Genomic DNA, 72089 nt, shown 5'->3' on the forward strand with positions numbered 1-72089 from the left:
TGTATATATACATATATATATATATATATACATATATACATATACATATACATATACATATATATATAGCATTAGTGAATGACCATGGCAGTGGAGGGATTGGATTATGAGTATATGCATAAATGAGGCGAATTGACGCACTTCTATATATCTATATATAATATATATATATATATATATATATATATATCTATATATATACATATATATTAGCATTAGTGAATGACCATGGCAGTGGAGGGATTGGATCATGAGTATATGCATAAATGAGGCGAATTGATGCACTTCCCTCACAGTAGGTCACAAAGTTACGTGTAGGGTGAAGTATCATACTGGTATTCCCCTGAAACTCTGTCTTCCTCCTTATTTATCTGATCCTATCTCAAATGAGTTAATACGAGAAGCCCTAAACAACTTTCCTCTTAAATGTGTGAATCAAAGAAAAGAAAGCAAAAAAACTATGTAGAGAAAGTAAATGTGTTTTTTATTCTCTTTTCCATCTCCGTGTGGTCTATCCTTGTAGATGGTTGTAGGATTCATTGACACTTATCAAATAAAATTGATTGGGCTATCTAAATCACTCCAGTATTAAGATAAATCGAGGAGAGACTTAGTTTGGAAGACCATTATCGACATTGGATCAAAACATTATTAGATTTTAAGCATGATTTAACTTTCTCAAGTTAGTTATATGATTCTAAAAATTGTACATGATCATATTCGGGAGATCTTGAGATTATGATTTTATTCTTGGATTCAAAGAAAATAGAATTTTGTTATGCAATTCGATGAAATCCTATCACTAGCTATAACTATTGGTTATCACTAAGTTGGTCCCACGTAGAGCAGGGATGAACTGATCTAATCCTAAAGATTAATGGTTCCATGACTGTTAAGCAATGGAGAAAACTAAATGTCCAAAAGGACCGGATAAACATTATTGTGTTAGATTCATTTTTGAATTGTTATATTTTGGATTGATGATAGATTTTTTACTTCGTATTTTGTTCTAATATTTATAGATTACTTAATAAAGTTGTGAGAATAACCACTGCCTATGAGTCAACTTCACATACCGCCAACTGTAAGTCGGCGGTTACCTCCATTTGATCGTGCCTGGCCTTTTGTCGAATGCATTCTTATCTCATCCATAGTCTCATGTACATGCTTTAATGTCGACGTAACCCTATGGTTACAAGCCCTTATCTCCAAATTACATGAACAACATGATTCCTTGACGATTTGATTAATTATGAGTTGTCTTCTGTATATTTGGCACATGGCATGAAGATATCATATGCGCCACGTGGCCATATTTACATCATTAATATGGAACTGTTAGATTTTATTCAAACACTTGAAGTTATTTTTCGTCAATGTTGTCACTGTTTTTTGTGGATAGACGACTCATTTTGTTAAATTTCTTAATTAATAATTGCATACCGGTCCTACTGGGCATGACAAAATGGTGTTAGTCTGAAGTTCGGCCATATGGTATACGTGTAAGATTTGTAGGCGTGTTAAAACCAATTTGCGGTCTAATTCAAACAGAACATCGCAACCCCTGGTGTTGAGATTGAGTGATGTTGATTGAATGGTCTGGAGATCACCGTCTATTTATCAAACTATTAAGTGCGTTAATCAAGTGATTTACAGAGGTTGGGGTGCTTCCTCCAAGGAGTTCTTTTTTGCCTTTAATTCTAAGAACTATCAAATTTGCAACAATTATATGATTTAATAGAAATAAATCAAAGATGTATGTAGAAAAGTGAAACTTACCATTAAAATAGGATCATCGACTTGACTGAGAGTAGTGGGGTGATTCGTTGATCAACATGCTCATGAGTGAGGAAAAGGCAATGCCGAGACTTCCAAGTTACTGTTGACCGAGCGTATGAGCGTATGTGGATGATTCCTAAGATTATGATATTCCTTTGCATTTGACACATAAGCATGTATAGAAGTGAATTACAACTACTAGTTATAGTTACTAGCTATCATTAAGTCAGTCCAACTTAAGGTAGGGATGAACTGAGCTAATCTTAAAGACTAATAGTTCCATAGTTGCTAAGTGGTGCAGAAGGCTAAATGTCCTAGAGGACTGGACAAACAATGTTACGTTAGATTGATTGTTGGGTTGTTATATTTTGAATTGATGATGTGATCTTTTGCTTCATATTTTCCTTTCCTATTTATATAATGCGTGATGAAGTCGTGAGAATAATCGTTGCTTATATGTCAACCTCATATAATGTCATCTGTAAGCTGACGGTTACCTCTATGTGATCATACTTTGCCTTTTGTTGAATGCGTTCTTATCTCGTCCATAGTCTCTCGTACGTGCTTTAATGTTGAAATAGCCCTAAAAATTATAAGCCATCATTTCCAAATCACGTGAGCAACACGATTCCTTAATGAGTTTCTCATCTATGAGTTGTCTTATATATACTTGGCATATATCATGAAGATATCATACATGCCACATGGCCATATCTACACCATTAATATAAAATTACTAGTTCTTATCCAAACACACTCATGTCACGTGGATGCCCGATGAGTTACTACTGTTGCAAATATTCAAAAAGTAAAGGTGCGTCGAAATAATAGAGAGTCCCATGACTACATGGGGGCGTGATGTGGGTCGAACGTCAATGAAAGACTTTGTTAGCCACCAAGGGTGTGCATATTGGCCAAAGGTCAATGGATGGTTTTTACTATAAATAGTAAGTTTTAATTCAATCATAACTCTTGATCCTTTGAGTTTTAGGAGTTGTGCCCAAGATGAAAAGGGCTTTGAAAAATTTTGAGAATAGCATGATTAGGCCAAATTGGAAACTTACTATTTTTGGCCGAAAACCATAAAGTCTGTTAGGAATCATGATCGTCTATAAATAGTAAGTTTACTATTTATAGTAAGCCACATTTTAGAGAGTTCGAGTCTGAAACTCCGTCCTAGGTTTGAGTTCACTATTTAAAGGATTATAAATTTTTATTTTTATTTTTATCATCAATCAATTTATTTTGAATTATTAAAAATTATTTATGTTTTCATCCCTCGTGAATTTGAGGAATCTCTGTGATCAGTCCAAAGAAGCTCCATGGATTCAGAGTAATTATCCCTGAGGAAGACAGTGATTGACCTCATCATGTCCTTTCCTGTGTCACATTAACGTACCTAATTAATCTCTCATTATAGATGGGGGTATACACGAACCGAGCTAGCTCGGTCAACTAACTTGCCTCGACTCAAAAAAGCTTGATTCGACTATGTTCGAAGCTGAGTTTGAGCCGAGTCGAGCTGATTTTTTGAGCTCGAAAATGAGTTCGAGCCGAGTTCGAGTAGGCCCCAGCTCGAATCGAACTCGGATCGAACCATTTCGGTGACTCGGTTACTTTGCCATTGATGTTCCTCGCCAAGTGTTTGATAAAATGACTCAACGAAGTGTGGCTAGTGGCAAGGAAGGTATGTACATGAAACAAATACCATTTTTTTCTTGGTTTTTATGTTGCTTAGAAGGTATTTGATAAAATACCTGTAAAACCATTGCTTCTGTTTCACATACAGAGGGATTTTGAAGGTACAATCCAAGTGTTTGTGGAGATACCTCAATAGCGAACTCAGCTCAATCTTGGCTCAAACATGGCCCAAGCTGCTGACCAAACTGAGCCGAGCTGGCCAGTCAGGCTCGAGGACCGAGTCGAGTCGAGTTCGAGCTGAGGTCAGCTAGTGGCCGAGCTGAGGCCAGCTCGACTCGGTTCGACTCGATGTACACTCCTAATTATAGAGTTGTCAATGGGCTAAGCTCAATTTTAGATAAAATTGAACTTTTGAATAGGCTTGGCTTGAATAATTCAAAATATAGACCAATGCTAACCTTTAGCTTGGCCAATTGTCATGTCTACATCACTTGGAGAGAGGACAAAGAGAGAGAATGTGTGAGAGGGAGAGAGAGATTAGTCTCTCTCATCTCAACCCTCCTTCACATGTATATAGGGTCCACTTGGTGTGGTCGTGTGTTTCCTTGGCCCTTACTTTGAGGTTGACATAGAGCTCTCACTCTCCTCAATACAGGATGATTCAAAGAGCTTCCTATGTATGCTCTTTGTTCAAATAAACTTCTAAGTGTTTGTTTGGATTTTGAAACCAGAGATTATTAAAGATGAGGAGTCTATGGCTTAAATATAGACTTTTTGATAAACTTATAAAATTCTCTATATTTTATAAAAATTCAATAAGTTTAATGTAGATGATATCAACCTTGCACAGCAGCACTACTCTATGTTGTTGACTGATACCGAACATCAAATTGATCCAAAACTCGGGTCAATCTCAATATAGGAAACAATATAAAGTCTACCTATATCCTCTGGATTTACTTAGGTTCTATTTGTTCATTAATTTTCCCAATAATGTAAAGAAAAAGTATTATCATTATAATTTTACTATTGCTAAATCAGACAATAGAATTGTCATTCAAAAGCAAAAGTATTTAAAAACCATGTTAAAGAATTTGTTATCATTGTAATTTTCTATAACCTTACTGTAAAAATCTTGAATCCATACATTAACGATACTTGGCATTAAAGTATTATAAAAATGCCATACGCAGGTAAAGAAAACAAACACTAGAAGCAACCAAAGCATATGTTATCTTTGACAGGTTGAGTAATTTGCCATGGTAATTTGTAATTATTGCATATTTCATGCCTTTGGTATGGAAGCAGATGGGGCCGAACCTACCAATGTCCTGCCAGATTTACATGGGTCCACCGTGATGGATCTCATCCACGCCATCCATCCCCTTTTTCAATCATGTTAAGGTATAGGTCGTAAATGAGGTAGATCCAACCCTCTGGTGGACCATACCAGAGATGACTCTTGCATTTAATGATTTGTACATTTAATGCAACCAAGTTTGCTATCCGGTATAGTCTACGACACGGTTGGATGTCCCTATTTTTTAGCCTGTTCCTTAACATGTCATGAGAAAAGGGATGGACGGTATGGATAAACAGATACATTATAGTGGGCCTCACACAAATCTGGTCAGACATTGCAAGGTCTGAAAGGGCTCGGACGCAATCCAATTCCCCTTGGTATGGTCCACTTGGTTTTTGAAGCATTGGAGTAGAGTAATTTATTTGGAGTAACTTCCCATTGGTGAGAAGAATCGGATCAACGGTCTATATTACATTTATAAAGGACGGTGGACTCTATGCATAGCTAAATGTCTGCGTCCCATCCTGACTCTTCCTTTGCTCCCACTTCAACTTCCAATCTATACTAAAGGCAGCGTCCCTGATGGATGGCATGTATACGAGTGACGTTCTCGCCCAACCTTAGTTAGGCATTCGCCAAAAATAGCTGTGAACCAGTCAGGCTTAGTTGTGACTTTGCTCAGAGCAGTTTGGGTGAGGAAGGGTAACAGCTAAGTTGGTGAAGCCTTGACCGTGGGCCCACCCAGATTTTTTTTTACGTTGTATATCCATGTTGTTCATCTGTTTTTCTAACTCATTTTGGAGCATGATCCAAAAAATATCCAAACCTCAAGTGGACCACATTACAAGTAAATAATAGTGATTGAAGGAAGTGGATTATGGAGTACACTTCATGGGGTCTATTGTGATTTATGTATTTTATCCAGTTTGTCTCTACATTTTACAAGATAATTTTAAGACTTTAGATCGAAACCGAAAGATATAAAAGGCTAAAATGGACCACACCACAAGAACCAGTGTGAATTGAAGTTATACTGTTGAAAAATTCTTAGAGGTTACAAAAGTTTTGGATCAAGAATATATATATTTATTTTACCTTATTCCATGTTTGTTTAATCTTATTAACAGTTCGAATGATAAATAAACATCATTGTGAGGCATAGAAAGATTTCAATGGTGGAAATCATTATTTCCACTATTTCTATGGTATGGTCCACTTGAGATTTGTATAAGCTTCAATTTTGAGCACAACGCCTAAAATGAGATGGAAAAACAGACGGCAAGTGTGGATAAACCACATAAATTTACAGTAGACCTAACTAAGTTTCCAATTTCATGATTCAACGCCCACCGTTAAAAACTTTCTAAGTCAACTTTAATGTTTATTTACCATCCATACGGTTGATATGGTCACACAGACCCAAGGGGAAAAACCAAATATCAGCATATGATCCAAAGCTTTTGTGTTCGCGGGAATTTTTTAATGGTGGGAATTCAATCCCCGCTGTGTGGTCCACCTAAGATTTGTATCTGCCTCATTTTTGGGACCATGCAAACGGATGGATGGCATGAATATACAATTTTAAAAAAAAATAAAAATACATCAACGTCGGCCCCACGGTCAGGGCCCCACCAAATATCCGGACTCACCTAATTCGCGTACGGTGTCGTTGGTTCCAACGGTCAAAGAGCTAATGACAGGGACGTTTCCGTAATTGCACATTTATACACCTTTTCCGTTTTCTTTATTTTTAACTTTTATTTCACATTCTCTCCTCGGAATTCCTCTCGCATTCACCTTTCCATCCTTCAGCATGTCGCAGAAAAGGTACCCAAAACCCCCATAAATCTTCTCTTTTTTACATTTCACCCCATTCTCCTTCTATCAATGCAAACGCCCCTTCGTTTTTTTTCTTCTCTTTTCTTTTCTTTTCTTTTTTTTTTTTGCTTCCTGTAATTAGAAACACAGCCTGTTTGCTTTTCACGCCTTTCGGTTTTCGTCGGCTTCTGCAAATGACTTCTTGTTTGTCGCCGTCTCTTTGGTGAAATTAAGAGCAGATCTGGCAGAAAAATTCAATCTTTCTGTTGGATTTTGTCTCTCTCTCTCTCGCTTGAATTCCACCTAAAACCGGTTTCCGTTGAATCAGGAACCACGGAAAGGTAGTCTTTTTGACTTTCTGTTGTTCTTTTTCTGTTCTTTGTGTTGAATTCTTGTGGAATTGACGGTTTGGTTGGGTTTATCAGATGAACAGGTTAGAATGGGGTTTTGGTTTTGATTGCAACTTGGTTGATCTTGTCTGTCTTGCTGGTTACTGTTTTCATTTATTCATATATATATATTTTGATCTGATTCCGATCATTTCAGCATTTTCGATCAATTTGGCAAAATGGGTCTTCTTGTTTTTTTCTGATTTTTTTTTTTTGTAATTATTAGAAGATGATGGTGGTCTTTTTGTTCCTTTTCCCCCTTTTTTGTCTGGATATTTTAATCTGATTTTGGTCTACTGGGGTCTTTTTCAGTGTTTTCAGTTGATTTGGCGAGATGTGTTGCTTTGCTTCCTTTTGATTTCATTGAATTTTGGGTTTTATTAAAAAAATTAGTTCTGTTTGTTCTTTTTGTTTTTTTTTTTCTTTTGCTGAAAATTTCAGTAAGATTTTGTTCAATTTGGGTCTGCTTCAGTGTTGTCGATCTGAGTTGGCAAAATGGTTTATTTGTTTCCTCAAGTTTTGTTGAATTTTGGATTCATTAGAAAATTATGATAGTTTTTGTTCTGTTTTTTCCCCCTTTTCTGCAGAGTATTTTAATCAGATTTTGTTCCATTGGGGATCTGTTTCAGTGTTTCTGATTCATTCAGCAAAATTTATTTCTTTATTTCCTCTGATTTTGTTGAATGTTGGGTTTATTAGAAGATTATGAGAGTTTTAGTCCTGTTTTCCCCCTTCTTTTGCTGCATATTTTCAACAGAATTCATACAATTTGGGTCTGATTCAGTACTTTCTATCAATTTGGCTAAATGAGTTTTTTTGTTTCTTCTGCTTGTTGAATTTTGGTTTATTAGAAGATTATGATAGTTCTAGTTCTGTTTTCCACTTTTTTGCTAAATATTTTGATCTGATTGTTCAATTCGGATCTGTTTTTGGGCTTTTGATCCGTTTGCCTTAATGGGTACTTTTGTTCTTCTGTATTTTGTTTACGATTCTGTATTCAAAGAAAAGGATTGCTTGGTTCATATTTTGCCAGTGTTTTGTGAATAGTCTGATTATGATGATTTTTGGGTATGCTTTTAGAATTTCTGGTCTTTTAGCTGGATGTTTTTTTTGTTTTTTTTTTTCTGGAAATTTTCCGAAGATTGGGTTATCGAATGAGGAGATAGTTTTAGTCATGTATCTTTTTTCTTCCATTTGCTGAATATTTTATCTGATTTTGCTTAATTGGCGGTTTTTGATCTTTTCTGCAAAATGGGTATCTTTGTGTCTTCAGAAATTTGTTGAAGAAGGTTGGGCTTTATCTGGAGAAGATGATAGTTTTAATTTAGCATTTGGGAATTGATATCTACGACCACCTTACCTTTTTAATTGCAGCAGCATTTCCTTTCCACTTTGGCAATACAATTGCACAAACTTTGTATTTTGTCACCATTAGTGGCAAGTGTTAGTGAGGATGGGTCGTACTGGTCCCCTTTTGATCTTAGTCTTCCTACTTCTGAATAATTTAATCTCATTTTGCTCAGTCGTCGTCTACTTAGATTTTTTATCCTTTCAGTGAAACGAGTTTTCGTTGCCTCTTCATAACATTTTTTTTCTTTTTCGTTGAAGGATAGTTTGTTGTTTCTTCATAATATTGTTGATAATTGAGTTTCTCTGAAGAAGGTAGTTTTTCATTTTTTTTTTCCTTTTTAGTTTTTTTTCCCTTTATGTTTCTAAAATGCATTTCTTTTCAATTGCAGTCTGTTAATTTTATCCATTCTACTTCTTTTTTTTCCCTCTAATTTCTTCCGTGTTTTAAAATTTCTTTGAAGGTTGAGTTTTAGTTTTACAAATTATTTTAATTTAGTTCTGTTCAACTGAAGTCTAAATAGGGTTATCCTCTCTTCAAATGGTTGCTGTTTTCTTCTTCTTCTTCTTCTTCTTCTTCTTCTTTTTTCCTGATGAATTTTGTCAAAAACTGGATTTATTAGAAGAAGAGGATAGTTTTTTTTTGGGCTCTGATATTTTGATGAAGTAGGATATCCACAGAGTACAATTTTGATCAGTGGCTATTTTTGCAATAGTTTTTCCTGTTATTGGTTTTGGGTCTATACGTTTGCACCAAATTTCATGAAATATGATGAATTTTTGCTCCAAATTAGACTGATTAATCCAGATATTTGGTGCAACCCAATGCACCCTTAGCCTTTTTATTCCTTAGTTGTAGTTGGGTTGTTGACTGTCTTCTTTGATGCTCACAGTCTTGAATTTCAGCTCAAATTTTTGAGTTCGTTAGTTTGGGAGAATTGGCATTTGCTGTGACTTTTGCCTGGATTGCTGAAGTAGTTCTTCTGGACATGGCTACAAGAAAGACATCAGTTACAGCACAGAAGGATTCCTGTGGGTTTACATCTGTTTTGGCTTCTGCCCTTTTCGAATGGGTATTGATATTCCTGTTGTTCCTTGAAGCTTTCTTCTCATACCTGGTGACGAGATTTGCTCGTTTCTGTGAATTGCAAACCCCATGCCTGTTATGCTCAAGGCTTGATCATATCCTCGGCGGTGAAAAACGAGGCTTCTATTGGGATCTAATCTGCCAATCCCATAAGTTGGAGATCTCGTCATTGGTTTATTGTTGTAGTCATGGAAAACTCACTGATGGTCACGGGATGTGTGGAGATTGCTTCTCTTCATTTCCCACCAATAAGATAACGAACTATGAAAAAGACAGGTTGTCAGTGGCCAAATTGGGGTCGTTTCTTGAATACTGTGTTGATGACAAACACAACATTCGTCTGAAATTACCCGCAACAGTTGACGGAGAAGAGTTGGTAAGTAACCCGTCACTCAAGGATCTGACCTCCAGATCATCGGATCCAAGGCACTGTTCATGCTGTGATGAGACGTTGAGTAACAGGGATGCTCCTAGATCTTCACAGACCAAATCAACTGGTGTTGGGACTGCTGAACTTGATGTTGCAGGATCATGTTTGATGGGGCGTAGTCATTTACACCATCGAGATGGCTTGAAGAAGAGAAGGGAAAAATCATATGTATCAGCAACGACATCTTACCTTGGGAACCCTGGATTCGATCCATTGTCACATGTTGGATACACCGAGCTCAAGATTACATCTGACACTGAGTCAGAAGTAATGATCTCGGATGACGATGATGGAATTTCTCTGGTTCGTGAAGCCAGCACTATCAATTTAGAATTTGTAGCTCAATGTGTAGAACCAGAGTCTAGCACCATTCTTCCGGAAACATTGCCTGAAACTATATCTTCCAATTTGGGTGTAGAGAAGCTGGTCCATCAAACTCCTAAGTTGGAGCCTTCACTTTCAGTTCCACTCGAGCAATTTCATGCAGGCGAGCCTCATGGCGTTTCATCTGTAACATCTGCTGTTGTTGTTGGGCATGGATTGGAGGAGCTTAACTGGCATCAAGCTGAAGAAAGGGGCAACCAACCCACGACAGCATCTGAACTTGTGGACTTCTCATCTGCAGTATCCGAACTGGGCAACCACCAGACTACAGCATCTGAACTTGTGGACTTCTCGTCTGCAATATCTGAATTCATCTCTCCTCGTGGACTTCCCCAGTCAGCCAATGCCGAGAAAGCTCTAGTTGTAATATCTGAAGAGAAATGTGAGTGCATTCTTCTTTCTGACCTCATGAAATATATTCAGCATATGCTTGCCACGAAAAACTATAAATGCAGGGCTTGCCATCTGATGATTTGAATCATTCATATGGTGGGAGATACACTAAAATATCCCCCATCAGATGATACTAACTGCCTAATTGGGCCCCACCAAATGTGGAACATCGGTTGTATTCCATTTTAATTGGACGGGTAGGATCATCTGATAGGTGCGATATAAAGGCAAGCTCCATCCACAGGGTGGGGTACCATATCTTTGACCAAGCAAAAAACGAAGGCCGTTTCTTTCAATCGAGCATCATATGGTATCTCATTATCCTTTCCATTGTGTGAACTGGTTTCTTGCAGTAAATGCTACAGTAATTGGTGACACGGCACAGGTGTCTGTCATGGGGAGTGGGGAGGTTGTCAAGTACGAAAGGTCTACTTCAACAAAATCAGATTTTAAAACGGACATGGCATCAAATGAGCCTGGTCCATCAATACCCAGTTGTATGGATTTAAACGATGCGTACAAGCTGGCCATTGGTAACAAAGGAAGCCATCCACTATTCATGGGAAAAGATTCTCCCAGAGGGCATGAAGATTTGAAGCTATTGCTTTCACAAATATCAGCTGCCCGTGGGTTCGAGCTTTCATGGAATGATATGATTCCTAGTCCAAGATTGCTGGGACATGGCGAAGATGTAAAGACATCTGAAGCTTCTAGCTCTATCGGAATGCAGTCACTTCAAAAAAGGCCTTCAATGGAGAGAAATGAATCCGGGTTTGATTCCTTGGATGGTAGCCTTGTCAGTGAAGCTGAAGGAGAGAGTGCAATTGATCAGCTGAAACGGCGAATTGAGTTGGACCGGAAATCCATGCGTGCTTTATATAAGGAGTTGGAGGAAGAAAGAAGTGCTGCTGCAATTGCTGCAAATCAAGCAATGGCCATGATTAACAGGTTGCAGGAGGAGAAAGCGGCGATGCAGATGGAGGCGTTGCACTACCAAAGAATGATGGAGGAGCAAGCAGAATATGACCAAGAAGCACTGCAGAAATCAAACGACCTCCTTTCTGAAAAGGAAAAGGAAATTCAGGATCTGGAAGCAGAACTTGAAAATTACAGGAAAGGATTGCTAGATGAATTGATGGGGGAGAAAATATGGGGGCCAAGGAACAGTTTGAACGGAGAGGCAGGAGCTGATTCTCATAGTTCATGTTCCGATGTCAATTGCCATGAGAATAACACCGACCTTCATTCTAACCCTGGAAAAACCGACATGGTGCATGGGCGCTACAATGGGAATAAGGTGGCCGTTTTGAAGGATTCTTTCTTCGATTTTGAAGACGAGAAGTTGTATATTTTGAAATGTTTGAAGAGACTGCAGAAGAAGCTTCATGCAATTTCTGATAACTGGGTCCATGTTGATGTATCTGGAGTTGATGGAAGTAGAGAAGGCTTCCCTGATAAAAAATTTGAGGATATCACGCAACATGGGTTTAATGAAGAACATTTATTTGTGGGTGATGCTGTTGAAAATGGTGGGTGTTGTCGAGAGGAAGGGCTTCAAGGAAATGATACAGAATCACTTGATCCGGATGAGGTGACCCAAGGAAATAATCAGATAGATCATGATGGGCTGCAGTCCAACATGTCCTATGCTAAGACTGATTTGGTTGCTATAGTAAATGAAGTTTCACATTTGAATGAGAGGTTGAGGATCCTTGAAGCAGATCGGAATTTTCTTGTGCATAGTATCAATTCACTTCGTAATGGAAATGAAGGAGTACAATTCATTCAAGAGATAGCTGGTCACCTACAGGAACTAAGGAGGATAGGGATGATGAGAAGAGAGCAAGCTGTTGCTTGACAATTCCCACTGTGTCATCTTGAAGGTAATTGCTATAATTTACAACTTAATAATGTTAGAGAGCTGTTCTTCCTACTTGTCAAGGAATTAAAGGGTCCTTAAGGCATTAGGATGTGCAGTCCCCTGATGTTTGAGTCCATAAAGTGGGGCCAATGGCCCAGTGTTCCGGATTGATGATCTGATAAGTCCGCCATGGATGGAGGATGACCCTGAAAGTCTTTCAAATTGGAGGATCCTAGCAATGCAATCGCTGTCCTCTTCTCACGCCTGTTTCTATATTTTCTCTTAACCGCCTGTCTGTAAGCCTCAGATTGAAGGTTTTCTTTCAGAAGGTTTACAGGACATTATCCATAGGGAGGCACATCAGAACAAACAATATGGATCACATAAGAATAGGCCCACCTGTATGGTCGTCGGATGGATTAGGACACCACACATGTCGTGATGCATCAAGACCCTTTAATTCCTCTTAGCTGTTTGATCTGCAAATTATCATACCTTTTTTTCATGGTTCCTCAAAAAGGTCTTTGTGGACCAGTAGTCTTTATATTCCCCCTGTGGGTGAAAAGTGGAGCCACATCTCCCATGGAAGGCATGGGCCCCATTGGTACAACCAATGTGAATCTAGAGAGGTCTTACGGTTTTTATTGTTAACAGGAGTATGTTCTTTGTAAATCATGAAGTTTTCTGTAACGTGGAAATGCTTATACTTTGTCGTGATGGTTCTACTTTCCAAAACATTGCTTTTGCTAAGCGGGTCATTGACTTTTGGAGAGACATATGGCCTCCCTTGCATATTAGATGCATAAGGAACATTTCGAGGAGTAATATGTTAACCTTAGCCATGCAAGAAGAATGAAAGAAACATTTGGACTCCCTAATTAAGACAATTTCAGCATATAAATTGGCATTGATGGTTCTCTGACCGCAGCATCCTAGTCCATGTAGGACATTTCATATTCTGGTTCATTTAGATCAATTTCACACCCTTTATTTTGTAGGGGCTTTTGAAGCACCACGTGGTATCTAGTTATCATAATTTTCACATCCCACTCCACATTTTGATTGAACTGTTTAGGCATTATTGGATGCTGTTTGTTGGGCATTTGACTGGCCATTCCCCTTGGAGTAAACATAATGTGAAATGAAGTTGATGAAGTTTTCAAGGATTGTTATGACCACATGAGTGTTTAAGATAACCATCCATATGCAACAACATGTGCCAGCTTGGCATTCCTGAGAACAAGATCTAAGAACTCCATCTGGTGGATGGATCACTCTACGTAGATGTGCTATGCTTAAAAACATGCTGATCTACTCATCAGATGGCTTCAACATTCAAAGCAGTGGAGGGCTAAAGTTCTTTTAAGCCATTCCTCTGCTTGCAATACTGTGGCCCACTTAATGACCTGATTCCCTTGGTTACCGGGTTGGTTGGTGAACTTGGTATGCGGTTGGGGTACAAAACATGCAGTATGCTCCTTGCAGAATAACCCCAGTTTGCTATGCATATAAAAATAATACATACATACTTACACACACACACACACACACACACGTTTGTATGTATGCATGCATTATGGATGTATTGTAGGAATCCTATTTGGGTTGGCAAAACAGGATACTTAAAAGCTGACTGCAGATTTTCAGGTGAAAGTGATGCTGATATAAATAGAGAATCTAACATACTTTTCAAAAAATAAAAATAAATAGAGAATCTACATGGTGGGTCCTACATAATACCATATGTATATTAAATGTAAGGAATCAACATGGTGGTCCCACCTCCTCCCTCTCTCTCTCTCTCTCTCTCTCTCTCTCTCTCTCTCTCTCTCTCATGCAGGTTCTGAGATGTTTAATGACAAGCTTTGAGGAAAAGGGAGTTGCTATGTCAGGTTTTGATCACTAATTATTCGTAAAAATGGCCAACGAGTTGGAGGTGAAGTGTAAAAAATGTGGGGAGCCTAGATTTACTGTATCAAGGATCGAAAAGCTTTTATAGTGGTTCTAGACAACTACGTGAAGTCATGAACCATTCCATTATGGGTTCTTGAAGGTTCTGAATGATTCGATGCAATTAATGCAGCATTTCGTCTCTTTTTCTGGTTCCTCCAAATTCCGTTCAGCATGAACAAAATAGATAAGTATTAGCGTATCATTCCCTTTTAGTCTTTGATAATCAGGAATGTGTTAAAATCATTACATGTGGTGCAATAGAACTCCACAACCACGTAGCGGACTCTACTACCTAACATGTTACTCTAAAGTCAGAAACTCACATTCAGGTAGGTCATTTGTTTGAAATTGAATTTTCAATTTGCTACACCAAATGTGATGCTTTCTAAAGAAAATCCCACCAGTGCACCTCATCAGGGTTCAATAGAACTCCACAACCATGTAGTGGACTCTACTTCCTAACACATTGCTCTAAACTCAGAAACTCATGTTGGGGTAGGTCATTCCTTTGAAATTGGATTTTCAATTTGCAACTCGTAATGTGATGCTTTCCAGAGATAAAATCCCACTAGTGTAGCCCTCATTGGTTTTCTAGTACCCTGGGCCATCCTCTGCCAGGCTTGAACTCTATACCATGCCATCACAACCGTCTTCATTTTGTTCAACTCAACACTCTAATCAGGGTTGGGATTTGATTTACATGCTGAATCATGACCCAAAATAATGAAACTTTTAGTGATAATTCACCAAGTACAAGTTGATTGACCAAGGAATCGAAGATATTGAGAAGACAATACAGGAGAGCCAAGACTAAAGGCATGGATTGCAGAGAAAAGGATGGAATTTGATATCCTAGATTTTATAAATTTTCTTGTGGACCATCTTCTGGGGCCCTAATGACATTGGAACTCTGAATAGCTTATTGAGTTACCTATGCAACAACCCCAAGATCATAGCATTCCAACTTATATTTGCAACAACCCTGAGATCACACCATTCCAACTTGTCTTGAGTGGCCAATTTACTAAATCCAAATGGTTCTGATGGGATTTAGGGTATTTGTGTGATTATATGCAATTTATTGACACAGATGGGTATGATTAGAATTAATGGTGGATTAGGACTACAAGACACACACGTATGCACACACTCGCACAACAAACATGCACCCATGCACGCATATTGGAAGAGTATGGATGCAAGTAGAAGAGTCTTTCACAGATAGTTGAAGAAGGTTGTTGTTTTTCATATTAGAGTATTCGGTCCTCCCATGTTTTTTTTTTCAAAAGTAGGTGTGGCTTCTACACATGCAGCCTTATTGCTTTCTCTGCACTAGAGCATCAGTTTAAGGTCTTTCATTCTCATATTTGCCTTGATTTTGTTTTACCTACATCAGTTAGTAATTGCTAGAAAACAAGCCATGGATTGTGTGAGCAATGAATCTTCTATCAGTTGCTGTATTTTGTTATCCACTAGTTGTAATTGGACAACTAGAAAGCCAAGGGATTGGTTAATAGAGGAACACTGGCGGTTGCTAGCGCTAAGAGTACACATCGATTTAAGGTACAGGTTTCCATGTGCCGAAGTGGGAAATACTAACTGCCTTAGATTGTTGAAAAAAAAAAAACCTGCATTAGGGTTTCCACCTCTTTAGCTTTGAAGGGTCTCTTGGCTTATGTAATTCCTTTGATTTTGTGATTGTTCTGTTTTATGGGGGCATTTGGATGCATAAGTGGAAGTGGATTGGGTTACAAATGTTCAAATTAATCAAGAGGAAATGACAAATGTCCAGTGATGTTTCCTAGAATTCAAAATGAGGAAGCAGTCCCTGAATCTCAGTTAATTTACTTTCAAGTCCAACTTGAAAGTAATGTGGTAAATTTTATTTTATTTTTCTAAAATGGAAGTAATGTAATTGCAATTTGATGTGGTCCCTCAAAACATAAAACCTTGTCGATATGTGGGATTAAGGTGAGATAACACTGTTAAGTCTGGATTATTTTCTTCCATGCTCTTTGCATTTCATTGATATAAAGATGGGATGTTTGGCACAAGTGAGAGCGGATTGTGGAATGGTGGCATTTGTTCAACTGAATGATGACTTGTTTAGGATAATCTCCCATGCCCCCATTGTCCATCATGATTGCATGTAGGTAGTGTACATGAAGTTAAGCCCTTGTGATGTGTGTCTGTTTCATGAGATGCATAGACTGTTGTAGCATGGCTTCATCAAGGAGAAAATGAGATGGAAGTTCTGACAGATATGAAAGAAAGTGCAAGTTATTCCTTACATGTCATCCAAATGATTTCAATCATCTTGAAGTTGCTCGAGGGCCAAAACAACCTAACCTTCTTTGTGATTGGATGCTTATCATCATCATCTTCATCATTGTCATTTAAGTGCTATCCAATCTAATTGGGGTCAGCTACATGAATCGTCTATCTCATTTCTCTCGCCAAGAACCATATCTGTACCATTTAGGTCTCCTATAAATATCTTCTCTCCATTTTGAAATTCCTTGTATTAGTCCATCCATGTCCTCTGATAAATCTCTCTTAATTCTCTCCTCTAATCCTGCCTACGGCACAACTGCATTAATGAAATCGATTCTCCTCATGATTGCATGTGTATGTTATGAGTTGCGACCAAGTTATTTTCTTCATAGTTAGCAAGATATTCCATGAAGAGGTTTAATAATCCCTTCTGTCTACATATCGTTGTATTTTAAATTATTTTAAAATAATTTAGTGTTTCAAAATATCCGTTGAGACGGGCCCCTACGGATGTGTCTTTTCACTTAAGTCTAAAAGGTTGCATCCTTTCAATTTTTGTTTTGAAAAGTTGTGTCTTTTGAAACCTAAGGGTCGCACCAATTAGGTTAAACCCAATAGTCACAAACTTTTTGAAGGGGTGTCTCTACACCCTTAAGGGTGTCTTCACAAAGTCTATAAATAAACTTCTGCTTTTAAGTTTTGGAATGGATTTACAAAGTCAGGTTTTGTTTTAAAAATTGTGTTTAAGTATTTCTGGTTCGGGTTAAGACTACAAATGGTTCGAGCCCGTGTACAATGAGTGCACCGCTGGGACCGGGTCATAGTCGTTGTATCCTGGAGGTCAATTGCTCTGGAAACCTGTTGCACTTGGGACGTTGTCCAAGGGGAGCAAATTCGATTTCAAGCCGAGTGACTCACGTCACGCCTCGACTTATACAAATTGATAAGTTTTCTAACTTTCTTATTTTAATTTTATATAATTTAAATAGTTTTCCAAAATCCAATATCCAACACATATCAGCCCCTTGCACATCATGACATGTCAAATGGACATGGGTGCATGATCCAAGCCATCCATCAGGCGGATGTACTGTTTGGATTCCATGTTGCAAAAATCGAGCCAGTCCATGGATCACTTCAGAACAGTTCATGAACAATTTACAGGGAAATTTGCCAAGTTTTTCTAAGATTATAATCATCATCATCTAAATCGTATCCCAACTAGTTGGGGTTAGCTACATGAATCCTGTTCCACCATTCCACTCTTTGAACAACCATATCCTCAGTTAAACCACAGGTCCAAGTTTTCTTAATGTGCTCGTTTATTTCACAGCGAGGGGACCGGCTTGATTTTGTGGGCAAACGGCATCTACAAGGTGAACATCCACCTGATGGACGGCGTTGCTCTCATACCCATGTGCCACATTACCACATGTGGGGGCAGGTAAATTTGCTGACATAAACACGGGTTTGGCAGTCGCAGAACCCCTTCTGTTTCTTAGGGGATTAAGGCAGCAAGGATATCCAAATCCAAGAACCGGTTAATGCTTGCACTTTGCCCTGAATTTTTTGTTCTGTAACTGGAAATCCATTTTGTTTCTCTTTCAATATAGAAAAGGGTAGTTGATTCTGAATTTTAGAGTGCATATATTCAAAAATCCATTTTGAAATGTGTGTTAATATTCCCAAGACATCCTCACCAATCTCTGATTAGTGTATTTGAGTGGTCCCTACTTGTTAAAATCTACATTGGACTAACCTATGATTGGATTTACTATTTCAGGCAACAGTCACCAAAATGGAAATAAATCAACATTCCCGATGATGAACTGTCAAGTCAATTATCGTGATGTGGGTGAAACCGGAATCGTCCTGTCCCGTCTCGTCCCAAGAAATCACAAGCAAATTTCAAGGTCTGTCGGAGAGGCTCTTCTGTACATTGTCATCAGCTTATTGGGGTTTGTTTTTTTTCGGTTTGGCATCGTTTGGCATTCTGCATTTGCTTTTGCTTCTAAATATTGCTTGCAGAGTTTTGGGTGAAGGTTGGTTTTTTAAGATTGTTTTGAGCCATGAGTGAGAAATTGTGAGAGGGGTGGTTTTTGTATGTAACCATAGCATCTATTTATTATTGTAAGCATTGGCTTTAAGCAAGCCCATCTGATGTTTCCTTTGTAAATTTGCATTAAATAGACTTGATAATAGTGATTAAATAGACTTGAACTGATTGGAAACTAATGGGCCTTTTGATCATGACAATCCTGACGTTAATCGTGAAAAAATTGCTATGGTGGATGGGTGATGGCATTGATTTGATCGCATAGTCCTGACCGTCCAATAGTTGTGAGTTTGCACTGATGTTTTTGCTGTGCCGATGCCTTAATCACGTGGACGGTTGAATCATCGATTTGGATAGTCCATTAGGTCTGCCCCGCTTTTTATAGGCCACAATGACAAAATGGCATGGACCTGATCATGATGCCCGATTTATAAACATATAGGGGCCAGGACTAATTTCTCCAAATTTTCTATTAAGGCCCGACCTGATGACACAGGGAGGGACGTGATGAGGTCTATTATCATCTTTCTCAGGTAATAATTACTCTGAATACATGGAGCTCTTTGGACTCTTCACAGAGCTTCCTCGAATTCACGAGGGAAAGAAAATAGAAATAATTTCTAATAAATTAAAAGCAAATTGATTGATTAAAAAAAAAAAAAAACACGAAGTTACAATCCTTTAAATAATGAGCTCAAACTTAGGACAGAGTTTTAGACTCAAACACCCTAAAAACCTGACTTAATGGTTTTTGGCCAAAAATAGTAAGTGTCCCCAATTTTGCATAACTGTGTTATTCTCCTAACTTTTCTGGACTCCTATAACTCAAATGATCAGAAGGTATACTCTCGGCTCCCATAACTCAAATGATCAAAAGGTATACTCCAACTAAAACTTATTATTTATAGTAAAAACGAAAACAAAAGGAACTTTGACCGTCAATCTTTTGAAATCTCGCAAATCCGACATGGGCAACCCGGCATAGTACTGGGGTTGGTTGGCTGAAGTAGTTTCTCCTACCCCAAAATCATATATGACATATCCAAAAACTCATCCCGATTTGTGAGATACGCCTGTTTTAAGGTTCTGACGGTCCAGATCATTTCTGCCTCTAATCAGGCCTTCTCTGGTCCGTCTTTGCCACGAAAGTATCTGTAACCCTCTCTACATCACCTGAGCCTGAGAATGTGAGATTAAAGTTCCAAGTAGTAGTAAATGGGCCAGGCCTTATTTTTTGGGTTGGCTTGATAATTTGGTCCCCCGATTTCGATCATATAACCATCACATGCCGTTGAGGGCTTAGAAGGTCAGGCTGATTTTTGGACAGTTAGCATCCGCGATCAATATACGATTTTCATCGTGGCCGGTAAAAAGTGGGGCTATCCTATAGAAGGGCTATGTCGACCGTTCGTCTAAAACCACACAGCCACAGCAAGGGCATCAGCATATACCTTGGGTGCATGTGATCTTTTTCCTACTGGTATTTGCTTGGCTTGTGGTGGCAAGTAGGTTGTCATGTTTGGATGATGGGATTATAATTTCATGAAATTATAAAATTATATTGAATTAAAGAAAAATAAAGATAATCGATAGTTAAGATCTTCTGAAATTAAAGAAAGAATGAAAGTCATCTGATTAATGAAGGGAAAAACAAATGCATCGTGTTCATTGTATTATCAGCTACGAGGATCTATGGGTGTAGTTAATATCAAGGATGGCAGGCTCCTAAGTAGGCCTGGCCTAAGTTTAAGCCTGGCTAATTGCCATCCAATCCGTTGAGCTGATAAACACAACGTCCATGCATGCGTGTGATTTTGGGATTTCCGTTCCTGGTTTAAGGCATGTTTGGACAAGTGGATTCCGGAGCAAAAGAAAAGGAAGAAACAATAATTATGGGATGATGATTTCCTCGGGCCTGTTTGATTTCCCAAATTCGCAGTACATATACATTGTAAATAAGTAACTCTGACCCTCTTTAAACATACACCAGTATTTATTTCAAAAGCTACTTCAGAATAATTGGCTTAAATTAGTGGGCCCCACTGTTATATATATAATATATTTGTTCCATCCATTCGTTTTACCATAACATTTTGAGGCATAAGCTAAAAAATAAGGCAGATCCAACACTCAAGTGGCCTGCACTAAAGGAAACAGTGGCCCCAATAATTTTTTAACGGCAGGTATTCGATCCCTTTTTTTTTTTTTTCCTATGGTGTGGAGCTTCGGACCTGCCCTTTTTTTTTCTCTCTTTTTTGCTCATAACGGATGGACGGTGTGGATAAGCCACATATATTTTAAGAATCATATCCGGATTAATCGACCGTGCGCTTCAATTTTGGCGTCGGCACATCCCGAACATAACAGATCAACAAGTTTTGATTGCAACCCTACTTTAGTACCACAACAACCAGACACTTGTACTCTAATGACCATGTAGGAATTGCGATTCTAACGCTGCGCGGCATGCCCTGTTATGATACCCAGTGTAAGAGATATCTACGTGTGCGCAAATTGAGGTGGGCCGCGCTACGTATGTATGGCGTGGGGCCCACCTAGAGAATCTCGAAAGGAATCTATAAGAAATACAAATCTTAAAACTTTAAACTACGCTTACACCCTCACCCATGCCCTCACAACCACCCCTGCCTAATGACTAAGAAGCCCCTACCAAAGTACCCTACACCCCCTACCCATGCCCAAAATACCCCTACTCACATCCCTCTTTCTCCCCATTAGTTAACACAACTCATCCCCCTCTCCCAAAGGCATGAGAGCCCATGCCCTTGCCCATGCTAGCCCATCCTAAGCCACTTTCCTTTTTCTTTCCCTTTGCCCATCCTACATTTCCTTCTTTTCCCTCTTCCCTCTCTATCCTAAGTCCCAAACCTTCCCACATTTCCATAATTCTCTAGCAAGTGAAAGAAGAAGAAAAGAGAGAGGAGAGATTAGAGACAAGAAAGAAAGGATTAAAGAAGATTGGAGGGAGGGGTAGGGAAAGAAAGATTATAGAGAAATTTGAGTAAGAGGAAGAGATTAGAGAGATGGTTTGAGAGAAAAGAGAGATTGAGAGGGAGTTAAATAGAGGAAGCTTAGGGAGAAGTAGGGGAGTTTGGTGGACCATCCGATCGTCAATTTGGCCCAATTCGACCGTCCATCGTCACCGTGAGTATAAGGGGGGATGAAATCCTCTTTCTCTTTTTGTTATTTTATTTTTGGTAGGCCACGAGCCATAAGGGTGGGACCCACCTTGATGTATGTATAGATGGGTATGGAGGGCCCCATAGTGGCGAGGCCCACCTGTTCTCCCAGAGCTTCTTTTCTTCCTCCCATTCTCTCTCTCACTCTCTCTCTCTCTCTCTCTCTCTCTTCCATTTGTTTTCCTAAATTTGTGGGTTTTGTGGGGCCCATTGCTAAACAACATGGGTACACGCTGTCACAGCGTAGGCTACTTTGTGTGTCCCACCATGATATTTATTTCCATCTAACTTGTTTATTAGGTTCACATAGATCTGAATGGTGGATAGATATAAAGATTAGATTGATCCAAAGCTCATTGGGCCTGCCTTTAGTTGGCCAACTTGATGGACGGATCAGATCTCCCATGTGGACCCCACATATGAGAGAAAATAAAACAAAAAAATTAAAAAAAAATTATAATGTCCAAATGTGACGTTTCCTTTCCCACACTTTCTCCAACTTAGATTAATTTATAGCGATATTTCCGCTGAAAGCGGATTGAGTGCAAATCCGGCCTCGTAGAAAATGGTGCGACCCTTACTGTTGGGCTCACTTTGATGCATTATTCTATATCCACATTGTCTATCGGTTTTGTCAGATTAGTTTAAGGCACAAGACAAAAATGAAGTGCATCTAATTCTCAGGTGGACCATACATTAGAAACAATGGTGATTGACTATTAATGTGCCATAAAATTTTTGGATCAAGCTAATATTTGTTTTAAGTCTTAATGTAAGTTTAAGTGACCATGTCAATATCTTATATTGTAAATAAACATTACTAAAACAATACAATGGGCTTGAGAAGTTTTAAATGGTACAGTGTTCAATCATCAATGTTTCCTTTAATATAATTTACGTGAGATTTAGATATTCTTCATTTTAGGTTCATGACCTAAAATGACTTTAAAAATAAAAAATAAAAACAAAACTAATGAATGATGACATGAATGTAGAATACATACATCACCTCGTGGTAATGGCCTCACCTGGTCTATTTCCCCTCCCGTACCAAGTTTGTGAGAGTCAATGCCAAAAAAATCTATGAGAGCCTCTCATAATGTATGTAATCTGTAATATATATATACACACACACACACACACACACACACACACATACATATATATATATATATATATATATATATATATATATATATATATATGTATGTATGTATGTATATATATATATGTATGTATGTATGTATGTATGTTTTGGGAAGATCTGAGCCCCTATAATTCCGAGGGCCAACATCGTACTAATCCGATCGGACACACGAATATTCGGCTTGATGCACAATGGAAGGATTATCTGTTAAGTCATAGTGACACTCCTACTCCGAGGTTAGTGATCAGCTTGGATCGATCTGAGTCCAGAACAGGAGGTGTAGCACTCCGACCAGATACTCCGGACTGTTCTTCTATTGTCCGACCAGAGACGAATAACAATGACCACTCGTCAGTTACAGGAAAACTCAACTCGACAGGACAGGTCCGCCGCTTGACTTGGAGCTCGGAAGGAAGGCATCCAGAATGCTTAACAGATAAATGAAGTTAAGTCACACTCCGTTCAGACCAAAGCTCGGCTCGGACTCATGACACAGTACGCGTCTAACAAATCAACGAAAGGGTCTCAGAAAAAGAACATCACATCAGGCGGAAATGAGTTTCTAGACGCCGGCCCTAGGTTGGGCAAGGTGAGCTTCCACCGATGAACGACGGCCTAGCCGGGGCCCTGTCCTTGTCCTCATCTTCATTTGGAGAAGGACATCTGAGCCGAGGACTCATTCTGGTCCTCATCTTCAGTTGAAGAAGGACATCCGAGCTGAGGGCTCGTCCTCATCCTCATCTTCCTTTAAAGAGAGATATCTCGATCCAAGGCCAAGACAGAATGAACGCCTCAAATGCTAAACTAGGCAACTACCTTAAGCAGACGTGACCGATAACCTCGCCCACGGATACACTACACGATCCCTGAATTGTGTGCAATATCTTCACGATCCGAAAATCCTATTGATTGAGCAAATCGTGCCGAGATTAAAGGACCCAGACCGTCCGATGGTCAGGTATAAATATAGTAAGACTCCATTGTTACAGGTATGCAACATCTTACACTCTCATTTAGCTCTTCAACTCAGACCTAGATTCCCTTGACCTAATTTACGTATCGGAGGGTTCCTTTGCTTGTTAGTGTGCAGGCTCGAGACGTTGAAGCGGGTTGGACCTCGAGAGTTGAATGGAGAGCCGTCCAGATTTTTTCCTCAACAATATATATATATTTTATCCATGTTGTACATCTAGTTCATCGGCTCATTTAATGGCATGAGGTCAAACATAAGGTAGATCTAAAGCCTAGGTGGACAAAGCTACAGAAAATAGTGATGATTGAATGCATGAGCTCAAACATAAGGTAAATCTAAAGCTTAGGTGGACAAAATCATAGAAAATAGTGATGATTGAATGCTCATTGTTCAAAACTATTTGAGTCCACAAAAGTCTTGGATTAGGCCGATATTTGGCTTGTGTGACCTAATTAACAAGTTTGATGGCAACTAAATAATACAGTGGGCCTTATAAATTTTTGAGTGGTGACATTCAAACACTATTACTCTCCGTGGTATGACCCACCAAAGATTTTGATTTACCTCACTTTTTGGCTCATGCGCAAAAACATCCTGCAGTGGAGATAAAACGCACATCATGGTGAGGCCCACATGTCATTTCAAGCATCTACCAATCTACTCCATCCAGCATGATCATTCCTCAATGTTATGCACTAGGACAAAAACTCAGCCACATCCACAACCCAAAGGGCCACACCACAAGAAACTATGTGAGCCACATGTGCATTCAAGTTAGACCATTGGACACGTTTTCTAACCATCTATCTTTATCAGATGGTGTGATCTAAAACTGTTTTAGATTTTTTTTTTTTTTTCATTCCATGATCACAACCATCCATATTTCCTTACATTAGTGTCATCTACTATCGGATCAAGAAACTGAGTATATATATTTTTTTGTTCATGATCATCACATTATGTACGGGTCCGATGGCATATAAACATCACGGTGGGCTCCAATAACGTTGGGTTGGTCAACGTTCAATCCCCACCTTTTCTTTTGGCGTGGCCCACCTGAGTTTTTGGATCCGCATCATTTTGGGATCACATCCAAAAATAACCAGAGAAACTGATGGCCGGACTGGATTTCACCAAGACATCAGGTTTGGCTCCGCACAGTGTTGTGCTACATGGACGCGGATTTTTACTCAGCAAGGATGCTGGGTGGGGCCATTGTCATGTTTGTGGGCAATCTAACCCGTTCATCCGTTTTTAAAGATTATTTTAGGACTATAGAGAAAATATTAGGTGAATAAAAAAACTCAAGTGGACCACACGAGAGGGAAAATTGGGGAAAGAAATACCTACAGATGAAACCTTCCTGGGCTCCACCTTGATGTTTATATGCCATCCAAGCCGTTTATAAGGTCATTACTACTGGGATGAAGTGAAAATACACAAAATTTAGCCTGACGTAAAGTTTTCATGGCGACAAGAATGTTTCAACGGTTTTCATTGAATATCCACTATTTCCTCTTGTGTGGCCCACTTAAGTTTTGAATCCACCTCATTTTTAATTGAATATCCTAAAATGATCTTGCAAAAAGGATGAACGGGGTAGATTTCCCACAAACATGGCGTTGGACCCCACCCAGAATCCTTGCGCAGGTACTTCCGAAATCCGCGTCTCCAAAATACCCACCCTTTTCCAGCCTCTATAAATACTCGGTTCTCCTCTTCTCGGGACTGTCTCGTTCTGCTCCGAGTCAGAGAGAGAGAGAGAGAGAGAGGAGAAGAAGAAGAAGAAGATGATAGAGGTGGTGTTGAACGACAGGCTGGGGAAGAAGGTGAGGGTGAAGTGCAACGACGACGACACGATCGGAGATCTGAAGAAATTGGTGGCGGCCCAGACGGGGACGAGGCCCGACAAGATCCGTATCCAGAAGTGGTACACCATCTACAAAGACCACATCACCCTCAAGGACTACGAGATTCATGACGGCATGGGCCTCGAGCTCTACTACAATTAGGGTTTGTCTTCCCTCTTTTTTTTTTTTCCTTCGATTTCTTTCTCTGACGCATCAATACACTTCAATTAATCATAGAGAGGAATGAACAGTTCTTTGTGTTTTTTTTTTTTTTTTTAAATTTAATTTTTTAATTTTTTAATTTTTTATTTTAGAGCTGTTTGATTTTTTTGGGATTTATTGATTTTTTCTATGGGCACTTGGTATGATATGATTATCTCCTTATGATTTTAGGGCCTGCGGTGATTTCTTGTGTATTTTTGTCGTTTAGGTTTGGCTGTGTTTGGTTGCAACAAATATCATGAAATTTCATGATTATCTTTCTAAGTTGGTGCCAAACATCACGAAATTTCATGATATTTGTTGCAACCAAACACAACCTTATTCTTTTATATATATATATATATATATATATATTTCCTGGTATAGTTATTGGGTTCTGGTTAAAGGAAAGGCCCAGATTGGGTCTCACTTGATCACATGTCGCAAGAATCCTTCTTCAATCAATTGGTGCATTTGATTGTGATGCAATCAGATTCTGTAGAGTGATCCAGACCAGCGTGGTTGATCAGAGTTGTAGTATAGTTTAGGATTTTTGTATTTTAGGAAACAGTTGTTATTAGTAGTTGGATGATTAAGTGTGTGTTTGCACCATGCAGGATGTTTGTTTTTTAAATCAATTTAGCTATCCTTTATTGCTCTGGTTTTGATAGAGGTAAGCAATAAATTCAATCAGAGGTTTTATACCATCAGTTTGTGCAATTGGGTATAGATTGCATATGGTATTCAACCATATTTTATGATTTTTGGGTCAATATTATAGATGTTAATTCATCGTTAGAAATAGCTTGGTTTACTGACTGAGTCATTAATGCATAATTTCGGCTGAAGGATATAAATAAAACATTGCTCACCTATTTATGATCTGTTCAAACCGTGATCAGTTGCATGTTCAACATCATAGAATTTAAAGAGACTCATAGTTAAACATGTTGGAACTCATAATAAAGAACTAAGGAAACTATTTGTATGCTAAGGTCATAGGTGTTGACTAACCATAAAGTTTGCCACTTGGGCACAAGGTTCCATAGCCTTATCCTTGTATGCATGCATAACTTGGGATATAGTTTTTATGCATTCCACCACATTTGTCTCCAAACAGGGGGTGTTTGACCTGAAGGAGTTTATCGTTTGGTGGAATTAAAGGGGATGGGGTGGATGGTGTTAGTCACATGAGATCAAATGGTCCATCTTGCCAAAAAAGTGTAGCGTCTCGAGTTCATGTAGCCAATTATACACACACCTAAACATATATACACCTTACGAAAAATACTGTGAAAACTTAAACATAATGAATCAGTGTAAATGATATAAGTAATGAAATTTCGAGGACAAAATTTTGTTTAAGGGGGTAGATTGTAACACCCCGAACTTCTCAATACCCGAATATTGAAAGTTCTCGAGTGTTACTGTGAAATTTAACTTAACATGTACATGTGTACGATGCCAATCTAGCTATCCTAACCTTACATCTATTCTCCAACATGAATCTGCCCATTGAGAATGATCTTCATCCATAGATCAAGCCATCCGATCGTTGATTTTAAGACAAGATCATCATATGTCTAAGTATTCCCACTTGGACATCATAACCAACCATTCAGCTAACTATCTGCCGATAGGTAAAGATATATGATAATCCACTTTGAGTTTGGACAATCCGATCATAGTAAACTAACTACCTGATATCTGCATCTACTCGTACACATATTGAATTAAGATTCTAATCCGTTCATCTTGTTCACCACCTATAAATATGTTTAACCCACCATCAAAACTACAATCTGAGAAACTTACATATGTGACTTGTCTAAAAACCCACTCGTGATCATCCGTTTACAAAAATGATGTATACCCACTTACATACATGATCAGAGTACTAACCATCAAGTTTTTCTATTTTTAACATGTCATTTGACCATCCATTATGTTGAGTTTTTTTTTTTTTGGTTAGCTTGTTAGTATACACCCACTGTCAGTACACACTCCATTGTTAGCCACCCTCGCTAGGGAATCGATTCCAAGACCTCAGTGTTGAAACGAGGTATCTTCACTCAGTCTACCACTTGAGCTATGGATCAGGGTATTCTATTATGTTGGTTGATATTTGTATATTCCCTTAATTAATTTGGTGAATAATTCTTTATTCATAATGATTTAGATATAAGTTCTTTTATAAGAATTACTTAGAAAAGTGCCTAGAACCATGTAGAACCATCAGATTTTCCAAAACTCTTATATCAGAAATAATTATAAAAATGCCATTAACCCAGACCCTTGAATTCTAGATCACATGGTTCTCATGATCCGTTTGATGTGAAATTTTATACTATGCCTATGTATCATAAATTAACCATACATGTCAAATTTCAGCACTTAGATCATTGTAAAAGTGACCTAATTGACAAATCAGCCCTTTAACTGTTGATTTTGGTGTCCATCGAGTGAAGAAACCTCGTGGGTAGTCGTAGTAGGATATTTTCCTTCATACGATGTGGACCAAGTGTGAAATATGAAGACCTCACTTTGGTAGGCTTTCCCTTGGGTGCGAAGTTATCCTTTCGAGGCTTACTAATTTCTTATAAATCTGGATCTTCCGATTTAATCACGTTCTGCCGTCCATCGCAACTAAAATTTGGATCACACTTTGGTCTCATACGACTACGAGGTTATACAAAATTTAGACCCCAATTTATGATCCTACACCGTTGAATGTTGAAGTCAGCTCCTTCCTTTTGGTACAAAAGACGAAATTTTAGATTTAGGCTTTTTCCATCATTAATCAACCACCAAATTTTGTCCAACCGTTTGCCTATCGTGACTGCACGCTTCTCCTAAAATGCCCAGATCATTAAGTGTGGACCGTTAATTGAGATCAAATTTGTTTTGGCACTCGTTAAGAGAATTTTCAAGATAGGCTAATCTAAATTTCAGATCACCTAGAAAATTATGTACCCTGACCTATTCGATGACCCCGACACATTGTACGAATTGGATTTAAAGAAAGATCGCTAAAAAGTCAATTTGGAGAAACTCAATCTAAGTGGGATGTGAAAAACACCCCCTCTCACATGCCCACTCCTTTATAAAAGGAGTGTGTACCCTTTTTCACTCACACACCAGCACTCCCAATGTCTAAGGAGGAAAGAGAGAAAGAGAAGGAGAAGGAAAAAGAGAAAGAGAAGGAGAAAGAGGATGAAAGCGAGGGGGAGACACCACACGTGGAGAAGGAAGAGGATTCGACGACCCTGACACACTAGACGAATTGGATTTAAAGAAAGATCGCTAAAAAAGGTTAAATTGGAGAAACTCAATCCAAGTGGGATGTGAAACACACTCCCTCTCACACGCCCACTCCTTTATAAAAGGAGTGTGTGCTCCTTCTCCACTCACACACCAACACTCCCAACGTCCAAGGAGAGAGAGAGAGAGAGAGAGAGAGAGAGAGAGCCAGGAGACACCACACGTGGAGAAGGAAGAGGATGATGGGCGTCTAGGCTTCTCTCTCTCTCCCCTCCTTGGACGTTGGGAGTGTTGGTGTGTGAGTGGAGAAGGGGCACGCACTCCTTTTATAAAGGAGTGGTTGTGTGAGAGGGGGTGTGTTTCACATCCCACTTGGATTGAGTTTCTCCAATTTGACCTTTTTTAGTGATCTTTCTTTAAATCCAATTCATCCAGTATGTCGGGGTTGTCGAATAGGGCCAAGTTACATGATTTTCTTGGTGATCTGAAATTTAGATTGACATATCTTGAAAATTCTCCTAACGGGTTCCAAAACGAATTTGATCTCAATTAATGGTCCACACGTAATGATCATGGCCCAATTTTGAGAGAAACGTGTAATCACGATAGGCAAACGGTTGGACAAAATTCGGTGATTGATCGATGGTGGAAAAAGCCTAAATCTAAAATTTCGTCTTTTGTACTAAAAGGAAGGAGCTGATTTCAACATTCAACGGCGTAGGATCATATATCGGGGGTCTAAATTTCGTATAACCTCATAGTCATATGAGACCAAAGTGTGATCCAAATTTTAGTTGTGATGGATGACAGAAAGTGATTAAATCGGAATATCCAGATTTATAAGGAATTGTAAGCCTCGAAAGGATAACTTCGAGCTCAAGGGAAAGCCTACTAAAGTGGGGTTTTCATATTTCACACTTGGTCCATATCATATGAAGGGAAATATCCTACTACGACTACTCACGAGGTTTCTTTATTCGATGGACACCAAAATCAACGGTTAAAAGGCTGATTTGTTAATTGGGTTACTTTTATAATGATCTAAGTGCTGAAATTTGACATGTATTTTTAATTTATGATACATAGGCATAGTATAAAATTTCACATTAAACGGATCGTGAGAACCATGTGATCTAGAATTCAAGGGTCTAGGTTAATGACATTTTCGTAATTATTTCTGATATTAAGGTTTTGGGAAATCTAATGGTTCTACATGGTTATAAGTATGTTTCTAAGTAATTCTTACAAAAGAACTTATATCTAAATCATTATGAATAAAAAATTATTCACCAAATTAATTGAGAGAATATACAATTATCAACCAACATAATGGAACACCCTGATCCATATCTCAAGTGGTAGACTGAGTGAAGATACCTCGTTTCAACACTGAGGTCTTGGTATCGATTCCCTAGTGGGGGTGGCTAACAGTGGAGTGTGTACTGACAGTGGGTGTGTACTAACAAGCTAACCAAAAAAAAAAAAAAACCCAACATAATGGATGGTTAGATGACATGTTAAAAATAAAAAAACTTGATGGTTAGTACTCTAATCATGTATATAAGTGGTTATATGATCAATTTTGTAAACGGATGATTACGAGTGGGTTTTTAGAGTGATCAAGAGGCAGAATATGTATACTGTTAGATTAAAGTGACTTGTTCACATGTGTAAGTTTTTCAGATTGTAGTTTTGATGGTGGGTTAAACATATTCATAGGTGGTGAACAAGATAAACGGATCATAATCTTAATTCGATATGTGTACGAGCGGATGCAGATACCAGGTAGTTAGTTTATTATGATCGGATTGTCCAAACTCAAAGTGGATGGTCAGATATCTTTACCTATCGGCGGATAGTTGTCTGAACGGTTGGTTATGATGTCCAAGTGGGAATACTTGGACATATGATGATCTTGTCTTAAAATCAAGAGTCAGATGGCTTGATCTATGGATGAAGATCATTCTCAACGGGCAGATTCATGTTGAAGAATAGATGTAGGGTTAAGATAGCTGGATTGGCATCGTACACATGTACATATTAAGTTAAATTTCACGGTAACACTCGAGAACTTTCAATATTCGGGTATTGAAAAGTTCGGGGTGTTACAATCTACCCCCTTAAACAAAATTTTGTCCTCGAAATTTCGTTACTTATACCATTTACACTGATTCATTATTTTCAAGTTTTCATTGTATTTTTCTTAAGGCGTGTGTATATATGTTTAGGTGTGTGTATAATTGACTACATGAACTTGGGACGCTACATTTTATTTGGCAAAATGGACCATTTGATCTCATGTGGCTAACACCATCCACCTCATCCCCCTTAATTCCACCAAACGATAAACTCCTTCAGGTCAAACACTCTTCGTTTGGAGACAAATGTGGTGGAATGCATAAAAAACTATACTCTAAGTTATGCAGTCATAGAAGGATAAGAGTGTGGAACCTTGTGCCCAAGTGGCAAACTTTATGGTTAGTCAACACCTATGACCTTAGCATACAAATTGTTTTCTTAGTTTTTTATTATGAGTTCCAACATATTCAACTATGAGTCTCTTTAAATTCTTAGATGTTGAACATGCAACTGATCACGGTTTTAACAAATCATAAATAGGTGAGCAATGTTTTATTTATATCCTTCAGTCGAAATTGTGCATCAATGACTCAGTCAGTAAACTAAGCTATTTCTAACGATGAATTAACATCTAGAATATCGACCCAAAAATCATAAAATATGGTTGAATACCATATGCAATCTATACCCAATTGCACAAACTGATGGTATAAAACCTCTGATTGAATTTATTGCTTACGTATATCAAAACCACATCAACCAGAGCAATAAAGGACAGCTAAATTGATTTAAAAAACAAACATCCTGCATGGTGCATTCTAGGCCTGAAAGGAAGGAATCACTGTGATGCACTAGGTTCCGTACTACGTTTGATGTTTAGGCCCCATCATCCTGGGCATATAATTGACTGCCTTGTTGATTAGTCAAAGGTTAACGTGATTTTTACATTATTAAATATTTCATTGAGTTAATGTTTTTCCAATGGGAGCTTTTACAAGACCTGTTTAACAACACTCTTGCCCCATGCTGGTTCCAAGTTTCAAGAGTGAAATGAGACCATCGATCATTTTAAGATGTATGGATGTGTACTTAGCCAATGCAGAAAGATCAACTCATGAAGCCTACTGGCTTTAGCTTGGTTTGTGATGTGACCAAGTATGAGAAGTGGAAGTGATTGAACAAGATGAGTTTCATAATTAGTAAGCATTTAATATCTAAACCTGTTTGTGGTGCTATAGTCAAGAAAGTAAATAATACAAAAGAGTTTTGACCAAGATTGGAGAAAGATTCATGGAATCCGATAAGTGGAGACGATGAAGCTCCTAGCGAACTTCCTCCTTAAAGTGCACTAGCTATGGGAACATAAGGGACAATATCATGAAGACGTCTGATCTTGCTTCTAGGCATTGAGTGGGACATCTCAAATGATCTAGTGGTTCACTCTTTTTGTCGCAGGACCTGTTTATTTTTGCATCCAACTATAGGTCAATACGAGATAAATCACGATATCCTCTAAGATGTCTCACTTGAATGCCCTAAGTTAGAAGAAAGGTTGAACATTTTCAGTAGTGCTCCCTTATGTTCCCATTGGTGATGTATTTTAAGGAGATGACCTTACTAAGGAGTGCTATCATCTCCTCCTTGTCAGATTTGATAAAATTTCTTCAATCTTAGGAACTCTTTCGCATTCTCTTATGCCGATATAATACCATGGATAGTTTAGATATAGAATGCTTTATAATCATCATACTCATTTTATTAAAATGTTTACACTTCTTGTACTCTGTCATATCAAAAGTTGAGCTAGGGTTAGTGGTTTCGTAGGTTGATCCAACCACAAGGGCCAAGTTCAGATCTATACATCATGAAGTGATCTGGACGCTTTTGTCCACTCTTGGAAGTTGGAATTAGTAAGTGGTGAATGTCGAGCATTGCCTGTTTTGAAGACAAATGCCATCTTATCAACTCTTAATGCGCAATGACATTACAGATGTAGTTCTCTTTGAATATGAGAACTAGTGAGCGTGAGCTTCCTCTGTTATTAACATTATAGTGAAACTTTTGCTAGTAAAACTGTTTTAAACTCCATATTTTTGAAAAAAATGTGTATAATTGATTAAATGTTTAAAATTTGTATATTTTGGAAGTAGGGAAAAACTCTTTTTTGGGCAAACCGAATTAAGCACTTTTTTCTTGAATAAAACATGTTTTAGTAAAAAAAAAACTTTTGGGGTACTTCAGAAAATAGAGAATAGCGGTTGCCACCTATTGATAAAAAGTGTGTACAGGGTGAAATTTTTAATTGAGATGGGACTGATTTATATGTAGATTACTTAAATGGAAGGATTTAAGAGATGCCAAGAACACCATGCAACTATCTATATATTATTATTATTATTATTATTATTATTTGTTCATCCATATAGAAATTCTAACTATTTTTTATTAAGATTTTCTATTTTAACCTTATATATATATATATATATATATATTATATATATATATATATATATATATATATATATATGGACACACACACCTGCACATGCACATTTTTATTTTTTTTTTCACTTCTTTTTTGCATATTTTTAATGATCGAGACTGAATTAAACATGAATATTACTGTCTTTTTAATGTATGCCATTTTGCTAACTATGGGTGAAACACAACCAATTCTACCCTTCAATAACTAGAAACTAGGATTGCCCGTAATCCATTGCACCTAATCGATATTGTTAATTTCGTTAAATAAAGAGACAAGCAACTAGGTCAATAGAATCTTTAATCTGTCTAGCCACTTTATTGGATAGGGGACTCTTTAATTGTACGGGCATGATGCCTATGATTCGTCTAATACCCTTGACTAGAAGTCTGTAACAGGTAAAATAGGCCCAAGTGACTAACTTCATTGGTTTTTCCACATCGTTAACCTTACTTAGCATACAAATATGTTTCCTTAGTTTGATTTTTTTGTTACGAGTTCTAACATGTCTCTTTAAATTTTAAGATACGATGTTAGACATGTGACTGATAAGGGTTTTAACAGATTATATAAAGGTGATCATGCATCAAAATCAACCTTAGTAAACTAAATTATTTTTTTAATCGACTGTTTTCAAGACTATTGACCCACCAATACCATAAGATGTCTGAATACCATATTGCAATCTACTGATTGCACAAACTGATGGTATAAAACCTCAGATTGAAGATTATAGATTGAGATCTTTCTATATATATATATATATATTTGAAAAGACGATTTCATCAAAAGAAAAACAGAGGAACGCAAAAGCAGTACAAACAACAGTGGAAAGTAACCTTATTGTCACTCTACTGAACCACAAAAAGGAAACATGAAAACATTCAAACAGAAACAAAAGAATAAAAAAGATCTAGGCCTGACTAGAGACACAGTTACACAAAAACAATTGCTTCCCAGTCCCTTCTCAAAGAGACAAACACGACCTCTGAGAATTCAGGGAGCAGAAGAGCCCACTCCAAAATGCAAATAGAAAACATGATGGAAACCAAGATGCAGACTTGTCTTCAAATACTTGCATTCTTCTCTTCCAAATCCCCTAGAGGCTAGAGGTTATTATCAGGAAACATCTCCCAAATACGCCTACCACGCTCCAAAAATGGACCAATAATGCAGCCTGCATTCCTGCAATGACATCAGAAAGGGATCTCTCTAACACCCATTTGGTGCTGAAAAACTTAAAAAAACAAAAGATCCCAAATTGCTCTGATAGTCTGGCAATGCAGAGGAGATGATCCAATGTTTCCTGCATTTCTTGTACACACATTGAATCCTGGGAGGAGTTTCGTTTTTTCCAAAATTTAACACACGGGTAGCGAGAGATGCCTGATTCACATAATTGGATTGAATAGATTTGGAAGAGAAATGACCATTGGCTGCGCACTTCCAATACCTAGCATCCTCACTTAGGGCATCAAGGTCAACGTCATAAATAATGCCTATGAAACCGGCAAAGTGTCTCAATTCCTCATCGTTTAAATTCCTCTAGAGAGTAACATTCCAAACTAAAAATCTCATAGCAATCGACCTGCTGTGTCCCTGACATTGTCAGACTCGTAAATGTTGTGTCCGGAGGTCTCTTTCCCACAGCCATCCAGCGACACACCTCTCTCCAGCAATTGATCTCCACGTCTCTTTGCAGGTTCCCTCTCTGCAATTGGAGTTCGATTGCCACATCTCCCTGCCTTGTCCATGTCCTCATCTCCAACTTTGATTTTCATTTAGACACCTTGCTGGAACCCTGATGACCAACCACTCGTGTATCTCTGCCCAGCATGTCCTAGACAAAGATCAGCAACATGGACTGATGCAACACCTTCCTCCATGATCTTTACCATGTCCCAACCTTGTCACGTCCTCATCTCCATCTTTGATTTTTGATGCCCAGCTTCAGGAGAAGTTGCCGGGTTTCCAAACTGAAGCCCTTGAAGGTTTATGAACCCTTGCCAGATTCATGGAAAGTTTCCACCCTGCCAGGACCTGCCCATTAAGAACATTAATGGCATTACATGCCTTGTTCCAATACTTGAATCTGACAGACGCATGTCTCCTCAGCTTCCTATCTCTGTGTTTGGGCGCCATGTTCTCCACCAATCTTCCAAATTCCAAAGACGACTACAAAATCCTCTGCACCCCATCTCTGGCTGAATCTAGCTAGCTATATATGCTCTAAATGGACCCTTTCCAATCTTTCTTTCTGCGATGGCCGAGGAACTACTTTCGGCTCAAAGCTCAACTCAGCCGTTAAAACCAAGAGAAGAGAAATGAACTTGTGCACAAATCCGAATCCACTTGGATTTCATTCAGTCAATAGAATAAACAATGAATGGGGTGGCATCCGACACATCATCTCCATCTAGTGTTTATCATACTAAAAGAAGCAACTCGACAGCCAATGACAAGCAGCTGAAATGAAGCCAAAACTTAGCTGTAGGATCCTTCTTACTAGGTGTTACTCCTGCTTCAAACTTGCGCTTCTGCTTCTTAGCTGTTCATACCTGTAACATTTTGAAAAGGCGCTTCCCGTTCCTGCAACCGACTATTTTCCACTTTGTTTTACGCTTTGCGCAACTATACAAAAACTGTCACTCCACTACTGAATGGGAGGCATCTGGCACGATCCTTGCTTTGTAGTGGAGCAGGTGTTGATTGGACTTGACGTGTGGGACAAATGCTGGAAAAACACAAGCACTGCACATGGCATTTATCTAAAAAAACCACTCTTTAAACCTGTGACAAACTGCCCAATAGGTTCAGTAATTGCTTTGAAGATCTTCAACTTGATTATATAAAAGTGAAAACCACTTGGTAAAACCAATTAGTAACTCGAGTACCAGTTCTAGCTGCTACACTTTCTCTATCCGTCTTGTAACAACAGCCTGGCTGTTATCCAAACCTGAAAATTAATGTGCTTCCCATACCTTTACCCATTTTCCTGTCCTGCTGCTTGCATGCTCAGATACAGCCCTGATATTAAATGTAGTAGAAATGTAAGACTGATGATGAAGATCAGGAAGATAATCCATTCTGGTGAAATTTTATGGATTAGTGTATCACTGAACATGAACACTGGAAAGTGTATCACTGAACATGAACACTGGAAAGATGGATCCATTAGGGCTACAACTTGGGTTTAGCTCAACCTGAACCCGGTCAACCCAATCTGAGTTTGGGCTGGGTTGGGTCAGGTTGTCAAGGACCTCGGGTCGGGTTAAGGTTGGAAAACGCCAACCTGATTTGAGATTGGGTTGGGTTCGGGTTGAGCAAATTCGGGTCGGTTTAGTTTGGATTGGGAATAAACATGTATTTTGGTCATGTCAGTTTAGGGTTGACTAGATAGGAATTCAGGTTGGGCACCTCAGGGTTAGAATTCGGGTTGGGTTGGGTTCTATTGAGGGCAGGTCGGGCTTGGATTGACCTTCAACATGACCCAACCAACCTGAGTTGCACACAAGCTGGTGAAAATTTTATGGATTATTGAATCAGAATGTTGGCCTATGAAGGAAACAATGATAATGTGTTGGGAAGTATGATACCTTTGTTGCTTTTGGCAGTTCTGGGGGTACCGCCAAATCATTGTTGGTGGAGGCTATCCAAGTGCCCTTTGTACCCTTTGTGTTTAGTGTATAGTGGAAAAGAGGGCTAGTTTTCTCTCTCTCTCTCTCTCTCTCTCTCTCTCTCTCTCTCTCTCTGTGCCCCAAATCTTGATTGAGATGAGAATAGGAAGATCCCATGATTTCACATAGGTTCATTCTGTTGTCCTTGGGTCCCACGATCTCTCAAATGTTATGGAAGGTGGTGGCCTGGTGAGCAGTGCCCTCCCCGGGATCGGTTATTCATCTAAACCAGCAATAGTGTAACCTGCTCATTTGATATGATGACTGCGGTTTGGTTTTCTAATCAATTGTGGGTTTGAATTGCAGGTCTCTCTGCAGATGAAAATCATGCGATGGATCCATTTTAACTGTTGGTGCAGATAGAAGATATAATATCATATGAATGCTGGAATCAACCTGTAATAACTGTTTTCTCTGCTATGCATAATTGAAAAACAAATGATGTCTTGAGCTTGTGTGATTAGCTTCATAGAGATGGTATTGTATATTGAAATCGCTGTGGGATTTGTATAACTGATCTATTATGGCTCATTTTGGTAATGCAAACCTTGGAGAATAGCAGGTAATGTGTATCACCTCTGTCACCGTAGGGTGCATGGGTTTTTTTTTTTTGGTGACAGATCTGGGCCATTCATGGATGGAAACATGATATTCACTTTGTTTGGTTGCCATGAACCAAGGATTAAAAAAAACTGGTGTTGGTGTATTCTATGGTCACCGCCGGAAGTGTTTACATATCAGCAACAAGGGGCCCAATTCTGCGATCTGCACTAACCTGGGTTTGTGTAGTATGGCATATGTTTAATGCATGGGATAGTGAATTTCTCATAACTTGTGCAGGGTGATGAGCTCTAGAATCAATTGGGTTGTATGAAGATTGATGTGTCACCCTGGTTAGGTGTGATCTGGAATGTTTAACCAAGTGGGTCCTACACAAATGTTCATTTGGTGGTCCATCCTGCGTGATGGCCTTGAATATTGCCCAGATTGGCCGAATGCACCGGACTGATTGGTATTCATTTTCCTAGTCATTCTTCAATGTTAGTCATAATCTTTCCCACCATCTGCCTAGTCATAGGCTAGATAGTTAAGACAATCCAATTCAGCTATATTTGGGCCTACTGCGAAGATGAAGGGTTTGAACCTAGACTACGCATCCAATGTGTATGGGTCGTAGTCTTACAGCCCAATATCATTGAGTCTTCTTCATTTCGTGTTACAAACCATTCAGTAAAAAGGCAGGGTTGTGTTTTTGCTTACACAAAAAATAAAAAATAAAAAAAATCATTAACTATGAAGAAATCTGGCACTAAATTAGACTGATTAATCATGATATTTGTTGCAACCAAACGCAACCTAAGGAAATGGCGGGTAGGGATACTCATTTAGCGTGCCTGATATTGAAGGTTATGCCTCATCAAGAATTACTTTGATTGGTAGACGTGAGACTTTTGCTTCACTTTGGCAGTGCAATTCTAGTTTCTTCTTGGAATGAAAACTGGATAATCTAACTTAAAGAATACGAATTTCGAGTAATGGAATCATGACATCCAAAACACAATATACGAAGAGATTGCTAGGCATGCAAGCATTCATTCCTTAACCATGTTGCAATCAGTGAGTGACTGCTCGAGTCCTGATAAGATGAATCGAGTGGACTGAATTGGTGAGCTGACTCAACGAGTCTTGCCGTGTAGGAAGACTTGGTTCCAGGTCTGGCCTGTGAGTTTCTGTCTCTCGAGAGCCGAGTTGAGTTGACTCGGCTGAGTTTTGAGTTGAGTTCCCAAGGTTTAGCTGCCCTTTGCACACAAACAAAGTTGTGTTGGCATAGACTTTTTGGGTCATTCTGTCTTAGACAAGCTATCTAGATGCTGGCTTGGATTAATTGTTGTGTTGCATGTTTGTCGAAAGTCCTTGAACGGAGAACAAAGATGGATCATGACGGGTGTGGGAAGCTTAATGCCGACAGTGGTACATGTATCATTTATAATGCATGTGCTGATCAGCACGTGGCACATGTTCGAGCTTGAGGATTGATGATGGCATTGTGCATGTGGCACATTTTATGCATGTGATTTGATGATGGCATTGTGCATGTGGCACATTTTGTACATGTGATGTATCACATGTGCATGGGACATTATTCTCCTATCTGCATAGAATGGATAATCTATCTTAATTGTTATTCTACCTTCAGTGTAAAGCCATGCCATCCTTTTTATCATTCAAACTTTGGAAAGAATCGTCTTTATTTTCTTAGGTTTCCATGCATAAATTAGCTGGAGATGTTGTACCTTATTTTTGGCTATTCTTGAATTAATAAATTAAGAATGATATATGTTGTTGTACAAAGAAGGAATAGGATGCCGAAAGATTAAAGATATTCAAAGTGCTTTTTATGGAGGCACAACTGGTGTTGAGCTGGATAGTATATGCCATCTAATGAGAATGTGTGGCCAAGAAGCTCGAGAGATCGAAATTGGTCGAGAGAAGAGAAACAATTAGAAGAATACAAAAAAACAGAAGGATCTAAAAGATTGATGTGACAATGATTCAACTACCAAGAAATAAATAAACAGAAACGGATGTAAAGTATCTGCGTAGAAGAAAATATTATAAATAGAAGGGAAAACCAATAGACCAAGTCGTTTCATACCAATCAAATTATCTTTCAATTATCTTGCAATTTATCTTTCCTTATCTTAGCTCATTTTTATGAGTAGTTGTATTCGGTTAGCTGTAATCTTAGTATACACTCATACGCTAAATTTTAATCTCAATACAAGCATTTCTTCATTCAGAAAGGCTCCTTGCAGTTGCCGACTATGTGTATTTCCTTTTTATTTGACAATAGCCAGGTATCAGAAAATTTCTTTTATATGGAAGGCAAACTGGAACCCATTTTTGGATGAAGAACCCTACCCTCAGAATATTGCTTAATAACTATATAAAACAATTAGCGAATGGCTGAATAGGTGACAAATATGCACAGATCTCAGTCATATATGGTCACAATCATCATATATGCTATCTGCCTATATTGGCCCTTGGGGTTAAGTTGTTCGGTTGGAATCGAGTCACACAATTAGTTTTGGCACGCCTACCCGCATCACATGTGACAAAAATATCCAAACAAAAAATGTGCTGAACAATTTTTGACACGCCTGGTGGGACTTAAAAATTACTCGGCTGTCATAAATATTCACTTTGCACAAGCCATGCAAAAGCGAACAATTTTTGGCACGCCTAGTGGGACCAAAATACTTGGTTGTCATAAAAAGCCAATATATTCAAGTATCTTTGTGTTGCAAAACATGAGTCGAAGCGGTGGTCACGGTACTTCTACAACTCATGAACCTCCCCTAGTTGATGAGGAGTTGTAGGCACAACTAGAACCTGAGTTGTTGCCAAACCCGGCACCTAGTTTTTCAAATTCGGATAGGGCATCCTTATCTCAGATTGACCCTTTAGAAATAATGTCTATCAGGTTATGTGAAATGCAAATGGGCATTTAATATATTGCTGAACAATCACGAACTTAGGTTAAGCAATCTCAAAATTATGGCGAAAGCTTCAGCAAATGGATATTCGGTCAGGTCGAGAGCATGAATAGGATGATGGGAATCATTGCTGAACGAATGCCCACGTACATCAACAAACTGTTCCTCAGCAAACCTTGTTCTCAGCTTGTTTTGTCTTAACAGACTATGCCCTAAGTTTTTGCTGAAGCAAGCTTTGTTGGGAATTTAGCAATACCCATAGTCACGATCGAAAATTCTATCGCTCTCTTTAAAAGACCAAAAAGCCAATACAAAGTAGTCATGACCGAGGTTGAATTTATACAATTGGCTTAGGATGGTCTGGAATTCAAGCTCTGTAAAAAGTTTATCGGAACAGAGTACACTAACTTCTATGTTCTAACTAGAAAAGTATCATGATATGAAGCCTCGCTTTAAGAAGGGACTATGCATAAGAACTCATTTGTCGAGACATTATTATAACCCTAATTATTATGTAGTAGTGGATGAGGTAGTAGCCAAACAACCACTTATTTTTTCTGCATTGGTCAAGACAGAAGCGACTGTCTCGGCCACACATAGGCCTTAAAAGACCTATACCGTCGATATCACTCAGGCTGATGAAATCTTTGACATAATATTGGCCGAAATTTTTATTAAAGTTCTTATTAATTATAAGATACCAATGGTCGAAGACTTGAAAAAGAATGATTACTGCAAGTAGCATGGAACTCGGTCTTATTATACTAATAAATATTTTGTTTTTAGGAACACAATTTAAGATAATATCGACTGAGGGTTACTAAAATTTCCTAAAAGGGAAAAAGAGGAAATGATATTTGATACTGATCCATTTCTAATTAATATGGAGATTAACATGGCAACGATTGATCCTCAGAAACTATTTGGTCGTGACGAAAAGTTGATTTTGGATCCGGGAATGACAAAGGTGAAGGCGGTCAACTCAAAGGAAAAATTTGAATGACTTGGAAAATGGCTACGAGCATAGAAGTAGAGTCGAGAATATCATCACCGAATTTATGTGATTAATGTGCTAGAAAAAATAATCTCAGAGGCCCTAGAATTAATTAGAGCACGCATTTCTTCTCGAAGTTACTAAAGTTCAGTTGAAGGTGTAGGAGATTCGACCACTAAAATATCAGTGGTAGGTACTTGGCCAGGTGAAGAGAGTACATCTTCAATAGGAAGCATTTCTTCATGTACTAAAAGAGGAGTAGCCAACGTCTCAACAGGCACAAAAGCATCACTAGCTTCATTGGTCACAAAAACTTTGATGGGAATTGCTCTATCAGGAGAAGCTGTGGCTGGCCAAGGAGCCGTTTCTTCTTCGTTTTCTTCTTCCATAATGAGTACTCGATGACTGCTAGATGAGCTAAGAACTGTTCGCTCAATTCATTCCAGAAGGGGTGCAGAATGGCTGGCCGATACAGATGAAGGTCCAACTTTATATGAACTATGCGGTTTGGCCACAAAGGGGCTCCTCTTCATATTCCTCCTGGTTGAGAGCTATGATTGACACCTTAGAATGGACAGAAGTAAGAGGAGACGTTGGAATGGATGGAAGTGGGAGGAGATGTTGTTGGCTGCATGATCTCTATTTCTTCTCGAGCTAGAAAGTCTAGCTGAGGAACATCACTCGTGGTCTCTTTAGATTTGAAGTATTGACATCCTTTGATGAAGTTTGAGCCTCATCAACCGTAGTAGTAGCATGAATTTCCTTGGGTTGCAAGTTTTTTTTTATTTTTTTCCAGTGGCCGAGATCTCTCTAGTTAATGCAAAGATAGAGAGATATTAAAAAAGTAAAAAATATACAAGTAATACAAGAAAGAGGGAGGTCAAATATCCACCTAAGTTAGATTGAATAACAATGATTGAATATCGGTCGATCATTAGCTAAATTTTAGAAGGATCACCGATATGTATTGCCAAAGGACGCATGAAAGAAGGAAAATGTGGAGGATTGGGCCGATAAGGTGTTGAAAAGCAGTTGAAACGAAGATTGGGATCATTCAACCTTTTAATTTCTTTTCACCATTTGTTAAAAGCTTATAGACACCCCACCCAGGCTAATATCTTAAGAAGGCTAAGACAGTCCGAGAACCATGATCCTATCCGAACCTCGAAACCCTAATCCACACCTCGAAACCCTAATCCGTACCCTGAAACCCTAATCCGAACCCCCAAACCCTAGTTTGAACCCTAAAACCCTAATACGAACCTCTAAATCCCAGCTTAACCTCAGCTTAGACCCTAAACCTAGCCTAACCCGAATTTCAATCCAAACCTAAACCCTATCACAATCAGAATATACACGCAATTCAGCATGGAAACCTACTTATTCTAACCCAAAAGCCTGAAAGAAGACTATCGGACGAGCCAGCGCACCAAACGAGGCCCACCAACTAAAAACCAGCTCAGACTAGGCCCAGGCGGTAATTTGATTACTGCCGGTGGTACTCCAATTACCTCCGCTCGCGGGGCGCATGTGTCGTTCGAGCAACAGCTGTCTCTGCGCCCGAAAATCAACTTTCTCTTGAAATTACCCTTCCAACCGATACTATTTACCTTTTTATCAACCCCAAGAGCTAATGGGAGTACGCCACATGGCGTTTCTCTTTCCTTAACCACTCCCAAGATGCCATGTCAGCTTTCACCCTTCACATCCCCAAAAATTACCACAATACTATTGAAGAAAGCTATAAATAGCCGTCTCCTCTTCTCATTTTCACAACAACAAAACACACCAACAACGAAGAGAGGGAGAGAGAGAGAGAGAGAGAGAGAGAGAGAGAGAGAGAGAGAGAGAGAGAGAGAGAGAGTGAAGGAGGGAAGGAGCTCCCAAGCCTTCAAGTTCTGATTTTTTAGCTACCCCCTAGTCCTTCCTCTTAACCTTTCCAACCCCTAAGCTTAGTCCAGTCTGGTCATGGTTCGGTCCATGTTTTAGCCTATTCAAGTTTAAGCTAAAGATCCATTCATCTCATATACAAGCATTCATTATGACATTTATTCCCTTCTCAACCCCCCTGCTCTTCTAGATTTCTAGTGAACGTATGCTCTATGACTTACCGTACATCAGATCTTGTCATATAAAAAATTCCTAGTAGTTTAGTCCACTTTTCTTATCTCATTTGCATAAGCATCATTTCTTCTGCCTTCTAGACACGCCGTTGGACGTATGCTCTATGGCTTGACGAAATCTCGGATCTTGCTACATTAGAAATCCACATGTTTGCCTAGTCTCATCTCGACCATAGGATCCATCATCCCTTGAGATTGTTTTACCACACCAAGTAGAGACCGTACATTTGTACGTGCAGAGAGGGTGCCTAACACCTTCCCTCTTTGTAACTGAGGTCTCTTACCCGGAATTTCAGATCGCAAACCAGGAGTCAATCTAAGGTAGGAAAGTCTTCGGATTTCTCCAACCTTATATATTCCGTGGGTTTTAGCCGACTGCGGGATTTTAAGATTAATTGGCTAGGGCGACACCAACATCTACAAATCAGCCTAGTCACCCCCACAAATCAAACCAAACACACCAATCAGTGTGGGTGCCGATTTCCAATGTTCACAGAATGGCAACTCCACTGGGAATTTGCTAGCTCGTTCTAGCTGAGACCCGACTAGAAATAGTGTGGTAATATAATCTTAGGGGATATTCTACATATAAACATTTGCATTCATACCTTGTATAAAAAAAAGAGCGTCGATCTTTGACTTACACCCATTCAAGGCTTTCGTTCACCCCATGCTTACCTGATCCAAACTTGCCATGGCAAATCAGGAAGAAGAAACCATTGCTATTGAAAGGCATCCCTCAGATCGCTTGAGGTCATGGCTGGTAATACTGGAACCACTGCATTCATGGCCAATATAGCCCAAAATCTCAAGGCTTTGTAGGACCTTCTTACCCAGTGTATTGAAAGAGGGGTTGCCCAAACTATACAAGTATCATCGCCTAGTGCCCCAGTTATCTCAACTTTCCAGCATCCTCCCTGTAATAGTAGTTACATTCAAGGCCAATTTTTCTCGGCCGACAATCCTTTCCAACGACCTCTCATTGATGAGAACTACCATAAAATGCAACCTGCCACAGTCAGGAATCTCAACCAATTCCAACATCTTCCTCCTGATAGGAGATCCAATCAACTCCAAGGGGCAAAACCCCTCTCATCTGATCCCTCCAAAATCGAAGAACTCCATGAGCAATTGCAAGAGATGCAGAGGAAGCTATGGAAACAGCAGGGGGTAGATCTCCTATCCACCAAATTTAGGGATCTTTGTCCCTTCCCTAATGCAAAGGTACCTCAAAACTTTGAGGTACCAAAATTCAAAAGATATATGGTATGGGGTGTTTTATGAACCATTTAAGAGCATTTTGTGGAGAGCTTAATACTATGGCAAGTAATGACGGAGCGTTGATCTGTTTGTTTCAAAAATTCTTGAAAGGCGATGCGTTAGATTGGTACACATCATTAAACTACCATCAAATTAAAACTTGGGAACAACTTTCCCAAACTTTTAATGATCGTTTTGTATACAATCTTAATGTAACGCCCAAAAGGGCGGATCTTGCTGCCTTAAGGCAGAGGAATGATGAGTCATTATTAACTTATGTTGGACGGTGGAGGGCAATGGCCGCTAGAATGAAAACACCCGTTGATGACGAGGAGTAAATGTACATGATCATCCACTCGGCAAACCCAAGTATCTCTAGATACCTCATCTCGTATCCATATGCCAACTTTACCCAACTCATCTGTGCCGGCGAACAAGTCGAAGCCGGAATAAGGGCTGGAAAAATCTCCCCCTAGTGGCCTCATCAGGCCTCCCCAGTACAACGGATAGTGGAAGGAAGGCCTACTGGATACGAGAATGGTAAAAGAAGTGTTCTTGACCTCCATCCAACAGAAGAAGACAATCTTGTCGCCTCTACCCAAGGTGCTCAATTCGCTCCTCAAGAGGGACAATGGCAACAACAATAGCAAATGGAGATTCCACAGTACCTCAATCATGGTCGGTAAATGGGGATGGCCAGGGAGCGTAGGCAGTTTACACCGAAAGCCCAAACTTATAGCGAGATACTAGCCACACTATTCCAAAGGCAAATACTTATACCACTATTGTGTAGGCTCTCACCAAACCCTTTACTACCAAATTATAATGGGAATGAGTATTGTGCATACCACTAATCCCGAGGCCACATAACGGATCGTTGTATCGTCCTGAAACATGTGGTTCGAGATCCGATTGACAACCAAACGATTGTGGTTACCCCTCCTGCTATTGCCACCACCAATTACACCCTCCAGAATCCCCTGCCACTGTATCAAGTAAGCCCCATCTCATTGGGCACCTCTGTCACTAATAACATTAAGAAAGAATCGCCTTGCCATCCAGTCCAATACATCCAGTCAATCATTGCCAGTCCGACACCAATACTCCCGATTCTGTAAGGGGCATGCCCATCCAATCCAATCTCTGCGCCCTTAAATATGCAAGGGGCATCTCCAACCGGTCCAATCTCCATGCCCTCAGAGCCACCCCCAATCAAGCCAATCTACACATCCTCTGTCTTGCAAGGGGCACCATCGACCTATTCGACCCTTGCTCCAACTATCATGCTCCAAGAAAAATCTCCTTCCCCAATCAACATACCACATGCCCTAGCAAAATCAGGGCCTAACTTTAATTATGCGGTAACTTTTGAGGAAGGACATTCTGGTACTCGAAAGGATTTACCTTGCTCTACTCAGTCTTTAATCCTTTAAGAGAAGAGTCTAGGACGAGTGGTTCCTGCCTCTAGGAGAAAGGTCGAGGAAGAGATTAACGTCAAGATCTTGATTAGCTCCAAAGCATCAACCATCACTTTTCAGGTCTTTAACATCACAACTTCATTTCATCTCCTCCCTAATTGGTCTTGGATCCATAGAGTCAAGGCTCTCTCTTCGACTCTTCACCAAAAGGCCAAGTACATTTTCGGAGACAAGGCGCTGAACGTTTTGGATGATCCCAAACAAATCTTTCCGATTGAAGCAGTCAACAGTCAAGAGCTAGATATCCTGATCATAGACATACATTGCTCCGATGAGGACATCCCATACCATATTCTCGAGTTCGAGACTGTGAATTGCATGCCTCTTACATGTCCCATCGGATTAAACTATGTCTTCTCTTCAGTCGAGCACCAATATTTTTATTATTAGCTTGAATATCAAGAAAATGCAGGCATGACAAGACTAGAATATCTGCCTCCTAAGGGTGAGATATGAAAGCACAAATGGATTGGAGGAGGGCAAAGGCGGCAAGAGGAGGATGATCCCTTTAGCCACACATCAATCAAATCCATTAAAGAAGGGATAATCTATCTGGTTGGCAGGCCGAGTTCCACCATGGAGGATCAAATGAGCCTAACTGAGCTGTTTGAAAATGACTCAGGCAAGGGGCAAGAATTTTCCCTGATTGACTGGACCACAGTCTGGGTCCCACTTGATCTGAAAGAATCCAAAGAGTCACAATACATTGGGGATAAGTTGAGAAAAGTGACATCCAATACCAACTCAAAGCCCTAATCCCAAACTTATCACGACATTTGGGCACGACAATGAGGGCCCACCTACTGATTCGTCTAGCCCTGCCTCCTAAGGGGAGGGAGTGCAGGGCAATAGTTGGTTAACGATCCCCAAGACAATGCAATAAAAGAAAATAATATTTGGCTCCTCGAGCCGAATCAGGCAATCTTTGGTCACATCGCCTTCTTTCTCAAAAAATTAAAAAAAAATCAGAAAATTTCAAAAAGCAAAAAACATTAGATATTTTCAAAATGCCAAAAAAATCAGAAAATTTCCAAAAGCCAAAAACATTAGATATTTTCAAAATGCCAAAAAAATCAGAAAATTTCCAAAAGCCAAAAACATTAGATATTTTCGAAATACCAAAAAAAATTCAGATACTTGTCAAAATGCTAAAAAATCATATATTTGCCAAAATCCAAAAAAATCAGAAAATTCTCAAAACACAAAAATAGTACAAAATCTTTCAAAACTCATAAGCAATAATGTGCTAAATGCGTCTATTATAACACCCAAGTTTGAAGTTGATTTTGATCTGCAGTTAGACTTCAAACTCGTGGGTTTGAATGAAGCCCAAGATGTGGAAAATGATGATCTGACTCTCGACCTAGAGCATTTCCTCCGAAAATTCAAAGCAAAGGCCAATGTCGTCGCGGGCGATTTTTAAAATTGGGAACTTGGGATCCCCTGAGCTCCCTAGAAAAGTACGCATCAAGAGATCCTCGCCTCTTGAATACAAGCAGACAATGACAGAATTCTTGAGGCCTGGGGCTATCCAACTTTGGGTTCGCCTATGAAGCCTTACCCAGATCAAATGAAGAACTAATCATACACCATTTGCTATGAAGCCGGAAGTCAAACACATCAAGCAAAGTTGTCAAGATCATGTTTGAAGTCCACGATGGAGTCCTACTGAGGAATGATGGAGATAAGCTATTGCATCATGTCAGGAAGTGCTTCAAGTAAAGCTTGTACAACAGATCCATGTGCATGCTTCGAATCTTTATAACCTGGCAACACCCTAACCCTCTTTCATTATAGGGTGTGGACATCATCGAAAGAATGAACCCAAAGGCATCCAATGGTCATGAACGCATTCTCGTTCAGATAAAGCCGGGCAGCAACAACATCTTACATCATCGGTACAAATGAAGAAAGAAGTCAAGGAAAATGATTAGTGGTAAGCTTGATGCAACCAACTATATCTCGCAGACATAAAGCACACAACGATCACTAGGACCAATGACAAATAAGTCTAAAAGCAAGGTTAGCAACATGGTAACAATGCACATCTTATCATTGTGCCTATTAGATCCAGGGGGCAAGTCCAAGTCATCTTGGGATGATTCACTGATCGTTTGCGAAGATTTTTCTGGGAGGTTCCCTTTGTCTCACTATCATTAGTGGCAAAGATCTTCCAGAGCCCATTAACGCCAAAAACGTGAATATCTATCATGGGTAATCCTACCTGACTATGTCAACAACTACAATTGTAAAGCTAAAGTCAAACGACAAAAGGTTAGCATGCTGAGGTATATTCCATCATCATTCCTTCCCTCCAATAAGTGTTTTAAAAAATAAAGGGTTAAAAAAAAAAGAAGAAAAAAAGATACAAAGAAATAAAAAAATGGACGAATAAAGCACGCAGTCTAAAAAAATGAAAAAAAGAAAAAGAAAAAGAAAAAGAAAGAAGAGTCGAACCTAATGATTAAGAACACAAGTCTCCAACCCGTTTCCCCTCATGATAGTTTAACCCAATGTCACAGCTTTATGAACGTGATTGAAGACAAAGTCAGGTAGCTCACCAATCGACCGACAATGAATGGAGTCTAGCCTCCCACCTTTGTTACTTTAAAAGAAAAAGAAAAATCAAAAGAAAAATAACATGTCTAAGCGAAACGGGTGAGGTGAAAACCCGAACGGGCGCCTCGAGTAAAAACAGCGCGCATGTAGCGGACTTGGTGAAAACCTGAAAAGGCACCAAGAGTAAAAAGAGCACAGTTGCCAAGGGGCAGGCAAGAACAAAAACTCGGGACATGGTGAAAATCCGAAAGGGTGCCACAGGCAAAAATGACGAGAAAGTCGGTTGTGGTGAAAACTTGAAAAGCCGTTACAGGCAAAAATGGCTAGAAAAGAAAAATACACAAAAATGGCTAGAAAAGAAAAAAACAAAAAGAAAAAAGAAAAAAGTGCAGGTATAAAGGAAGCCAAGGCAATGAGCAAAGAAGAAACACAAGGAAAAGATAGGTCTCGGATCAGAAGTCTATCAGACTCTTCCCAAATCCAAGGGGCATGATCCTAGTATGCGTTACTCTCAGGGAATCGGGATCCCTAGTAAACAATACAGAATACCAAATTCGACGTGAGCTGAGTTCAATATTTTAATCCCAATCATCCAAAGCACAAATCTAAATACAAGCAAACACTGATAAATTTGGCACAACGAAATTTTTTACTCCTTTAAAACATCTTTTTTACAAGTACATTGTTTTTCTTCATTTACAAGAACAAAAATAAAAACATACATGCATATACAGGACAAGCAGCCAACAAAGTCGGGGATCCACAAAGTCAAAGTCAAAGCCCCAGATGCCCACATTTCAAAGCTCACAAGGTCCACAAGTTCAAAGCCCCAGAGGCCCATATTTCAAAATCCACAAGGCCCACATTTCAAAACCCACAAGGGCCATAAATTCAAAGCCCCAAAGGCCCACATTTCAAAGCTCACAAGGCTCACAAGTTCAAAGCCCCAGAGGCCCACATTTCAAAACCCACAAGGCCCACAAGTTCAAAATCCACAAGGCCCACATGTCAAAAGCCCACCAAGCCCATTGTCCAAAGGCCCATAGTTCAAGGCCCATGTTTTCAAGCCCATTTCCTAGGCCCACATATCCAAAGCAAGGCCCACTTCACAAGCCTGATTTCAAGGCCCATGGTCCTAGGCCCACATGTCCAAATCAGGCCCATGTTCCCCAATTGCCCCATTAATTCATTAGTGAAGGCCATTTAGCTATTCGATCCAGACCGTATAATAAAAGTCGGACGACGACGCCCTCCTGCGAGATCGGACGGATGTTTAAAAAAAAATCTCAAAATATCTTCAAATAAAAACCGTTAGCCCCGCCAACTCATTAGTGGAGGCAACGCAACTATTTACTTAACTTGTGTAAATAAAAACTGAACGATGACGCCCACCCGCGAGATTGAACGGATATTTTTCAAAAAATCCAAAAATATTTTCAAATAAAATCCTTAAGGAGTTTAGTTCCAAAGAGATTAGTTTTCAAACAAAAATTTTTTAAAAACGCAGGTGGCGCCCAGTACACTGAGGAATCTTCCATATTCTCTAGTTGCGGTCAGTGCAAATAGCTAAATAAGATTCGATCTCTTCCGGTTTTCGCGGAAGATGATCGAATCCGTACATGATAAATGTATGATTGACCCGATCTCTATATCTGGACAGTCGTACGAATGCTAGTGGAAATGAATGGATCTATCTCTAGAATGAATAATCAAAATCAAAGTGACAATAATCCATTGTAATCAAAGTATCAGAATCAGCAGACTGCATGACAAAAGATTACTTACACATACCTAGTTCGGGATGTTTAGAAAATTTGATCGAGTCCAAGTCCGCGTAGTGAGTTCCCCATAAGGCCACATGAATATTACGTAGCAAAGGAAACAACAGATCAAACAGTATGGAAATCCTCATAAAGCCGCAACGAATGTGCAGAGGCCCTACTTTCAGACTTACCCTCTAATGCTATTAAAAATTTGATGTGAAAGGGTAGTGATTGGTGACCCATAATGCCATACGAATGCGCAGGGACAATCACAACATTTTCCTCAACCCTCATGATATGTGCAAGTCATCTCTTTTACAAACAATCAACTAGCAATGATACAATAGTAGACAGCATATTCGAATCACTACCCTTTCTAACTAGAAGGGTGGGGTGTCCACTCGCTTTAGCGCTCGGTTGCTCGCAACCTCGGCCAAAGAGGGGCATCTGTAGACACCCCACCCATGCTAATATCTTGAGAAGGCTAAGACAGTCCAAGAACCATGATCCTATCTGAACCTCGAAACCCTAATCCATACTTCAAAATCCTAATCCGTATCCCAAAATCCTAATCCGAACCCCCAAACCCTAATCCGAACCTTGAAAACCTAATCCGAACCTCTAAATCCCAGCTTAACCTCACCCTAGACCCTAAACTTAGCCTAACTCGGATTCCAATTCAAACCTAAACCCTGTTAGAATCAGAATATACATGCAATTCAGTATGAAAACCCACTTATTCGAACCTAAAAGCCCAAAAGAAGACTATCGGACGAGCCAGCGCACTAAGCGAGGCCCACCGACCAAAGCCTAGCCCGGACTAGGCCCGGGCGATAGTTTGACTACCGCCGACGGTTCTTCGATTACCTTCGCTCGCGGGACGCATGGGTCCTCTGAGCAACAGCTGTCTTTGCGCCCAAAAGTCAATTTCTCCTGAAATTACCTTTCCAGCCGATACTATTTACCTTTTTACCAACCCCAAGAGCTAATGGGAGTACGCCACATGGCGTTTCTCTCTCTTCAATCACTCCCAAGCTTCCATGTCAGCTTTCACCCTTCACATCCCCAAAAATTACCACAATACCATTAAAGAAGGCTATAAATAGCCCTCTCTTCTTCTGATTTTCAGAACAACACAACACACCAACAACGAAGAGAGGGAGAGAGGAAGAGAGTGAAGGAGCTTCCAAGCCTTCAAGTTCTGATTTTTTAACTACCCCTTAGCCCTTCCTCTTAACCTTTCCAATCCCTAAGCGTAGTCCAGTCTGGTCATGGTTCGGTCCATATTTTAGCCTATTCAAGTTTAAGCCAAAGATCCATTCATCTCATACACAAGCATTTATCATGACATTTATTTCCTTCTCAACCCCCTTGCTCCTCTAGATTTCTAGTGAACGTATGCTCTGTGACTTGCTGTATATCGAATCCTATTACATCAGAAATTCCTAGTAGTCTAGTATACTTTTATTACCTCATTTGCATAAGCATCATTTCATCTACCTTCTAAACACGCCATTGGACATATGCTCTGTGGCTTGGCAAAATCTCGGATCTTGCTACATTAGAAATCCACGTGTGCCTAGTCCCATCTCGACCACAACATCCATCATCCCTTGTGATTGTTTTACTACGTCAAGTAGAGATCGTACATTTGTATGAGCAGAGAGGGTGCCTAACACCTTCCCTCTTTGTAACCGAAGTCCCTTATCCGGAATCCTGAATCGCAGACTAGGAGTCAATCTAAGGTAGGAGAGTCTTCGGATTTCTCCAACCTCACATATTTCGTATGTTCTAACCGACTGTAGAATTCTGAGGTTAATTGGCTAGTGGCGACTCTAATATCTACAAATTAGCCTAGTCACCCCCACAAATCAAACCAGACATGCCAATTAGCGTGGGCGGCGATTTCCAACGTTCACAAAGCTTTATTAAAGTGGGCTTCTTCATGTCTCTTATATGCTTCCTCCATTTTCCATGAATAATTTAAGGGAGAAAGGCCTGGTCATAATTTGGTTTTATAATATGTTTCAAAAGCAGAAATAACTTTGACTAGCTGCAAGGAGAATACTTACGCGCTTTCTTGAAATTCGATCCCTTTGTGCCAAAGGGATATCTCTTATTGGCACGGTTGAGATAACAGAAACTTTGGGTGTAGGAGGATGATGATTTTAAAGAGGCTAAAGATTTGTAATTTTCTTAAGCACGAGTGGAGTTACAAATGTTTGGGTCAGTACACCTAACCGAGCATGTCCTATATCTGTAACTTTTTGGTGCTTTGGCTAAGGATAAGCTGTATAAACTATCTTAAGTATTGTTGGGGGAGTAGTCAAAATGGTCAAAGACGTTCTTTGTCACCGTATCTTTTTTTGACTTGGCGACACTATCGATTTTGGTGTTGATGGCTTTTTCTTATCTTCGGTTGCTTTCTTTTTCTTCTCGATCATAAGCTTATCAGGCTTCTCGACTGAAGGGAAAAGTTGAGCGATGATGACATCGGCCGATCTAATAAGTTTGCATAATATTGTTTCCACCGGTTGTTAAAAGTAAGTATTTGACGAGCACAACTGGAGAAGAGAGGAGCATTGAATGCAGCATGAGCATTCTCAAAACCATTATGAAGAAACTTGTGGGTGTTAACCGAATTGACAATCAACCATTAGTTCAGTGGTTGGTTGCAACTTTTGTGAATGAAAGGGTTTCGAATGCATTGAGCTAATCTGAATTGCCGAGTAAGAATATTAGGGCAATACTGCTTGACCCCCACTTTAACATTTATACCTGTCTCCATAGTGCTACCATAAGGGAGATATCTTTAGATGAGATAGCTTCCCCAACTCTCATCCCTGAATTTGGTCATCATGACATCGTTGGTATCATAGTCTTCCGTGAATTAGGTAGGACCAAACTCTTTATTTTTCAAAGGGAAAAAAGAAAGGGTTTTTATGGGCCAAGAGAGAAGAAAAAATTCATATATTTGGCGAAAGAGCTTGTGAATATAGGAAAAAAAGAGATTCTTATTGCCTAAAGAAGTGAAACAATTTGGAGGAGGAATAAAAGTTACAAAGGAAGATTGAAAATACTCAAACAACCACATCTAGATGAGCCAGAGAGGTCCTCCACTATGAAAGAAACCTTTGGTTGTTTCTTCGAATATGCTGTGATATAGGTGATTGAGCACGAACGAATCAAGGGTTAGTTGTTGACCTTGGGTGAGTACCTCAATCGGATGAACATATTCTTTTATGATGTGTATAGCACTCACGCAAAACAAATAATAACGGATCCGCATCAATAAAAATGTTGTATGTTTTGTACCATCAACGATGCTATGTGTTTTGCGATGAAGCGACATGAAGGTGGTATAAGCTTTGCTGCTCTTGTTTGGAACAGAGAAGTAGTGCTGTTTGCTCTTAGAAAAATTGGGGTAGACTGGTTCACCAAATGAAAGAAGGTGGGTGAAGGCACAAATGTCCACAATCGTGGGACTCATGGGGCCATTGAAGATGTAATAAGAAAAGAGGTGTTTGCTGCATACTCATGTAATGAAAGGTTGATACATTCATAAATACTGATCTGTTTACACGCATTCCCATGTTGTTGTGGTACACGAGCAAGCCATTCCGACCATTCTTTTAAAGCCATTGGCTATGATCTTTAAGCACGGAAGGTGTTTATAAGGTCTGGTAAGGAGTTGGATTGGATAAGGAGTTCTTTGCTCACACACTAAGGGAAGTTTTGATCAAGTAATGTAATTGACCAAGAGAAATCTTAGAATGAAATGTTGGACTGAGTGTGAGAAATGATAAATTCACAATAATGGGGAAGAGAAAATAATTTTTTCACAGATCTCGGATGACAAAGCCTCTAATTCTCTTATGACACATTCTTAATGAAAAGTCGTAAGACCAGATGAAGAAGAATCAGCCATGACGATAGTAATCTCGACTGAAAAGTGTCTTAGTAACAAGAAGAACAAGAGTCATGAAAAGAACAAAATCAGATTTAAAACGATATATGTATCGGGCAGGAACGTGCGCATGAGATGATTATTATGACTCATCGTACGATACGATAATGCTACTTGTTATGCTGGTAATGTAACACCCCGTACTTTTCAGTACTTGGGTGTTACCAGGAAGACCAAATAATTCATTTTAAATGCGATATAATTGAATATATATTATAATACAAAAATAATTTTATAATTATTTGTAAAAATATGTATGTTACTTAAATTATTTAAATTATGTATATTATTTAAACTATATATGAAACAAATTGTATACCAACACATTATTATATAATCGATGTATATTAATTAACATTTATATTTTATAATTTTAACTATATACTAACGTATTATACTATATATAAAATATATATCTCTTAATATTAATTTTGCTATACTAATATAAGCATATATAATCACGAAACTACATTATAAATATTAATGATTGTAAATAAATACTTATCTATGACTATTAATGTATTATACTAAACAAATATAAAAATATATTTTTATTATATAATCTAAGACATTATTTACTAATATTATTATAATGAATGTATAAGAATATTACATAAATTAACTATAGTACACTTGGAATATTCTTAATGATAATTATGAAAAAAATATATAATATTACCAATTAAAATTTATTAATTGATAAATGATTATTAATATAAAATATAATATGTTAGTAATTATATTCAAATATAAAATAATGCAATATATATGTATATATACATATTTATATGTAAGATGATACTGATATAAATGGGTTGTGGACCTGATTAGCCTACTAGTTAGGTAAATGGTTTTGATCGTGGGAGTGAACCTCAGATCACCGTAAATCGATGGTGGTTGGCACTTATGGGCCACGATTTAGATGATATGGCCCACCTACGCCATGGATCCACCTCATTCTTTGGGCTGGGCCCTATTTGGGCTAACAAAACAGATGAACGGAGGGGATTGGGTTACAAACTATTGTGGACCCCACACGAGAAGTGTGTGTACACGGTTGGGGCATAGCCGAGGTGCACCGAAAGGGTCATGTGGTCAAACCGCGTTTGACACGAAACATTCCAAAAACAGATGATTCCTCTCTCTGTTCCCACCCGACATTTTTTGAACGGACAACGTCCGTTTGCAACCGTTGTGGCCCACCATCTTAGACCCGACGTTTGATCCAAACCGTCAATTTAGTTCGAGGGACGTGGATAACCAAAATGATGTTTGATCTACCGTTGGATTGCACGCTTGTACACACAAAATCATCTGTAAATCTGGCTAACATACACACTCGCTTCCAAAATGGGAAATCTCCATTTTTTTCGCCTTTCCACGCTGGTAATCTGCGTGAAAACTTTTCCTGAGATCTTAGCCACCCACTATAGCCCATCTCAGCCATTCATTGCTGATCCACATGCGCTAGGCTTTGGTAGAAAATTGGTGTAAGAAACCAGCCGTTCGCCCTCCCTTCAAACCCACCGAGCTAACTGCACTCAAACTCTGAAAACCCACACCCATAAGCTCCCTGGAGCTAAACCGGAACTTCCAACTGCTGTGGATCGAAGGGAAACTCATCGAATCCCATTCTATCATTGACGTCTGAAGCTTCTTCCTCGTTCAAACTACCCTAAGACGGTCCGAGTTAGCTGCAAGTCTGGTCGAGGAAGGTCTAGGGAAGAAATAGGGAGAGAGAGAATAGTGGAAAGGAAAAAGAAAGGAGAGAAAGTGAGGACGCCGTCCTCTTTCTTCTTTTACTGCTGCACCAGCTGGTGCTGCCTACCATTGCTGCACCTCTGCTTGCTGATCATTCCTGAGAAAGGAAGAAGAGAAGAAAGAAGAAAGAAAGAAAGGAAAATGGAGAAAGAGAGAGACGGGGAGGGAGGAGGTGTGGTGCATCCGCACTCCATCTGAATGCAAGTCAAGGGCCACTGGACCACACCACCTTCCTAACTCGGCAGGCCTCGACAGAGGTAAATCTCAGTGGGCCGCACCATGTGCTAGTTGTGGGCCGCACCTGAGATTGAAATCTTAGTGGGTCGCACAAGCTGGGCCTTGAATCAGGTTGAAAAGCAGGCCTCAATTGGGCCTTGATTTGAGCTGAACATAGGCCTCAGCTGGGCCTTGAATCAGGCTGAGAAGCAGGCCTCAATTGGGCCATGAGATGAGCTGAAAACTGGCCTCAGATGGGCCATATGCTGGGCTGGAATCAGCCTAGGTCCAGGCCAAAAATCAGGCCAAACCGCACATGGGCCTGTACCAAGTCAACCACACAATGGGCCTGGACTAGTCCCAGTCCCGCTGGGGCCACACAAAAGGGCCAGGCCAATAAGCCCAGACCCAACCTTGGGCCAAATCAGACACAATTAGGGCCACGATTGTTGGGTAAAATCTGGCCCAATTCACATGTAGAAGGGCTCCTGTAAACCTTCCCACTTGCCATAACTCAGGCTGAGAGCACTAATACAAACTCTTGGGGTTGGAAATAATTCTAGGTAAGTGATCATACGTGCTGGACCGGTAGTTAACCGCAGGAATCCGAGTCAAGGAAGACATTCATCTAATGTGAGTTAAAACCTTATATATTAGCCTCTAGAAGGATTTTAATTATTAAATTCTTATCTTGTGAAAATTACATATTTACATCCTTGTCCTCATCTAGATTTCCAACCATGATAGGTTCATACTAGTGAAGGTGATCCGAGTTGAAACCATTCCAATCAAAATCGAGGTGAAGACTCACGCTTTGAGCTTCCCACTTAAATTCGCTAATCTGGACATAAATGATACTTTAATTCCATGAAGTTAGTAGTTCTAAATCCTCTCATAGTTTACTTGTCTTATTATATAATTTTGCCAATATGTTGTGTGACTGACCCATGTAATGAACAACTGTTATGTCTCCTTAATGTTAGCAAACATGAATGAACTGGTTGCCACATGTTATCTCAAGTTGTAGGGTTTCTTAATTAATTAAATGTGGTCGTTTGTGATTATCTTATGGACTGAATGGAACATGTTAAAGTCTTACCATCTTGCGGTCCATGGTTGCCTTACATGGCTTGGATCGCATGTTTGCTTACGTGGCTTAGACCGCATGTTTACCTACGTGGCTTGGATCGTCTAGTTGCCTTCGTGGCGTTGATGGATTATTGGTGCCCTCTTATGGCTTGATGGTTACATTCACATATCTTGTTGCTTCCTAATCGTCTTGCGGTGTTCAGTCGTACCATGATTTCTGGGTGGAGCTGAAGTTCGTTCATTGATTTTCTAGCCATCTTGCGGTATCAGTCGTACCATGATTTTCGGGTGGAGCTGAAGTTCGCTTATCTATTTTCTTGCCATCTTGTGGAGTTCACGTACGACATGATTTTCGGATGAAGAAGAGGTTTGAAGGCTGATTTTCTATTCACCCCATGAATGTCACTTGTAACATGATTTCTGGGTGGAGTTGAAGTTCGCTTATCGATTTTCTACCCATCTTACGGAGTTCACGTACAATGTGACTTTCAGGTGCAATAGAAAGTTGCATGGTAGATTGTTTGGGTATCTGGACATGTTTCCTTGCATCGCAACTGCTATTATATCTTGCTTATGATGAGATTATGTTGATTGACTTAATTTTTGTATGTATGCTCGTGATTATGAATTGCCATGTTTAATATATCTATTTTCATGACTGGCGATTTATACTGGATTATGATGATGAGTGTGCAATCTTAGAGGGTGCTCCTCACTGCGATAGCCATTGACGCTATCAAACCGTAACAGTTGATGCAGGTGTAGAGCAAGTTGATGCTGTTCACTGAGTCGCTGGAGCAGATCAGGTAGCTGAGGAGCTGGACGGGGTCCCTGTGACCCATATTGAGCTCCACCACTAGTTGATAGACTCCTATTTTTGCTTACATGAACTTTTCTATTTGAGATTGTATTAGTCCTATATGGGCACTACATTTGGAATTTTATGATAATCAGAATGTTTTTATTCAATGCATGGTTTATTCTACCTTCGCTGCTGTTAACTCTGATTAATGATAAGCGGTTCAAATTTACACTGAATTTTTGAGGTTAACACTTAGGTTTTTGGGAAACGGGTCATATACTTGGGTCCTGAAAACACGGGGTGTTACAGGTAACTGCAAGATAAGAGGCGAAACCACCATTTGATTTTCGTCTCGGTCGAACAGAATCAACAGGGAGTTAACATGTGTAAAGATGGGAGATCGCATTTATTACATCGAGTATTGGAGTAACATCGCTTTCACCTTTTACGCAAAGGCAAAGCAACGTGGGGGCAATGTTGTACTCTATTTTTGACAATTCCTAGATTAACTAATCAGAGAGTGACATGTGTTGTTGCATAAAGAAGGAATATCATGCGGAAAGATTTTAAAGATATTTAAAGTGCCTTTCACGGAGGCACAACTGACACTAAGCTGGATAGTACACGTCATTTGATGACAAGGTGCGGTTGAGAATCTCAAGAGACATAAAGTAGTTGAGAAAAGATGAATGGTTAAAAGAATACAAAAAGGCAGAAGGATCTGAAAGACTAACATGACAAAATAAAGAACACAAACAGATGCAGAGTATTTGCGTAGCAGAAAATTTTATAAATAGATAGGGAAATCAATTGAGTAAGTCATCTCATACTAATCAAACAAATCAATCAAATTATCTTGCAATTTATCTTTCCTTATCATAGGTTAGCTCTTTCCTATGAGTAGTCATAATCGATTAGCTGTAATCTCAATTTACGCTCATATACTGAACTTTTATCTCAAGACAAGCAGCTCTTCAATTAGAAACAATTGCATCTTGGCTGACTATAAGTTTTTTTTTTTCGTTTGATAATAACCAGGTATCGGAAAAGTCGTTTAATACGGAAGGCAAAGTGTAATCCATTTTTGGAGGAAGAACCTCACAATCTGAATATCGCCTGATCACTCTATAAAATAAATTGTGAGTGACTGAATAGACAATCGATCTGCATAGATCTCCATAGCATATATTTGCTTGTATCTACCTCTATTGGCGCCTAGGGTCAGCAAATAGTGGTTTTGGCACGCCCACACACTAGACGTGACAAGAACATCAAGAAAACAAAGAAGTGCCGATAGGAGAAACCATAAATAACCACCCACACACTCGACGTGACAAGAGCATCCAGAAAAAAAAGATGTGCCGATAGGAAAAATGATAAATAAACCAATACGAGTTGGTAGCTTATGCTAACACAACTTTGCTTGAATCAGATGGTCATTCGGAACTAATTTTTTGGGTTAGGTCATCGATATTGCACAGCTAGGATGCCATCCGTCCGGCCAGGCGGGCCAGTGCCCGTGAGCTTTTTAAAACCTTCAGCTGTGCACAGATGTTTCAGCTTGTCCAAGTGGGACCCATGGTTCGATAGTCTTGATTGGGGTCTGTTGGGCCCACTGACGTAAGTACATATGTGTTTCAGTTTGTACAAGTGGGGCCCATGGTTCAGCTGTCCGGACTGTTGATGGGCCCTTGGATGGACCATGCCACAAATCTATCATTGCTGGGACCAGTGTAACCTGTAATATCTTGGCCTAAAAATGGACGGCCATAATCCAAAATCAACTAAAATATGGACCATGATCACACAGATTTTGCAATTTGGTATACCTTCGGTGAATGGTTCATCCACAATGGATTGCACCAGATCAAAGGTGTGGATCATTGAACTGTGGGCCCATCTATATTAACTGCAAACCTGAGTATACTGTTTGCATCCTCCCATTGGAAACGGATTGGCTACTCCCCCTGCCACCAGCCAATGGCTGCTGGTCGGTGCTCTGTGGGCCCCCTTATGATGTTTGTGTTTCATCCATGCCGTTCATCTATTTTTCTAGATCATTTTATGGTATGAGACCAAAAATGAGGTATATCCCAATCTCAAGTGGAACACGTTACAGGAAAAAGTGTTGAATGAACGGCGACCATTAAAAACTTTTTGGGGCCATAAAAGTTTTGGATCAAGCTGATCTTTGTATTTATTTACTTATTTTCCTTCATCTGAGTCTGTATGACCTAATCAACAGATTGGATGTCAAATAAACAGTACAATGAGCCTTAGGAGGATTTTAATGATGGATATCCAATCACTATTGTTTTCCTGTGGTGTGGTCCAATTGAGATTTATATCCCCTCATTTTTGGGATCAAGCCGTAAAATGATCTATAAAAATGGATGAACGGAATGGATGAAACAGATACATCATGGTGGGGCCCACAAATCACCGACCATCAGCCACCGGGCTGGTGGCAGGGGGAGTAGCCAATCCGTTTCCCCTCTCATTGGGTCGAGCTGGATTGAATTGAGAAGGTGATAAACGCACGTTTTACGATACGATTACAGATCAAACGGTCATCAGTTACTTGGTATTAAACGAATTGAAAAAACCTCACGAACATTATTTGATACTCTGTCAGAGTACTATGGTTGATACTCAGGTACTCAAAGATTTACACGTGTCAGGCATTCACTACCTCAATGTAAACCGCCCAAATCATGGGACCCAGTTTTGATAAGCCATCATCCAATATTCAGATTGATTGAACCGTCCTCACCTCCCTCTACCGTTGATTATTTTCATTTCAATGTTTAGTTGTTCACCGTTCAGTTAGGCAGGCCATCAGATCAGGGTAGTTTTTGGCTTACGGTGCATCTATTTGGACTGTATAAATTGAGTGAAATGGTTGCATACGTGAAATATCGATTAGCGCCTGAACATCAACTAACACACTCCACCGAGTGTTATATATTTTTCTGAAATGTGATTAAGACCGCAAGACGAAGCACGTATTGCTTTATGTATACGATTCTGTATCATGCTGGCATTCTCCTTCTCGGCAGGGGAATTTCTCAGGAGATTTTAATATATATATATATATATATATATATATATATATATGTATATTTGTTTTTCTGGCGATAATATAAGGAAAATCGTGCTGAAAATAAATTATTAAAAAATAAATATTATAAAGTAATAAATGATTTTAAAAACTTTAATATTTCATTAAAAATGTATTTACTTAGACCTTAGATATATTTTTTTTCTTTGTAAAAATCGCAATAAAATGGTGAAAGCTTTCTTAAATATTTATTAATAAATGATATAAAAACTTGAATATACTTATTATATTTATTTAAAACCTCCGAGATTTTGAAAATATCATGTTGATTTGTTTAATGAATTTTTACATAAATATCACGATTATTTTCAAAATCTCGGTAATATTTGTCCCACTGCTCTATATATAAGTAGCCTGTACGAGAGAGAGAGAGAGAGAGAGAGAGAGAGAGAGAGAGAGAGAGATGGAATACAAGACGCGGTGTGGATGTAAGTGTTTCTATCAAGATTTTAATCCCATTTTTCCTGTAAAATATATGTTCTCAAGGGCAATGTTGGAAAATGGAGATTGTGGAAAATCATATCATCTACAAAACCAAGTTCTGTAGGGTCCACCATATTGTATTTGTAAAATCCACTCCGTCCATCAAGTGAGAATCCTTATTTGAACGGTGTCTACAAAATATAAGCCTGATTAGAAACTCATGTAGACTACACCAATGGGAAAAATGCAATATTTCTCCCAAAACCACTAAGTTCACATGGCGTAGCCGCTCTGAGTATTTGATCACGCTGATTTTTGTATTTTATCTTCATCGTGATGATTTGCACTTGTTTAAATGGTTTGATGAAAGACATATACCCTGGTGCCCCACACACAAGCCTATGGTCAGCATCCCATCCCCATTGTTCCATGTGGCGTGGCCCACATGAGAGGTTGATCTGGGTGATTGTTATGTCCTGGCTCCAACATTGAGGATAGAATCTGATAAACGAAGTGGATTTCAATTTCAAACCATGGTGGACCCCACATGGCTTAGGTTCTCAAACAGGTATTGTGGAGGATTCTGGTCCCAAATGTCTGAAGGTTAAACTACAACCGGTTGTAGGTGATCACCTCCCAGAGAAATGATCACATACACCATATGGGAACCTTCAGAGTTCAGATACATACCTAACCTTTACCACCAATGGGATATTTTCTACGACATCTAACCTGTGCAAAAGGTGGACCATGTCCACTCATTAAGAGATCCACACCATCAAAATCGATGTACAACCAATGATCTGATTCAACGTACATGTGTGGTCTACCTAATGAGTGGATTGGCTTGATTTTTTCTTGGTAGCCCATACTTTGCACTGCTTGGATGTCCTAACAAGTGATTGCATGAGTAGACCTCATCAATCTGCATCTTTCTTCCTTTAAATAAATAAAAAAAAAAAGAAAAAGAAAAAACGATCGAACTCATATATTTGATTTCTGAGGCTGGAATTTTCTTGGTTCACGAAGACTTGCAAGAGGAATGGCCAGATTTGGTGGGGATCGACGGTGAGTTTGCAAAAATGTCGATCGAGAAAGCAAATGCTGAGTTGACAGCGTATCCTGTCGTTAAAGGTTCATATGTCCCACCGGGCTTTAACTGCCATCGTGTGTGGCTTTGGCTCGATCAGGAAGGCGGCGTTGTTGTCGAAGTGCCACGTGTAGGATAGGTGATACATGATATTATGTGATATTAGATGATGACATTATTACTATTAAGAATAATTATTTTATTTTATTTTCTTAGTTACGTATTATATAATCTTCTACTGCTGTGTGTCCATCTATTTGTTATAAAGCATATGGAAAATCTTGAATGGATGATAATGGAGCAATATGAAAGAAATTAGATTATAGAAGACAATCCGCTTAAATGCCATATTAAAAAATATGGTTGTTAATCTGGTTGGATCACCGTGAGATAGGCCATGGCCCAAAATGTCGTACACTTGATGATCCCAAACATTTGATTGTCCGTGGTTAAAAAATGAACATTTAAGTATAAATGGATCATGGGGGGATAGATTTTGGACCATTGAATTAATCCATGGTTTTAAGACTCGTTAGAGTTGCATGCAACTTAGATGAGTCGAGTCAGACTTTATGGAACCGATCTGGTTCGACACCCCCAGCTCAAGCAAGTCACAACTCGACTCAGGTGCACTAGACCGTTAATAGCCTATTATTTAGGATCTGGAAGTCTAGCCGGTTCAAGTGAGCCCCATCATGATGTGTACGTGAATTTCAGTCTGTACATCAGATGCATTATCCAAGTTAATCCTAGGGCCCAAAAATCAGCCCTATCTTTGATTAAGGTGGGGAATTTCAGTCTGTACATCAGATGCATTATCCAAGTTAATCCTAGGGCCCAAAAATCAGCCCTATCTTTGATTCAGGTGGGTCACACGAGTGAAGACAGTGTGAAAGGTCACGTGTACCTTCTAAATTGTTTCCTTTTGTGTGACCCCCCTGAATCATGAATATATAGGGTTGATTTTTAAGCCCTGGCTAGACATCTTCGAGTATGAGGTTTAATGGACAAGAGCTTGCTTTTCTCCGAGTCTTGGGGAAATTTGGTAGAGTTGAGTCGACTCGTGCGAGTGGAGTCAGGCTTTTTGGATTTTTCAAACTATGGTCCATTAATGTCAAGGCTCATACTCATCCTACATGCCTATGAGTTCACACGCACCGATGGTCCAGAGCTCCTGGGAAATTGTGTGTAGGTGGTTGGACTCATTCTAGCCTAAGTGTCTATGTAAGCAGTTTATTCAGCAAAATTTAAATGGAGAGTACCCAAGGTAGGGTGATGGAGTATGGCGATTGTCCTTAAGCTTCACAGATTTACAAGATGATCATAGCATTCTAATAATAACCCGCGTTTACTTAGGAATTGTCTTTGAATTTGAATTTTTTGCAAGGTAGTCCTGCGTTCTGCAGCTGTACGGGGATCTGATTATTGCCCTGGATGAGGGATGGGAATGTCCCTCTGCAACATGGTCACCCTGGGATGGCTTTTAAGTCTGATTGTTGGGATGTTTGCATGTACACATTGATATAGATATACGTACACTCGAGCACACATGTACACATGCATGCATACATTCATCCATCAATCCATGCATACATCCATCCATCCCTCCGTACATGCAAGTTTTGAAAAGTTGGTTAAATAATTGCTTGTGTAACAACTCTAAATTTTGATACATTAAAAAACTAAAATAAATACTTAAATATTTTAGTTTTAATTAAGAGACACAAAACCAAGTTAAACTCTTGCTACCACAACTCTCAATTTCAGGTGAGGTTGGAGGATTGATTCTTGGAGTAACAATAATAAATTTATATTTGGATCATTTTTATCAGATTTAACCAAAAGAACCATTTACACCTTAGATCTAAAATGGTGATCTGATAGATTAAATCAGATCCCTATTATGCTCATTCTAGAACAAATATCAATTGTTGTCTAGAGAATATGGGTAGATCTGACCGTTTGATGGGTCACATATGATACTTTGAATCAATTTTTTTATTTGAAAAATATAAATGGTCTGGATCTAAGCGATCTATTGATTCATTATCACAACAATTCAGTCTTTTTGCGACAAGTCAACTCGTCACTAAAAACTCCAAACTCGTCGCTAAAAACTTTTATCGACGAGTGTTGCTCGTCGCCACGTTTGATGCAAATACGACGTCACTAATTTTATTTAGCGACGAAAACGGCAACTCGTTGCCAATAACTCAACTATTTGCGACGACCTAATAACTTGTCGCAAAATATAGTTAATTAGCGACGAGTTGCTATGTTGCCATTGCATATCGTAAAACGTTGCTAAATATGAGACTCATCACGAATAAAGACGTTTTGTGACGAGTCCTCGTTGTTGCTAACAAACAACCCGTTGCCAATAACTCAATTATTTATGACGACCTACTAACTTATCCCAAAATATAGTTAATTAGTGACGAGTTGACACATCACCATTGCATATCGTAAAACGTCGCTAAATATGAGACTCGTCGTGAATAAAGACGTTTTGTGACTAGTCCTCGTCGTCGCTAGCAAACTTAAATTTATCACAAAAAGTTTATTGTGGCGAGTGTGGCTTGTCGCCAATAATAATTATTTGCGACGACTTCATAAATCGTCGCTAAATATATCTTATTTGCGAGGATTTTACACGTCGCCATCGTATATCGTAAAACGTTGCTAAATATGAAAGTCGTTGCGAATAAAGACGTTTTGCGACAAGTCCTCATCGTCGCTAATAAGCTCACACTTGTCGCAAAAGCTTCACTACCAGAAAACTGGGTAAAGGCTACGGATAAAAGCCATAGCTAAAGACCTATGGCTATAGTTTTAGTCCGTAGCATAATTGTGTCGTAGGTGCCGAAACCTATGGCTACGAATTTAATCCGTAGCCATAAATTACTATAGCTACAAATATAATCCGTAGCAATCATTTCTGTAGCCAAAAGTACCTACAACTATAGATAGTATTTGTAGCTAAAAGTAGTGCTGGATCCATCGTAATACGTTTGTCAAATTACCAGCTACGGTCAATATCCGTAGTTGTTGCCTACATTTAAAATTTTTTTATAATCATTCATTCATTTACCACCTGCATAATCATTCATTCAATAATGAATCAATTACAATCCTTCATTCAATCAATTACAATTACAATCCTTCATTCAAGTATGATGTCCATACTTGTAGACAACCTTATCATAAAGGGCTTGTATAATGTAATCCTCCTGCACCAAGAACAAGGAAAAAGAAAAAACGGGGGGAGAGAGAGCACCTGTCAATCCTTCATTCAAGTATGACATCCATACGTGTAGACAACCTTACCATAAAGGGCTTGTATAATGCAATCCTCCTGCACCAAGAACAAGGAAAAAGAAAAAACTGGGGGAGAGAGATCACCTGTGAATGGAGCTCCTATATCAAAGGAAGGACCTGGTTGAGCTACAAGTAGATCAATGAGTTCTCAAGATTTTATATTACTTTAAGCATACACTTCTTGGAAAAAGAAATTATGTTAAGGACTCTCACTCTACACCAATTTACTCTAATAATTGTCCAAAAAAGAAAATTAATATAAATGGCCATCGTTTCATCAATGTGTGTGTAGCCATCATTCCACTGTAGATCAATTGTACCTCTAATTTATAATATAATGAAGACTTAAAAATTTGATACACTTTTTATAACCTCTAGTAGTTGATCAGAAGTAACAAGAACAATATTTTTTTTCTTTTTAATAACCTACAAAAGAAAAGAGAAGAAGCCTATATGCATCATACCATCATGGCTCAGCAGTCCATGTCTGGTATGGGCATCTTCCAGTAATTCCAAGAGTTAAATCCCTCGATAGTTGCATTCCTAGAGCAAATAACTGAAGCAGAAACTGTGACAGCTCACCACTTCATTTGCAGATTCTCCAGAAAGAACAATAATATAATAAAAAAGCCCACAATTAATTAAAGACCAATGACATGAAGCTCAAAACTAATATCAGATGGTTCAGCAAGCTGGATCAGGTAAATCTTTCATAAAAATTATGACAACAAACAAAAACATAATCAGAAGTTAGCACAACTTCTACCTGTATATTTCTAATCTTCATTGTTTATGTTAATAAAAATAAGGATAAATTACAAAGTACCCTTGGATATGCAACAAATAGCATTTTAAATCTAGGACTTCAATGCAAATCATTCATCCAACTGGCACTCCACCCCAAAATTGACAAAATCTTATCAGAGCAATCATGCAACAAAAACAGATCACAATGACAAACAATCTGCTAGATCTCTTCATTGTGAACCACTGACAAACAAATTACATAATTACTAAAACTGTTTTCACAATTGCAGTTTATTTAAAAATTGTATTAGTGGAGAACCCTTTTAACATGATCAAAGATATGAAAAAATAAGGAAAACATTGTGGTTTCAATTAAATAAATTTCCATAAAGAAGAAACCATGTAGCAGCTTCTTGTATGACTTCAAGAAAATAAGAGTTACCCATCAGTTTTAAGTGAAACATCAGAAAAATTTTCTACTCTGGACACAAGCAGATGTTGCTTCAAATGTGGTGGTTTGGATCATATCGCCAAGGATTGTGCCGATAGCCCAACTACAAAGAAGCAAAATCCTAAATACAATTTTTTTTTTAGAGATATCCAACCAACTTTTCCATGTTGCATTTGTCCTAAAAATTAAGCACTAGTTACAACCATCAAGATATGCGTATATAACTAATTGGCATCAGTGCAAGATAGAAGAGTCAATCTCACCAAGAGGGTGATAATAGTGGAAATAACACAGCATCAATTGGAGACAAAAAGACACATGAACAGGTCCAGTCCAAAAAGAAGATTGAGCCCATGTGCAATGCCCATAATCTGTTATAGTCAACATAAATAAGTATGTTAGAGATATCCAAAAACGGTTCCAGCTATCAAACCAAGTATGGTAGTATTAAGAATTGGAAAATCCTAAAATTGCAAGTGAATTGTGACTGAAGGGAGAACAAATGAAGAAGAAACTTTAGCAATCCAACTGACTTAACACACCCACCAAGGATCAAATGTTAGTACGCCATTAAATAAGCATCAAAGCATTTACACCCAATTTCCTGAAAATCAAATCTAAACCTACGAATATAGGATAAAATGAATCAAATAATAAGAACATAAATTACAAGATACCGTAACTTCTTAGAAGAGTTGTACGTACAATTCAACCAAATTTGTAAAGCAAACTCATGCCCAAACAACAGGAAGAGTTGTACCTAGAATTTGTTCAACCGAGGCTAAATCCAATTTTTAACTTCAGTTCTTAATAACCGAGGCTAAATTTAGTTTTTTGCCTCTAATAATATCATAATCAATCAATGATTATACCTGTGCATGTTTCACCCATTTAACATTCATCAAAACAAAATAATCAACACAATACCAATAAAACAGTTAACGGTCTATTTAATGTTTTCAAAACAGACTACAAATGCACATGAATGCCGTTTTCCATGCTACAAATGTTTATAGCAATACAACCTTCCACGTAACCACATAGCCTTATATTGCCAAACAGGCAAAACCGTACATCAGCTGGGACTGAAAGTAGCTGCAAAATCTACTCCAAAGACACCACCAAACAATCAATGATTACACACCTACTCAAAAGACACCACCATACACTAGTTAAGAAAAAAGATTGAGAACATTCAATTCAAGTACTGAAACTTTAAATTTCTGCTTTCATTTGTTCTACATCCGGCCACTTCGTTATTTTCTTTTTTCAGTTGAAAGATAATGAAAACATTATTGTGAAACAAATTTGGAAAGAAAGAAAAACTAGACAGAACACCACTTCTCATGTCGTGAAAGGCATGGCACAAAACAAAAATAACAGGAAAATAGGTGAAATACCCCAAGCTTATGAACTCTGTAATGTTGACATCGGGTGCAAGAACAAGCTATCATGAGGTGGGTCCAATTGCACAGTTGCTCTAGCACCATTCCAAGGAAGCCTCAAGATCAACTTTCTCTCTCTACATTAAATGAGAGCTTGTCACACCATATGCAGGATCCATGTGCTACTCTAAGGCTTCCAAGAAGAGAACTGTTCCCTGCAACCTTCTTATTCATTAATTTGTAGACAACTCATTCTACTCATTACCCCACGGCCTAACTCAGATGGAGTTGATAAAAGTGATCACATACAAAAGATTTATTTACTTAAACCAAGTAGTAACCACCTTTGTGAATGTTGGTTGTGATCACTTGAGAGATCTTTGGATATGCCCAGATAATATAAATCCACGAGATAACACATCATAAACCTACATAACTAGGCTTAACAAGTTTTAGATGAGAGGAGAGGATGTAACCATTCTGCCTTTTGGGTTTGATTGTATAGATGGAAGCTGGTTTTTCTATGAATTCTGATTTACCAGTAAGATCATTAGATTATTTATTTATTTTTTCCATTTGTACAAAACCATTTTCAAGCTGAAAATTAGTCTTATTTTCTCCTTTACCTACCCTCATCTTTCACTTCACGGATCAAACAATTAGATCTGCCATACATACTTCATGGCAGAGAGCATATTTATCTAAAATAAGAGCACATGATATCACTAGTCAGGTGACCATACAAGCTAAGAACAACATAACTGAATCATAAAAAAGCAACCTTGATGCAATAGACTTCTTGATGCACGATGGTTACCAATGGATGGATGGCCATGAATCATGATCAACCTGAAATCCAAATCTCTATTCTTTGAGAACAGATTAATGCAATAATTTCAAAACAAAAGCATAGTCCTAAGACAAATCCCGCCTTCTCTCAGGAAATTCAACAAATAGCTAATGTACAAACCGTATCCCTAATTTTCAACTGAATTAGAAGAGAATATGGACGGATTTACCTATAAGAACCTGACGCTCGGGATGATGGAGGGGTTATGCAAAAACCATATCCCCTGATTCTCCTGAAATCAGCAAATCCATCCCGGATCCACCACCAGATCGACAATGGAAATGAGTGCAGCGGCAACGGGTGTAGCGAGTTCCTACCATGACAACGAGGTGAAAATGATGGGGTTTGGACGGTGCTGAAATGTTGTGATTGGAGATGGGTTAGGGTTGACATTGATCAGAGAGGTGGAGGGAGAACAAGAGTCGCAAGGAGTGAGGGAGAGCCAGAGGGAGAGCAGGAGGGAAAGCGAGAAACGAAAAGGCCTTGAAAGAGGGTTTCGAAAATACCTCTTTCAAAATGAGTTTTTGATTTACGCTGAACAATGTGAGTTTAACACCAAATTATATACTAAATTAAGTTTTCAGCCATACATTTAAGGGCCCATTTACCAGATAGTTAAGATTGTATAATATGGGTACAAGATAAATATTAACCATCTACGAGAGGACCCACTATTTGGATGGTCTGGATAACTTTATATCATTTCCACTAGTGACTACATAAATCACCACCATTTTACATTGGACCCAAAACTAGCACATTTAAGACTAAAACTAACTCCACGTGGGGCACAACGTGAGCTTTTCCATGGTGTAAGCGTGTCTTTTACTGTGACGAGTAGAGCCCATGGTTCCAAAATCTAGGCCATTGATTACTTGATTCTGTATGTTGGGTGGGGCCAACCGTGATGTTTGTGAGAAATCCACCACGTCCATCCATTTTATGAGATTATTTTAGGACGTGCGACCAAAAATTAGGTGTATCTAACACTCAACTGGACCACACGAGAGGAAACAGTGGGAATTCAGTGAGCACCGTAGACATTCAATCAATATTGTTTTCCCATGGTGTGGTCCACCTGAGATTTTGATCTACCTCATTTATGTGATATAGTATTAAAATGATGTGCAAAAATTGATGGACGGTACAAATAAAACACATAGATCTTGGTGGGGCCCATAGAGCACCAACCACTAGACACCTGGCTACTCGCCTCACTAGCCAAACAACGTCCGATTGGCTAGTGTACCACTCACCACCGACGTTGCTGGTGTGTTCTGTGGGTCCCATATGAGGTATGTGTTATATCCAAACCGTCTGTCCATTTGGAGAGCTCGTCATAAGTCTTGGGCCGAAAAATAAGACAAATCCAAAGATCAAGTGGACCACACTACAAAAGGTAGTGGGAGAATGAATATCTACCATTGTCAAAGAAGTTTTGGATCAATATAATTTTTTGTTTTTCCTCTTCATCTAGGTATGTGTGATATTATTAATGGATTGGATGGAAAGTAAACGTTATGGTGGGCCCTAAGGATGTTTTAATGGTGAGAATCATTGTCCCACTGCTATTGTTTGTGTGGTCCAGTTGAGCTTAGGATATGAAT

At 39.0% G+C, this 72089-nt stretch overlaps 2 protein-coding genes and 1 long non-coding RNA gene across 7 annotated transcripts; 2 read left to right on the plus strand and 1 right to left on the minus strand.

Moving 5' to 3' along the window:
• Positions 1-6445: 6445 nt before the first annotated feature.
• LOC131249020 (myosin-binding protein 1-like) lies at positions 6446-18587 on the plus strand. 5 transcript variants are annotated; one of them, XM_058249590.1, is made up of 4 exons: positions 6446-6550; positions 9184-10560; positions 10925-12454; positions 18443-18587. In XM_058249590.1, exons 2-3 carry the CDS (start codon positions 9267-9269, stop codon positions 12427-12429), a joined length of 2799 nt encoding a protein of 932 aa, XP_058105573.1. In that variant the 5' UTR covers positions 6446-6550; positions 9184-9266; the 3' UTR covers positions 12430-12454; positions 18443-18587. The 5 variants fall into 5 exon arrangements, with proteins under 5 accessions (XP_058105573.1, XP_058105571.1, XP_058105569.1 ...); XM_058249588.1 differs by having other exon boundaries at positions 6454-6550; positions 9171-10560; XM_058249586.1 differs by lacking the exon at positions 6446-6550 and adding an exon at positions 6666-6882 and having other exon boundaries at positions 9171-10560.
• A 7183-nt stretch (positions 18588-25770) lies between these two features.
• Positions 25771-38157, plus strand: LOC131249022 (ubiquitin-like protein 5). Its single transcript, XM_058249591.1, has 2 exons — positions 25771-26048; positions 37892-38157. Exon 1 carries the CDS (start codon positions 25826-25828, stop codon positions 26045-26047), a length of 222 nt encoding a protein of 73 aa, XP_058105574.1. The 5' UTR covers positions 25771-25825; the 3' UTR covers position 26048; positions 37892-38157.
• Positions 38158-70110: 31953 nt separating this feature from the next.
• On the minus strand, positions 70111-70918 carry LOC131250101 (uncharacterized). The gene is made up of 3 exons (XR_009173061.1): positions 70652-70918; positions 70414-70481; positions 70111-70333 (listed from the first exon to the last, which is right to left on the minus strand). It is a non-coding gene; the product is annotated as an uncharacterized LOC131250101 (long non-coding RNA).
• Between the last annotated feature and the right edge of the window lie 1171 nt (positions 70919-72089).

This window comes from Magnolia sinica, chromosome 6 (genome assembly GCF_029962835.1).
Source record: "Magnolia sinica isolate HGM2019 chromosome 6, MsV1, whole genome shotgun sequence".
Lineage (NCBI taxonomy): Eukaryota > Viridiplantae > Streptophyta > Magnoliopsida > Magnoliales > Magnoliaceae > Magnolia > Magnolia sinica.

Coding starts and splice junctions, on each gene's coding strand:
- LOC131249020 (XM_058249590.1), top strand. CDS start 9,267: ATGGCTACAAGAAAGACATCAGTTACAGCACAGAAGGATTCCTGTGGG. Junction 10,561..10,924: donor TGTAATATCTGAAGAGAAAT/GTGAGTGCATTC, acceptor GGTTTCTTGCAG/TAAATGCTACAGTAATTGGT.
- LOC131249022 (XM_058249591.1), top strand. CDS start 25,826: ATGATAGAGGTGGTGTTGAACGACAGGCTGGGGAAGAAGGTGAGGGTG.